We start from the raw sequence: 72,089 nt of genomic DNA on the forward strand, positions 1-72,089 counted from the left end.
GAGAAAATATTCAGGTTGATAGCTTCATGGTTTAAGAACATTTAAGTGTTCTGCAGATGTTTGCTTAATGTTTATTCATCAAACAAAAAATTACAAATTTGAACAAGCAAAATGAAAATTTAAAATCTGACAAGTGCAGAGGTCTCCAACCTTTTGGGCACCAGGGACCGGTTCTGTGGAGAGAGGTTTTTCCGTGGACCGGAGGGGGTGTGGTTTTGGGTGCTGCCTACATCCCACAGATGGGGCTTTGCTTGTTTGTGCGGACTGGTTGCTGGCATGCCGCGGCCCGGTACTGGTCCACGGACTGGAGGTTGGGGACCCCTGCACTAGTGCACTTACGCACGGCCCCTTAAGGCCCTCTTAATGGGGTGAGGTCCACAGAAGTTAAGTTGGAGTTAAAACTATGAAAGTTAGTAACTGTGACAAATGAATCAGGTAAAATGTTCCAAACTCTGACAACTCTTATTACAAAATGTCAGGCCACTAATTTCTGATTTGTATGGTGGTCCTCAAAATATTTCAGTGACTATGTACTAGTCTGCATAAAAGGAAAATTTGGGAATCTGCTAAATTAGTATGTTATTTATTTTATTTTATTTAGGTATAGATCTATCTGACATGGAAAAAGAGAAACCCTATGATTATAAACTTGTGAAATGGATGATGAAATCTAAGGTAGGCTCCGATTTTTTTTCCCTTCCTATTTCAATTATTCAACTACAATATTTTAAATAGAATTGAAATGGGTAATCCTGATATAGAGGTGCAGTGGAAAGTTATATGTCCATAAATTTGAAGAACTTTTTATCTCCAGTTGTGGACCTTGGTGCTTAACATAGGAAAGCTCTTCCTTACCAGAAGCAAAAATTGAAACAAAATGCAACATCCAAAAAATGTAAAGAGTTTCCACATATTAAATCCTTTTTAATGTACTGTAAGCTTGTAATTCTGTTTTGTTTTTTCAGAAACTGTCAGCTATTCCTCTGACTCCATTTTGTGGCCCAGAAACCAAAGGTCAATTTGAAAAATATATACGCTTTTGCTTCATCAAAGTAAGTTCTACAGTCTATTGATCTTACAGAATTTCCTTTTTTTCTTTTTTAATATAATCATGTAAAGATTTTTAAATATTGCCACTATTCATTTCCAGATCATATTTATGACATTCACATTGTTTTTTCTATGCCCCAAAACGCTGCTTAGAAACAAAATGATGTTTTGATTCTAAAGTATTCATTTGAATATGGAAGACTTTTCAGGAATAGAGTATTGAATAAGGTCATTTTCTTTCTGGTAAATTTCTGTTTTTTATGATTCCATTTGAGAATGTGCATATTGCTGCTGACTCCTAGGCTAGCAGCTAAATCATTGACAACCATTTATTTATCAAGAGTAACTGAATTCCTGGTTTGTTATAAAGGTGACATTCACTCTACTGCAGACATGTCAAACACAAGGCTCGCCTTCCCTGTCCTAGCTATGGCAGCTGCAGGCAAGCAAAGACAGATGGTGGGGCCGTGGTGAGGGAGCCTGGCCGGTCACTGTCACTGCCATGCCGCAGCCCCTGCATACTCGGCCCCCACCGTCCAACCTTGTCTTCCAGCGAGCGCCCCGGGAGCTCAAGGGCTGGATACCCTCCGCCCAGGGCTCTGGGCAGCCTGCACAGACATCCAGGGCCCCGCGTGAATCCCAAGAGGGTTGGCGAGGTTCCTCTGGTGGATCAGTCACTGGTGCCTGTCCTGGTCCCGACCCTCTCTGCCAGAGACCCCTGGATCCCCCCAGTCTCACCCACATCCTCATAGGCACCTCCCCTGACGTGAGCGACATCGAGCCGGCCATGCTCACCCTGGCCATGCCTACCCTGGCCACGCCCACTCACCTGGCCACGCCCATCCAGGCCACGCTTTCCCAGCTCCCCGAGCACAACGACAATGCTGATGTGGCCCTCAATGAAATTGAGTTTGACACCCCTGCCGTACTGTAACCAAATCACTTTTTTTCTCTCTGCTCTTTAATATCACATACCATGACTGAACCTTGATTTTAACCTTCATGGCATTCTTTCTTGGCAGAAAGACAGCACACTAGATGCGGCAGAAATGATTCTGAAGAATTGGAAGAAACAATGACCTAGAAATAAACAGCTTCCATCATCCAAAAGAAGAAAAAAAAAACCAATGATTTTTTTAAAGATTACAATATACTGCCATCTGCTGGATATTTAGCATTAATAATTAAAAGATGTTGATACTGGCATCTTCCAAACTGCCGTAATAGCAGTAGATTTCTGTCCTCGAATAATTTTTAATATTTGTCAGTAAAATATATAAATATAATTCTAAAGCAGTGTTTCTCAAACTTGGCAACCTTAAGACATGTGGACTTCAACTCCCTGGCTGGGGAATTCTGGAAGTTGAAGTCCACATGTCTTAAAGTTTGAGAAACACTGTGCTAAAGGATTTTAAACTGCTGCATTCCATTATACTGGTAGCAAAAGATATTCTGCTTTTATTGCATGTCATATAGCAGTAATGGCGAACCTTTTAGAGACCGAGTGCCCAAAAACCTGCTCCACCCCCTGCCCCGCCCCTGCTCTGCCCCCCCATCCCCTGCCCTGCCTGCCCACAGGACCACTCACCGCCTCCAGGGCCCGTTGCAGATCGCCCAGGCAGTCCAGCAGCGCTATGGCGGCCACACCCTCTGCCCGCGCCCTGCAGCATCAACTGCATGATGGGATGTGAGGGCAGAGTCTTGTCTATGCTGCCTGGCTGCCATGTCCTTGGCTGCACTACTCCGTGTGGGCCACGCTCGTTGGCGACTCTCCTTCAGGGGGGCTGCTGGTGAGGAGGGGGTCACAGGGAGAAGCAAGGCTGTGGCAATGGCATGTGTGCCCACAGAGAGGGCTCCGAGTGCCGCCTCTGGCACCCGTGCCATAGGTTCGCCACCACTGCCATATAGTTTTCTTTTTCTCTACCTCTTTGTACAAACGCTGAGAAATCCTAGGCCAGAATTCCAAGCCTGTAGAAGGAGAGATGGCAAGATGGCAAAATATCCATATTTTGGATGCAAACCTTGCTATAGAGCAGAGGTCTCCAACCTTTCCAGGCTCGCGGTGTGGAGGGGAGAGCAGCTTCCAGATTACTGTATGGACGCATGCGTGCACTCATGCAAATGGGGCCACGCCCATTGGCGCAGTACTAGCCACGTTCGTGCATGCGGCATGTGCTGTTGCCATGCGCATGCACAAACGGCTGCACCCTCACGACTAGCGCCCCTTTGCACATGTGCAAATGGGCCGCACCCCCCTGCGCTAGTGGCCCATTCGCACATGCACTAATGGGAAGTACACACTCCCCCCGTGCTAGCGTTCCCATTCGTGCCCATGTGCATGCGCAAACGGCCATGGGCGCTAGTGCAAGTGGAGGGATGTGTGCCCATGTGTGTGCCCTGGCCAGCCATTTCTGCGGCCCGCTGGCCAAGAGCCCACGGCCCGGTACTGGGCTGTGGCCCTTAAGTTGGGGACCCCTGCTATAGAGCACTCTTTTTCAACTTTTTGTATTGCCATAAACTATTTTAATCTCTTAGTGTTTAAACAAAAACTAGAGTATATTTTCATGTATTATTTGTTGTATTCACATATGAAATAGGAATAAATTAGGTTGGCACTAGCATTTGTAAAATCAAATTCTATTAAGTGCTTTCTCTAAACCAGTGGTGGAAAGCCTATGGCACGCGTGCCAGGGCAGCACTCGGAGCCCTCTCTGTGGGCACACGTGCCGTTGCCCCAGCCTCGCCTCCCCCCACGACCCCCTCCTTACCAGCAGCTCCCCTGGAGGAGAGTCGTCCCCGAATGTGGCCCACACGGAGCAGCACAGCCAAGGACATGGCAGCCAGGCAGCATAGACAAGACTCTGCCCTCACGCCCCATCCTGCACAGTTGATGCTGTGGGGCGCGGGCAGAGGGTGTGGCCGCCATGGCGCTGCTGGGCTGCCTGGGTGATCTGCGGCGGGCCCTGGAGGTGGTGAGTGGCCCTGTGAGCAGGCAGGGTGGGGGGCGGGGCAGGGGGTGGAGCGGGGGTGGGGCCAGTTTTTGGGCACTCAGTCTCTAAAAGGTTCACCATCACTGCTCTAAACAAACAAAACTACACCTATACGATTTACTAGTAAATTGCCAATCTTTTATTTTTAGCTTCTTGCCTATTACTATGACAGAATTCTTCAAGTTCAACCTTCAAAATATTAGGAAATATTAATTTCTCCAGATGGTAAAAGCCAGAAGTACTGGAGCTTCTGCATTTTTAAAGGAAGAATTCTGGAAGTCATCAGGATAGAAATCAAAGTACAAAGTACCAATACCTAAATGTACATAATCATTACATAAACAAATACATATATGAAATATGTGTACAGGTATAATTTTAATACATAGAGCTAATAAAATAATAATAATAATAATAATAATAATAATAATAATAATAATAATAATAATAATAATAATAATAATAATATAAAGTTTGAAGGGACCTTGGAGGTCATCTAGTCCAACACCCTGCTCAGGCAGGAAACCCTACACCATTTCGGACAGATGGCTGTCCAGTCTCTTCTTAAAAACTTCCAGTGTTGGAGCATTCATCGCTTCTGGAGACAGGTTGTTCCACTGGTTAATTGTTCTAACAATATAATAGAAAGAATGTAAAAGAAATATGATGAATTATTATAGAAAAAAGAAGCCAGATTACTTTAGTGCCTGGAGTTTTCATCTCCCTATTAGTTCTTTGATCTATTTTTTAGTTCACAAAATGAGATGTGTCATCTGTCTTAACTGGCTGTTTCCAATGATTACCGTTTTATGTTAAAATATTAAGAATCATCAACTAATTTTATGGCATAAAAATAATTTATTTAACAGTAATTTATTTATGTGTAGTCATAAATCTTAACCTGATTATTTGTTTTCATTGATTTTATATGCAAAGACATAATAAATTTAATATAGAAATATAAGAGTGGCTTTCTTCATTTTCTTGTTTAATTAAAGAAGAAAAATAATATGGGTAAAGAAAAAAATTGTGAATGTATGTTAAAATAGGTTTGTAGTGTTGTTATTGTTCTTATATTTTTATCCAGCTTCTTTATATATAACCAAACATACCTACCGGTAGTATTTCTGCCTCCTATTTTGTCCTCAACAACAATCCAGTGTGGTGGATTGGGTTGAGAGAGGATGACTGGCTCAAAGTCACCCAGCTGGCTTTCACGCCTAAGGCGGTACTAGAACTCACAGTCTCCTAACTTGTAGGTCAGCATCTTCACCATCACACCAAACTGGCTGTCTATGAAAAACAGCATTATTATCTAGCTGGGTCAGTTTGGTTCCTAATGCTTAGCTTTTTTCCCATGACAGAGTGACTTCCCAGTTAGCCTTCAAGAGAATATGGAGAAGCAGATTGCTCAGGAATCCCATCAAAAGCATTTGCCAATGCCAGCACAGAATCACATAGACTTAAGTACAATGTGGGGAACCGTATGCCAGTTCCCAGAGAACAGAGCGAGGGGAGATGTAATCCCCATTATACAAAGTCATCGCTCAGTGTATAGGTTCCCCCCTCCTTTTGCTTGATTATCCCATCCTTTATCTGCTGAGCAGCTAGTTGCCTAATTTAGATAGCACATCTGTCCTTGCGTATTTGTACTTGCAAGTTATTTCCCATGTGCTCTTTCAAAATGCATGGGACTGCAGATCTTCAGAACAATCATATGCATATTTACACAGAAGTTAGTTGAATGTAGCTTACTTTCAGATGCATTAACCTGCACCATCATGCAACTGTATGCATTTCTTCTGCCATGCGTCTCACTAAGATCAGTTGTACATGCTCTTAGCTAATTTTGTCACCAAAATGGCCAAATAAATAAATAAATAAAATCACAAGGTCAACAAGATAAATCTTGCATAAGTGTTCACATGTGTGCGAGAGCCAATTTGGTCTAGTCTGCTTAATGCACTGGGCTTAGAAAGCAGGAGACTGAATTCAAGTCCCATCTTAGGTATGAAAGCCAGCTGGGTGACTTTGGCCAGTGAACTCTCACCTCAGTTGACCTCACAGGGCAGTTATTGTGGGAAAAATCTACAGAATGGGAGCAGGTGGGTTTCTTTACCCAGAATAGCCATCCCATTGTATGGATACAATGGATACATAAATGAGAAGTGGCAAGGAGAATGAGTATTGACAGTTCCACCCATGGAAGGTGTAATAGAATAGCATGTCGTTACATGTCAAATAAAATCTTGTCTCCATATGATTGTTGTTGTTAATTGCGAAGTCGTGTCCGACCCATCGCGACCCCATGGACAACGTTCCTCCAGGTCTTCATGTCCTCTACCATCTTCTGGAGTCCATTTAAGTTCACGCCTACTGCTTCTATATGATACACATGCTCAAGTCCTAAATATTATTTCTGTGAGTTCTTGTCCCAGGCACAAGCCATCTGGGTTACTTTGGGACAGTCATTCTTTCACAGGTCTAGGAGAGAGTTTTCTTAGCATGATTTTGAAATCATGCAAAAAAAAAAACAAAAAAACCCCTGCAGGCTTGTCCAGGCAATTGTCAGGAGTCAAAAACTGTCCCGTCATCATGGACACACACTATGCATATATACACATACATACATACATACATACATACATACATACATACATACATACAATATACTCTGCAAAGAAATTTATGATAGTAGATAAATTGAGCTGGAATCTTTCCACTCCCGTCTTCCAAGATGCTCTTGCTCTTTTATTGCTTGGGTTTAACCAGTAAATGACCACCACCCAAACGCTGCGGTCCTATTATCCTGTGCAACGCACAAATAAACGCCATCAGTATTACCCGGAGGTACAATTTACAACTAGGCAACAGGCTATGCAACATCTTTGCTGGAATTTAAATCCCACCAGGCTAAATCAACCCCACTTCCTAGCAAATATGGTTTAAGACCTCCTCCCCCTTCAAAACAGACCTGGGAACGGCACCGCCTCTCCTCTTCCCGCGGAAGCAAGGAAAGCGCGTCCCTTTGCTTTTTGACTTGTTCGGCTTTCCGTCGACTAGGCCTGGCCGAGTTCCGCCCACCGGAGCTTTGGCTTAAATAGGAAACCAGTCCGTCTGCCTGCTGGAGTCGATGCGGAGGAAGCAAGATGGCGTCCACGAGCCGGTCAGTCCGGGGGGGGGGGGGGAAGGTGCCTCCGGTGGGAGGCTCTGTGTGGTTCGGGAGCCTTGACGTCGGGTTTTAAAGGGGGAGGGCCGGTGCTGGCCGGGAGAATGAAGGGTGTCCGGGGAGACCGGGAGCAGCCGTGGCTGGAGCTCCTCCTCTTAGGCCTCGGCCGCCCTTGACTTGCTGAGCTTCTAGCGAGCATCTTCCCTTTATGGCCTTTCTAGCGACTTCTCGCTCCGTGGCTCGTCTTCTCTCGCCTTCTGCTCCCTTCCCCGCCTTTTGCTCTCCCCTTTCTAGGCGCTTTGAGTCCCCAACCTCAATAGCCCCCCCCGTTTTCCAGCTTTTTTCGCACCACCCCCCCCTTGCTGAGGCGCTTCCTTCGCATTCACCACCGACGTCGCCGGGGCTGAGTCGCACCGACGGAGCAGAAAGGAACACCAAAATCTTTTTTTTTATTTTTATTTAAGTAACCGCCACTCCTAGCACCTTCCATTTTGCGGCATCACGATCCGCTCATGCGATAAATGGACCTGGCATGACTTCCCTGAATAAAGTTAATGAATGCGTTAGGGATGTGGCCAGGGAATATGTCTGCCGGCTTTTTTTTATATATATATAAGGGAATGTTTATTGCAATTACCTCACGTATTTAGCATTGTAGGGTGACCCAACTGTCCAATTTGTGTGGGAAAGCCCTTTCTCTCGCAAAGGGTTACATGCCAAACTCAATCCAGTTTTTTTCCTGGGCAAACAGTTCCCCCCCCCCCCCAGAAGCCTATTTTGTACAAATTTAAGTAGGGAGCAAATCTGGAGTTTTTGCCAGTGACTCATTTGCTTGTGTAAGCCCGGTCCGGTTTAGAGAAAAGGGCCTCCCTTCTCAGGTGTTCGTGAGGAACATAACCCATAGTTTGAGAAACCTCTAATCATTGTTTCTTAAATAGGGTTGCCAGGTCTGCTTCCAAAAAATAGCGGACAAGCGGGGGGGGGGGGGTTAAGTAGTAAAAAAAGTAGACTGTACAGCTTTAGATTACGTACCATTTCATCATAAAGCTTTTGAATAAAAAAAATGTCCACTATTTTGTGAAAAAAAATAGTGAACATAATGTGAAAAAAGTGGACTGTCCACTCAAATAGTNCCCCCCCCCCCTTGCTGAGGCGCTTCCTTCGCATTCACCACCGACGTCGCCGGGGCTGAGTCGGCCGTCGCACCGACGGAGCAGAAAGGAATACCAATATATATATATATATATTAAGTAACCGCCACTCCTAGCACCTTCCATTTTGCGGCATCACGATCCGCTCATGCGATAAATGGACCTGGCATGACTTCCCTGAATAAAGTTAATAAATGCGTTAGGGATGTGGCCAGGGAATATGTCTGCCGGCTTTTTTTTTTTTTTTATAAGGGAATGTTTATTGCAATTAACTCACGTATTTAGCATTTTAGGGTGACCCAACTGTCCAATTTGTGTGGGAAAGCCCTTTCTCTCGCAAAGGGTTACATGCCAAACTCAATCCAGTTTTTTTCCTGGGCAAACAGTTTTTTTTTCCCCCCCAGAAGCCTATTTTGTACAAATTAAGTAGGGAGCAAATTTGGAGTTTTTGCCAGTGACTCATTTGCTTGTGTAAGCCCGGTCCGGTTTAGAGAAAAGGGCCTCCCTTCTCAGGTGTTCGTGAGGAACATAACCCATAGTTTGAGAAACCTCTAATCATTGTTTCTTAAACTGTGGTCGTATTATGTCTGGGGATCCCCCCCCCCCAGGAATCCATTAGGAGCCACCGAAATCAAAATTATTTGCCAACCCTTCTAGAAAAATAGCACACTATTAAAATACCATCAAACAGTTGTTAGTGACAATGAATGCATCACATTTAATTTTTAATATAGTAAATATTAATAAATAGGACCAATATAAGTAAAGGCTCTTTGGTGGTCCTTCATACTTTTTAAAAGTGGGAAGGGGTCCTGAGAGAAAAAAAAAGTTTAAGAAATGCAGCCCTGAATTATTATATGAACAGTTTTCTCTGACGGTTGTAAAAATTAATGCCAGAAGAAATTATTCTCTAAAACAGTAGGAGGCTTACTTTAAACATCTGCAGATATAATATAAATTTCATTGCCATTGCCAGTGTTGCTTTTATACGTAGAAAAATGTTTTATGGTATAAATTTGCCAATGCATCACAGGAATATTTGGCTTTGGGTTATTAATTGTGAGTCTTAGCCAGCTTTATGTTCTTTAACTTTCTGTACTGTATAGTATGTTGGGTTTTTCAATTAAGAATATTTGATAGGTAAATAAAAGCTAATTAGTTCTTGTCCCATCTTTGTTCTAGTCCTATCTTAGCCATGAAAGCTGGCTGGGTGTCTTTGGGCCAATCACTTTTCCTCAGCCCAGTCCACTTCACAAGCTTGTTTTTGTGGGGAAAATAGAAGGAGGAAGGAATATTATGTGTATTCACTGCTTTGAGTTCTTTATGAAAACGAAGTTAGGATAAAAGAAAATTTCATTTTCTAAAAATATCAGCTCCACCCAATAATTGCTAGCCTTTGTTTTGAGTTACTGGTTGTCTCTAAAATTTAGGAAATAAAGTCATAGGATCTAAATGAGTGAAAGTTTTTGTTTTTACTTGGATGGAAAAAGACAGTTTATTAAGCAGCAGTTTTAGAAGTATCTGCTCCTGTATTGCATTGTTCTGTTTGGTTTTCATTAATTAATAATAAATGTGTAGAGTTACTGGGAAAATTTGGTACAAGAAGAAGAAAGTGAACTTTGTTGATCAATACTTTTATATTCTTCTAAACAGAAGAGTGATAGCTTAGTAATAAGAATTGCCAAAAACACCCTGTCATCACTGTTATCTCTTGCTAGTGCTCTGGAGAAATCCTAGCAGCCAAATGTCAATAGTTCTTGAAGTATATGCACTAATAGATTAATTCTTTTTATATAAAGATGTTCTGTTTTCCTAAATTAACTACTGTATTTCTAAAGCAGTAACAGTGAACATTTAATACTGTTTAAGACTACCCAGGTATAAAAAGAGCAGATTAAAACTGGTGGCAAGGAAATGTATAGCAACAAAACTAAGGCTCACAGTAAGGAGAATTACTGAATTTAATTAAAGGAATATTTCTGAGTAATGGAACAGTAATGAAGAGGTTCCGTCTCTCACATTTGTCTACTAAATATGTCTTATGAGCAAAGTTCAAATTTACCTTCAGGCATGGTAACATTGAAGCAAATGGTTCTTAATGCAGTATGGTCCGTTTAAATGTTTTAAATTCAGACTGGCAATAAATATAAAGCTAGTATACAGGACATAAGATGACATATAAGATTTGACTTACTGTATATTCCCCAGTGTTTTCCAATCCAGTGGTCTCCAGATGAGTGGGGAAAACAGCTGCTTGCATTAGAATTGATTAAACCAATTTAAAAATTTGGCTTGCATGGTATACGGTATTTCATTGGAATAGATGAGATGTTAGGGTCATAGTCACAAAATTGTTGGGTTCCTTTCCACCTACGTTCATGAGTATGCCATTACTGTTTGTAATTTCAAACATTTTATAGGAGATGTATGTTTTCCAAGCTGACACAACTTTGGGATTGTGATTGAAGTTTAAATTAAATTTTAAGAGTTAGGCTCACTAGGATCGGGAAAAAAATGTTTCAATAAATGGTCATATAAAAAAAGTTAAAATATTGCAGAGATATTTGCCATCCAAGGGAGGAATCAGTTAAGGGTATAGTATATTTGTTGAAGAACGCTATGATTTATCTTCAAAATGTTTCCAGGGAGCTCCTTTTTAAGAGTATTGACAGTTTTGTGGTTACTTCTAATTCTGTTGTTTTTTTTGTCAAGCATGTTTGAATTTCACATCTATAAAATTCATCTTTAGGCAACGTACCAGATGCTGTTTTTTCTTAGTATCATGGCCATGAAGTTGGTAGTGTGAGCAATTTACTTAGATTAGTAAAGTGAAACAGATCATTTTGTGTGTGCTATTCACTTACTAATTTATTCTTGCTGATGATACCTCCAAAAGCCAGTCCCCTTTTCCTTCCAAGAGATTAAATTGGGTTTATTTTGGGCTTTATTTATTTGCACTATTTCCCAGATGCACACAACAACAGTAGAATTAAAAGTACATTTTTTCTATCATTAGTCTGTTAGTATTCTTAACTCAGTTTTTGAATATTATTTTATTTCCAGATTCTTAGTATTGTGGATGGCTTATATATGCAGAAAGGAAAACATGTTTTTGAATTCAGATACCAATAAAGTTAACCAAATATACATATTGAATGTCTTTTCTTTGATATGATTTTAGTAGGATGAATAAAATCATATATTTTTTTAAAAAAACAAAGCAATCTGAAGTTGGCATTGTAGTAGTTTACTTGCTTAAAAGCATCCAGGGGAGCCAGGATACCTTTTAATGTATTGGTAATATTTCAGCTTGCAGCTGGATTCTGCTTGTTTTAGATTTTCTTAAGGGCAAGATTAAAGGAGACAAATTGGGCACTATGAATGAATGTGCAATTTATGAATAAGTTTGAACCCTCCAGAATTCTGGCTACTTATTACATGCAAGAGTAGCTAATACTGTGTTCATATTGTTTATCTCATGGGCACACAAATATTAAATTTTAGAACCACTAACAGATATGACAAAATACCTTTAGCCAAAATCATTGTTACAATATACCGCATTCAAGTAAAACGGGTGTCAAACTGCTGGCCCGTGGGCTGGATGCGTCATGGCGAAACCACGACCACCTCATTGCCGGCAGTGGAAAAAAAGTCACGTCACGTCACGTCACATTGCAAGTTTGACACCCCTGAAGTAGAATAACTCTTGTATTAAAGTGAAGTGATCTGATTTCCATTTTACTTATATAAGGTACAGCTTACTAGGTAGGTAACAAACATAAGATGAGATATGTTTAAGGTGCTTCTTTTAAATAATCATTGTACTCCTGTTAATTGAATTTAATACAGCTGGTTTTGTAAATATAATGCTGCATGTAGGATTATTTTAAGATTGTTGATGGTAGTTCTATAGAGAAGTGCAAGTGATCCTCGACTTATGACCACAATTTGACCATAATTTTTAATGCTAACTGATGTGGTTAAGCAAATCATGTCTTTATGTGAATCTAGCTTCCCCCATTAACTTTGCTTGTCAGAGAAGGTTGTAAATGACAATTATGAGACCTTGGACTTTGTTACTGTTGTAAATACATGCTAATTTTTGATCACATGACCATGGGGATGCAACAGTTGTAAATGCTTAAAGAATATTCGAGCAGGTCGGTACTTACATAGTCCAAGCCAAAATCTGACTTCTCCTCCCCTCAGCACATAGATCAAAGCACAATTCCCTCCTACAACTAACAGTCATAAACCACATTCTCCAATTAGTTTGAAATGCTGGCTTTCCGCCCAGTTCCTTATCCCTGATGCCTTATCAGCTCTTATTACAATATTGTTATGCCTAACTAACTCTCATCACATTCTTCCCCCTCCCCTCAGCACATCTAATTTTAAGAGTAAAGCATAAGAAAGAAAAAAGGCTGCATCTCCATATGTTGTCAAAGCAAGAACATCCAATGTTAGCATTGACAATGGCTGTAAGTCAAGGACCACCTATAATTGCAGAAATGGCTGTTGAATGAAAGAAAAACCAGGAATTTAATAGGGCATACACCTTGGATATTTATCTGTATGATAAACTCATATTCTTGAATGGTGCTTGCGCTTCCAATACTATTATGTAGAAAATGGAGTATTTTTTAAAAAATAATCAACAAGCAACTTCTTATTAGTTTAATTAGTTTAGCTATATATGAGTCTCTAATTTTGCGTAATTTTTATTTCCCATTCAAGGCTATATGTGACTTTTAGTTAAATTAGTTATTTCATATGCTATTTTTAAAGAATTACATAAACCATCTTCATTTATGTAGCTCCATAGTATTGAACAAGATCGTCCATCCTTTCCCTGCCCTGCCCTCCCATTTTGGTAGTGGCAACTACTGGATGGCGACGGTAGTCTTGACATATCTGAAAAAAACCACCTGGGAAATGCTGGTTTATATAATATTGTAACAAATGATGTCAGTCGTAGTTGTGAATTTCATTTAAAATGAATTTTCCGAAAGCACTAGAAATGAATGATTCAAAAATTAAATAAAGCAAGTGCTATTTACTGTAAATTGTCACATAAAATTGATTTTTATATTTTTTAAAGCTTGGACGTTCTGCCTAGAGTGACATGTCCAAACCACCCAGATTCCACTTTAGTAGAAGATTATAGAGCTGGAGACATGATTTGTCCAGAATGTGGACTCGTCGTAGGTGAGTAATTATAAATTATATATTTAATTCTTTTGTTTTTCATATTCTTGACGTTTCATAATTTTCTCAAAAGTCTAAAATCATTCCATATTTATTACTAATCACTGCACTTTTCAAACAGTTCTGAATAAGTTTTCACATTCAGTAATTAATAGATGAATAGTCTGCAAATGTTTATACAGGTGATTTGTGTTACTGAATTAAGTACTCAAAGCATCACTGAAAGAGCAGCTTTTAAAATTTTGTTCTTTTCTGTCATTACTGTCTCTTGCATTAAATTGCTTGAGAACTTGCTAACTGGTGGCAACAAAAACATACATTTAGCCTTACCTTTAATATAAATCTTACAGGATTTGTATCTACATTTTAGCTTCCCCCTCCTTGCAGGACAGAAAAACAGTTGTAGATTTTTCTCAGTTATAGATTTTTCTTGTAGTCCTGAGCAACTTGTCTGGGTTGCTCAGAACTTTAATGAATTGCTCAGAGCTATAAGTTTTTGTATGATGGCATTTAACACTGAAACTACCTTTGACACTGATTTGTAATTCTAATAGGGCTGCAAGGCTCTAAATCACAATTAAGTTTTCAGTGTAAATCAGTGCTTTCTCAACTATGCTGGTTTCTAGCCAGCTTTGCAGACAAGCCAAAGGGGTAGTTTTAAACTTTGAACCCTTTGTGCTGTCAAGATTATCAGAAGGTTCTCTTTTGCCTATAGTTGCATTTGTGATCATTTCGCTAAATCAGCAATTCAATTGGAAACTGCTGCAAGGAGGGTCTTTTTAATGATGTTTGCAAGGGCCACGGTTCTCTTCTTTTCTGGGACACCTTCAATTATTTCTGGAATATTTAGTTATAGAAAAATACTGAACCCTTGAATGTCCCTATTGTCTAAAGAATTCCATTGCTGAAATATTAATTGTCTACATTTGTAGTAGCAGTTCAGTTGTAGAATTCCTTCTTTAGGAAGGATTGTTACCTACTGTGTATTCTTGTTGATGCCAGATGAATTCTCCCCTTTGTAAGGATTTTCTAGGATTTAAGTGGTTGAAATAGAATGAATTTGGAATTTTTAGGGACTTGGGGGGTCTAGCTTGACTCTTTGCTTCTGCATTTTATTGTTTGATCTCTGCATTGTGTCATATTATGTTGTGATTTTGTTTTTTTATTGTATAATAAGTTAAATAGATAGTCTTTTGTTTGTTCACAATTTAGAGACAAGCTCAGATTGATTATAAATTTCTGGAGAAGTAAATAATATCTGACAGTAACACCTTAATAGCTAATGGGTTAAAATGGTTGTATATAGTGTAGATCAGGGGTCCCCAACACCCGGTCCGTGGCCTGATGCCGGGCTGCAGCTCATTCAGAACTGGGCTGCGGAAGTGGTGGACAAGCATGCGTGAAGCTGTATTTGTGAAAGTGGCGCATGCACAAAACCATCCCCTCTGCTGCCCCCCACATTGCCACTCCCAGCCTCTGCTGGTCCACCTAGCCAGAAAGATTGAAGACCGCTGGTGTAGCTGGTTTCTAAAATGCATGTTTAAATGGAGGCTTTAAAAATGTAAATTGAACTCTTAGGGGATATTGTACAAAATGAATGTAATAGCTTTAATCAAGTAAAATAAATGGTTAGGGAAAACTGATTTAAGCTAAATTACATTGCAAAGCTTCTACAGAGAAATGTAATAAAATTTGTATAATAAAAAGAATAGGTAAGAATAGGGATTTGCAAAAGTTGTAAATCCAGGAATCCTATATATTTCATCTAGAGCAATTCAAACTGCATCTGATTCAGGATTTATTTCTAGAAATTGACAACATGACCCTGAAATGATATGGTTCTGGCTGAGGTTTAGCATGTAGGAGAGAAAAACCTCCCCATAATTCTGTAGACTGTTCAATTTTAGATTGATAAATTTTGCATATTGCTAATTGGGAATATGAATGAAGAAGTCACTTTTCTTTTGAAGATGTTGAAAAGCATTTGGATATGGGAGGGTGAAGGATAACAATAGTTTGTTCCACATATCATTGCAAACAAGGTAATTTAAAAATCTAATAGACATGTTTTCATAAAATGAGAAGTCTGGTTAATTGTGACATTGGTTTTTTAACAAGTATAACGTTGCCAATTCAGTTATGATTCAGTGTACTAGAACCCTCAAAAATACATTAGTAATCAAGTTAAAAACAATCTTTGGAAACTCCTGGCGTACAGGAAAGTGTCAAAAGATTGGAGAAAAGCTGATGTTATTTCAGTCTTTAAAGGGGAAAATGTGGATCTAGGAAACAACAATTACTTTAACATCAGTACCTAGAAAATGTAAGCTATAGGTTCATTAGAAAGAAACAAGGTGGATTGTTTAGATTTGTTAGAAATAAATTGTGCCAGACAAATCATACTGCTTTTTTTTTGAGAAACTAATAACTTTAACAGACCAAGGGAATACAGGATCTAGTTTTATACCTTTCTGCCTAGATTTCAGTAAATCATTTGTTAAAGTTGATCGTAGTCTCCTTCTTAAAAAATGGAGCAAAGTAGGATGGATGGCCCCACTAACAGAAAGATTTGCAGTTGGTTGAAGAACAGCATCCAGCACATGGTCCTTAATGATCTACATCTACATAAAGGGAAGCATTTAGGGTACTGACCTGGGTTCTGTGTTCCTCAGCATTTTTATAAATGATTTATATGAGAGGATAGAAGGAATGCCCATCAAATTTGCTAATGACACAAAGCGTGGGGTTTGTTTGGGCTAATATTTCACAAGATAGTCCCAATATTCAAAAGGATCTTGATAGACTTGAATGTTGGGTGAGACCCAACAAAATGCTGTCCAGTGATGAGAAATGTAAGGTGTTGCTCTTAGAGAAACACAGATGCACAGGCACAAGACATTTGGTACCTGGATTGGCAGTTGTACTTGTTGCAGAAGAACAGCCTGCCTCCAGGACGTCTGTCACTGGTGGTTTTCAACAAAAGTTGTTGAACAGCCATTTGTCTGGGATAATATGAGGGGCCCTACCCTAAAGCAGAAGGTTGGATTAAAGAATCCAATGGTTCTTACAATGTATTATTCTGTGTTATAGAATCATAGTGAGGCAGAAGGAAAAAGGTCTGTGTTGTCCATTAGCTTTACCCTGCCCATAGTAGATCTCTTTCTAGGTACTGAGTGCACATTCATAAGCTTCACAGTGGAAGATTTAAGGGTGAGACTCAGATAAATTGCATTTATTTTACACGTGAAAGAAGATCTTAGCAACAGTATGTATCCTGCACAGCTGAATCTAGTTGTTTTCATATGTCAGCTCCTAGCTTTAATCCTGTGTGCCTTTTTTCCTCCTTATATGATAATTTAACTTTTTGTCATCTACTTCTCAAGTTTAGATGTTAAGGGTACCTGCAGTATAATATAATGATTGTGTATGGTCCTGCGGTCTAAACCTGTGAATTTAGTGGCTGCAGTTTTCATATAAATATAGTCCTTACTGACCACAGTTGGGACTGACAACTGTTGATAAGCAGCACAGTGGTTAAGTGACCACACCGACTTACAACATCAGTTCCGGCTGCATTTGTCAAGCAAATCACTGTAGGTCATTAAGTGTGACATCACATGACTGACTTGTGACTTCCTGCTGGCTTCTCCATTGATTTTGTTGGCCAGCCGGCTGTGACGGTCACAAATGGTAACCACATGATTCTGGGACACTTGACTGTTGCAAACGCATGATAGTTTTTAAAGCATCTGAACAGCAATTTCGAGGACTGCAAGTCTCCTTTTTTAATGTCATAAGAGTTGCTGAATGAATGGTCAATCAGCAAGGACTACTTATAGTCCACTATTAGCTCTAGACTTTCCTACTCTTAGTGTGCAGCTTCTTCAGATTATCCCAAAATCTTGCAATCATCAACTAAAATATAATATTTCCTGATTTTAGATAGTATAAAAATCGGGTGCTATGAACTGTTTGGCCATAATTGAATGAATATCTTAGTTGGTAATGACTTGAAATTCCAGAAAGATTTCTTGTTGAAGATAACGTAACAATTTTAAGGAAATACTCTAAAGTTTTATAATTGCTGTGTAAAAAGACCTATCTACATAGACATAATCCTTCTAAAGATACTTAGTCTAGAACCAGACTGGGCTTCCTTTGCTATTGATTTGTTTAAGTAAAAATGCTGCAACTGATGCAAAACCACATTGTGGGTCTCGGTCTCCTGACTTTTTAGTGTATAGGTAGTTCTCAGTTCAACCATAATTGATCATGGCCATAGATCATGTGGGACTAAGCAGGTCACCACTGGTTTTATAACCTATTTGTGGCAACCATTAAGTGAATACAGCTGTTATTAAATGAACATGTCCACTAATTGTGACAGTCATTAATGGAACCCAGTGTACCCACTGGGCATTTTCTTTGCCAGAAACCAGAAGAATATACATGTGACTGCAGCATGCTGCAAATTGCCGTAAATACAGGTCAGTTGTCAAGCACACAGAATGTGTGTGGCTGTCAGAACCTCAAAACTGGATTGCAAATGGCTCCGGCAGCCAGGCAAAAGTCAACTACCTGTAAGAGTGAGGCGAAACCGTAGTATTCCTTCTGTGGGTCATGGCTGAACCAAGGTTGTTCCCCCCCCCTCTCAGCTCTGTCCTTCCTTGGGAGGTAACAACTATCATTCATCACTAGTATTTTCAGTTTCCATGGTTTTTGTTCTATCAAATTATGATAAAGTTGCTAACCTAGGATATAGTATAGAAAAAAATGACACAACTTATAGAACAAGGTTGTGGGAATCTTTGATTTCTAAGATAATGTTGAATTTCATTTTGTAGCAGCTTACTTGTGGCATTTCTGGCATTTAAATGGATCTCAAGTAGCAGAGTTTAGAAAGATTGCTGCTAAAGCTCTAGAGCAGAGGTCCCCAATGTTTTGGGCACCAGGGACCGGTTCCGTGGAGACAGGTTTTTCCACGGACCGGAGAGTGTGTGGTTTTGTGTGCTGCCTGCATCCCGCAGATGGGGCTTTGCTTGTTTGTGCGGACCGCTTACTGGCATACTGCAGCCCGGTACCAGTCCACTGACCAGGGGTTAGAGACCCCTGCTCTAGAGAAGTACTTTCAGTAGGTTTAGTTAGATAACCCTATCCAGATATGGACTGACCCAGAATAAGGCTTCTTTGGATGTAGAATAAATCTTAGGGCACCTTCGATAGCTTAATTAGTGTGTCTTTCTTTCCTAAATTACATTGCTATATAAGAAAATTTGATTTTTTTTTCTTGATTCAGATATCACTATTCTTTAACCTCTCAAAAATAATCCAATGCTATTTTAATTTTATAACTGTACCTATGTTATATTCATAGGTAGTTTTTTGGTTTTTTTATTATTTTGATTTACTCTTATTTTAATTTTAGTGGTGTCTTACGGTTTTGTTTTTTTGAAAAGGAGAGCTGGTGATTTTGCCAGTCATTAGAGGGCAGCACATTCCCTATTTACCATCTGAACAAATTGTATGGGATTGTCTTGTGTTTAAAAGTTCCTAAAATACAGTGCGGTGTCTGTAGTGGAGGAAAAATATTAAAACAGATGCCAGCAGAAATCCACAGTATGGAATGTTAACCTAATAGTTTAAGATTAATTAGAATTGGATATCCATTTTAGAGAAATAATTGGCTATCCGCTGTATTCATTGTGTGAGCAAAGTCAGAATGCTGTGATGCATTATAGCCTAAGATTTTTTCAGCTGTGTTGCTTGGAGTTTTAAGATTGCATGAGAATTTGACGGGTTCTATGAGAAAGTTTTAAGTTCACTCAAAAGCTGCCAGATTTGATCACTAGAGCTTTGCCTCATGGTCAAGAGTCCTGGGATTTTCCCAAAGTAACAGGTTTTCATGGACTGAAAAAAGTCTTAAACCCCTGGTATAGGCAGCTATTTTTGGTAATGAAGTTTTTTTTTTATTTTGCTAGGTCATCTCTCTAGACAAATACATAATTATGTGATTTTTTCCCCTACTACTTCATAGTAGTAAGTAAAAGTTAATAGATTGTGCCCGGGTCTCCACATAATAAGCTGATCTTGGCAGTTGACATTGAATATGAAACCATAAAGCCATGAAGTGCTATGGCTGGATGCGTTTTAGATTTTGTCATCCTTTATTTCCAGATTAAGAACGCTCATTGTTACTGGCACAGAAACTACCAGTTAAGGGGGAAGGAAAAAAAAAATCTAAGTATAAAGTTGTAAGTTTTTGAATGATGACATTATGGAAGATTATTTTTAGAAGAAGAAAAAAAAAGTAGAAATGGAAAGCCAGTTTTGTCTAGAGCAGGGGTAGGCAACCTTGGCTCTTTTATGACTCGTGGACTTCAACTCCCAGAATTCCTGAGCCAGCTAAGCTAAGCTGGCTCAGGAATTCTGGGAGTTGAAGTCCACGAGTCATAAAAGAGCCAAGGTTGACTACCCCTGGTCTAGAGTTGTGGGAAAAACAGGAGGAGGAAGATACATGTGTTGGGTCGTTTGTAAAAATAATAAAGATGGGATATAAACAGTGGTGGGATTCAGCCAGTTCGGACCAGTTCGGCAGAACCGGTAGCTAATTTTTTGTTGCCCCAGGCCCAGAACGGACTTCTGGAAACAGCATCCACACAGAGAACCGGTTGTTCACATATTTGAATCCCACCACTGGATATAAACAATCCAATACATAAAATAGTTTTGCTAGTATGAATTGCATTAGCTTGCATTCAGTGTCAGGTCAGTTGAATTCCTTATATTCTTCTGTGCATGTTTATTCTTTTTGCCACTTTTCTGCATTTTGGGGGGGAATGACGCTAAGTTAGGATTATTCTGTGGAATAATCATAATATAGTAAATTTCTGAAATAGGTCAGTTTTAATTTTGGATGTGTAAATTCAGTTCTGCAAAAGTGTTCTTTGGGTAAGATAGTAAAATGTTTAACAAATTTAGCAAAATTGGGCTGCCTGCTTCTGAGTACTGGGAAGATTGTACCCTAGAGAATAAAGAATCAGCTGCTAGGCTGGAGAATATTCTCTCGTGTTCTTAGTATTGATCTTTAAGGGTTGGGGAATTTTTTTAAAAAAAAAGTTGCTGAAATTGTTACTTTGTTACTTTAGGTGGCTCTGGATCTTCAGAGACTTGATTGGATTTCTTTTATGGGAGAAGCAATGCGTAGGGAGTGAGAGCAGGACGGGCTACATAGAATGTTCCAGCATAATCATGGAAGAGATCTAATGTAGACAGATAAGATTAAAGAGAGATGAAAATATACTTATAAAATACTTTACAAAACAGATTATAGAAAAACAAAAACATTTTCAGAGAAGGAATAGGAGTGAACTGGGCTGTCTTCCCTTTAAACAACATAAAGATGTGACAAGGAGAGTGAGTGGGTGGCCATATAAATTTTCTAAATAAACATAAATAAATATCATTTGTTAAATAAGAAAGCAGCAGGCCTAGATGAAATACACAATGAATTGTTTAACTATCTTTTCTACAGTTTTAACTCCCAGCAGCTCCATTTCAACAAACTGTATATATCCTCCTAAAGAAGAAAGATTCAAGAGAATATGAAAGTCATATCATTTTTTCCTGTTAAATTTTCCTTACTATCCGCAAAAAAAACCAAACTGAAACATATGTATAGAGAAGTGCCCTATGATCAGGCAGGTTTCAGAAAAAATAGATGTACATAAGATTAGATATCTGAATATAGTTAACTTAAGATGTTAGCTATTTATCTGCCTAATGTTGGTAGTCTAGGCTTTATTTTAATCTCTGTCAATTTATATTTTAGTAATTGTATAGTACGTCACTTCAGGTTAAGAAAAATACAATTCCTGTCGTTAGTAGAGTTGTGCAACTAATGGATTTTGAACTTAGAACCAGGGGCATAGGCAGATAACAGTCAACAGAGTAACTTAAGTTGCCATGTTTTAAAACTACTGAAGTGTTCCTTAACCCTGCTGTATATTTGAAGAATTGGGATTAATGTGTTTTTTTTTATAATAGTTTATAATAAACCAATGAACCACCATGGCATCCTTTTCTTGCTTTAACTCTGGTCCTTGTTAGGCAATGAAGCTACGACTGCTGTCTTGCGTTTGAGAGAAGCAGCCAGATATGCTTTCCACCACCACTTCTCAAGACTTTTATAGCCCCAGATGCCTAAGAGCAGATGGGCTCATTTATTCATTGCCCTGCTCACAGTTTACTTACAAGCTTACAGGCTGGAGTTCCAGCTGCCTGGCTAATTGAACCATACCCAGGCATTATCAGGAATGTACTGACATCTAGACGCAGTCTCACTCCACCCATGCCCTTAGCTTAAAAAAGTGAGAGGGGGAGGGAATGTTGGAGAAAAGGAGGTAAGAAAATGGCAAGCATATAAGGAAGCTGGAGGCCACCTCTGCAGATTTATGATTATTACAGGGAAGTAAGAGGACTATCAAACAATTGTGAGGACTACGAGCTATGGTAGGCACATTATCCTGATGGTAAGCAGCGTATCCTGGTGGGATTCGTTCCTGGAGCTTGCTTTGGAAACTCAGTTGGAGTGCTCAAAAGAAATGCTTGGAAGTGGCCAAAAAAAAAAGAAAAAGAAAAAGAAAAAAAGAAAAGAAACAAGTGCACAGGTCTCCGAACAAATGCAAGACCTTTTGGAATGAGGCAAAGGTTGTGCTGTATTCCACTTTGCGAACTTAAGACTTTTAATTGTGATAAGGACTAATCCGTCAAAGACTTACTTACCTGGCTACATCAACTACATGCCAAGCCTAAGAGGGTGGAGTTAATCCAGGGCAACAGCCTACAACTGGGAAACGTGTGTGTGCTACAATAAAGCACTTTATGGTTATCTTCTACACTGGGTGCACAGTCCTTGGAAAACAAAGAACCCTCATAGTCTCACATATAATTTTGTAGTTGGCCTCCTTTATTTGGGGAAGAATATTTATATATCTTATTGAAATAAGTAATTCCTTTAATATTAAAAATAAAATATGCCACGTTTGTTACACAATCCCGAACAGTTGTGCTCTTTCTGTATGCCAACTTTTGCTTATTTGGCCAAAGTTACCGTTGTCACAATACTGTTGATTATGAAAGCAGGAATGGTGCCGAATTCACAAGAGGCTACTTCTCTCCAGTGAGTCATATAGGTCATTCCCATGTGTTTGGAAAAAAAACATTACATAATAGCTATGCTCGGTGTTCTATTTATATAGCGCCAGGATTTCAAGTACATCTTGCTTTTTTTAGACGCAGTAAACAGTAATGAGAATTTGCCTCAAAGTGAAGTTACTGCTAGGCCTTAAAAGGAACAATGCTTAAATATTTACATAAAAGCTAACAGCCAAAAAGGGAGCATGAATCCCAGTATAAGCTTGCAAGAAGATGGTAGGATGGTGGAAGGAATGCATCTTGCCGATCATGTTTTAGCTTCATTTTTTGTCTTAATAATATCTATTCTAGCAAATAAAAAATAAATTTACTTCTGGGGTTGGTTGATGGCATCGTGAGAAACTCTCACCATGGCCCAAAAGGCAGAACTCTTTGTTAGACAAAATGTTACCCAAATTTGGGGATGCGAAAAAAGCATAGTTGTGCTGTCATTAGCCCAAGATTTTATTTTAAAGTCAGTTGTAAGCTGGAGATTATAAATGAAGTTAATTGGTCAATGATTGGTAGCATTCTGTCTAGTTAAACCTAGCATGCAGGGCAGAGAATATGGCTGAGCTACTGTAGTTCTGGGGAAAAAAAACCCTGTTCTCAACTTTGTCAGTTATGGTTCATCCTCTCTATATCTGTTTCTAGAAGTCATTCTTAATCATAATTCTGTGCAATAAAACTTTGCAGAAGTTATTTTGTCATTTTGTTCGAGTGATTCAGCTAGAGCAGAGGTCCCCAACCTTTTGGGCACCAGAGACCTGTTCTGTGGAGAGAGGTTTTTCCGTGGACCGGAGGATGCATGGTTTTGTGTGCTGCCTGCGTCTCGCAGATGGGGCTTTGCTTGTTTGTGCGGACCGGTTGCTGGCATGCCGCGGCCCGGTACTGATCCACGGACCGGGGGTTGCGGACCCCTGAGCTAGAGCAAGTTGTAACACAATTATACTAGATGTTACTAGTACTCTAAAATTAGGCATATCTCAGTCATGGTGTTATCTTCGCAATACAACACATTTTTCAAGTTTGATTTTAAATATAGCTGTAGATTAATCTGATTGGTATGGCTGACAAGGTGCTATGTGTAATTACTACTTTGTATTCATGGTATAAAAGTCGGGTAAAATTCTTGATGTTCTTGTTGCCTGTTTTCTATTTGTGTAGCCTTAGTAGGTGTCTTCTGTAACACAGAGGTTGGGACAAAGCACTGGGTTCAATTATTTCTAAGTCTTTTTCAAACCTCTTGCCTTGTCTTTTCAGAGGAAGTCTTTTCTGAGTCATGATTTGGAAAATAGTTCCACTTAATAATGTCAGTAATTTTGGCGCATTTATAGTTTATGAAATCATGACTATATCTGGATTTTTTTCTAATTACAGATTGTTTCCTTTTTCTACAGGCTTGATAACAAGCCAGCAGCTGAATAGCCTTCATTAGCAACAAATCAGCCTTCGCATTTTGTATAAAATATTTTTTACACATAATGAGAAAATTTGAAAGAGTGAAATTATTCTCCACTTTAATATATAAACTCCGTTTTATAGTTCGTTCATTTTAAATGCTTTTAGGATGAGCACAATTACAGGATTTCCAATATAGTTTCAAGTCATAACACAGATTGCCTTTTAAAACAAAGAAGTGTAGTTAATGAATGAAATGTTAGCATTGATGATACATTTTGTCAGAAACGTCTCAAAGATCTTCAGATGCTAAACTAATGTAGACCTCATAGACAATAAAAACTTGTCAGTTAATATATGCATAGCCATCAGTTATTGAATTTTCTTTTGGGACAAGCAGCATGAAGCGGGCAACAAAAATTGGGTTAGAAATACTAAGCTAAAGGAACATATTTATGATCTCTCCTTTACCCAGAAAGGCTGCAGCATTAGAATTCACTCTCTGTCCACTGATCTCCAGTGAAATGCTGGGCCTGATCGACCATAAATGTTTACCAGGAAGCCCACTCCAGACAGCTGCTTCTCATGAGTAGATTGCAGGAACTGAGGTTTTTGCAGTCAGGTTGTGAGTTGAGTGGCTGAGAGTTGAAGGATTTCAATCAAGTTCACAGCTGTCATGCAGCGTATATGGACACAAAGTTCACACAAGCATCATTTAAACATTCTCGGATGTAATTTATACCTAAAGAGAGATTTTTCTGAGTGTCAGGATAAGAGAATTCCACTTGATGATTCAACATTCTGGATTAAAAAGGAAAATAAAGGAGGGATTTAAAGATTTGCAAACTTTTGCCAAAAAGTTCAACAAGGAGTAGATGTAAGATAATTTAAAATGGACAAAGGGATAACTATTTTGAAAGATTCGTTTTTTGAAATTAGATTTAAAATAAACAAACTGGACCCTTGAGATATTTTTTTTGTTTATTATTAAAGAGTGTAGACAATAGTTGGATTTTACGAAACAAAAGATAAAGGTAGCCTTAACCAGACTGCAAGGTTGACTCTAATTACAGGGTACCATTTGAGATAAAAGTATTAAGGGCACAGGAAGACAAAATGAAATGAAAAGAAAGCTTGCCTTTTATTCTTTCCTTTGCAACTGAGATATTTTCACTTTTGGATTATAATATTACAATGGCAACCATCAGAAGAACAGCAAAAACAGGCAGAGGGGTTGGGGGGTGGCGGCGGCGAAAGAGGAGATTACTAAAGCTATCAGCAGAGAGGAATTATATCAGATTTACTTAAGAAAATGGTTGAGGAATTGGGCAGTATGTTACCTAAATCACTTGATATTCAGTTGACTAAATCGGTTAACATGAAGTTGACAGCTTTGGAAACAAGAGTGGATCAAAGACTTGTAAAGATGAAAGTCCAGACAGAGAAGTTAAGAAGAAGGGAGAGCTCATGGAGAGATCTGTAAAACAAGTGTCTGGAGACAGAGATCTGAATTTGTAAAACAAGTTAACGACAAGGTGGAAATTCTAGAGTGTAAGACGGGACTTATACAATTAGTTCTTGACTTATGACCACAATTGGGACCAGAATTTCTGTTGCTAACCAAAGCAGTTAAAAGCAGCCCAATTTTCTGACTTTTTCTAGCAACAGTTCTTTGTGAATCACTGCAAATCCAGCTTCCTCTATTGACTTCGCTTATTAGAAGCCAGCTGGGAAGATTGCAAACGGCAGTCAAATGCCCCTGGGATGTTGCCACTACCACAAAAACATGCTGGTTGCCAAGCATCCAAATTTTGATCCTGGGGACTAGGGGGAGGCTGTGATGGTCGTAACTGCAAGTACCAATTGAAAGTCAAGGAAAGAGCTGGAAAGAGAACTATAGATAATTTGGCACTACTAGCACTGAGAGAGAAAAAAAATTGAGATATCGAGCAATTCCACGGGATTCTGGTAAAAGATATTAGAGAAAAGGTTATGAAACCTTCAGTAATTTTTTTTAAAAAATTGGAATGAGGCAGAGGCAGAAACTGATAAAGTTATTTAGAATAAATACAAGATTTGCGAGAGAATAAGAAATGTTCCAAAGAATGTTTCGATGCACTTGGCAGGAAGAAGAAAAAAAGATCACGTTTTGCAGCAATGTTTTAATACAAGATGAAAGATTGATGATGCAGGTGTAATTGTTCTTAAATTCCTGTTAAACCTTCCGTAAGAGAAAATAGTATTCTTTTTTGACTGATAGATTAAAACAAAGTTCCATTTTGATGGGATAAATTGGACACTGTTTATTTTTAAACAGCAGAGGTTTTGGCTGAATTTTGGTTGCCTCAGAAAGAAACAATAATGAAAAAAAAATTAAAAGGAGTTTTTGAAAATAATGTAGCAAAGGTACTGATTTAATTCCCCCCCCCCAATTTCCATGCCAGTTATGATCTGCTAGAACTACATAAACTAGGTTTTTCATACCTCAGGCAAATGAATTATAACTTTATTGTTATGTATTTTTCTGGTTTGCTCTTGATAACTGAAGCAAATAAGTAAATTAGTACTGATTATATGTTGCTGAGTATGTTGTTTCATATTATGCTTGAAAACAAGACTTGTCTATGAATGTCATGTTTATGAAGTGACAATAACTCACATGAGAGTTACTACTAATGATCTGTGCAGTCAGTTCTAAATGCACCTAACTGTTTTTTCTCTTGCCTTAACTGAGCCAGGTACCAAGGGATGTACTAAGCACAAATAATAGGGAAATTTGAATCTGTGATACAGCAATGCTTGCAGATTTGATTTCTTATCTTAGAAAAACATTTCTAAGATTGTAATGCATATGCTGCTCACTGGTTGCCTATGCTTGAGCTGGTAAAGTTTGATAGTTCTAAGGGTACAGTGCCATCCCTATGAATATTTTTGAAATATATTTGACTTTAGGGCCTGTCACTATTTATGAAGCATTCTAATGTTACTGTTATATAGACCTTTCCACGGGAACTTTTTATCTGAAGCCTCTCACATGTTTTCTCCAGTACGGGAGATGGAGAATTCACATGTGGGTTTTCATTGGATGCCTGCTCTTGAGACCAAGTAGTCAAACTTGACACGCCCCCTCTTGCTGATCCAGTCTTTAACTTGGTCTCAGCTCTTGACGACGTGTCTGGGTTGGCTCTCAGTTAATTGCAGGTTAGGATCTATATGTGAATTCTCCTCTTCCTTTANAGACTATTGTAGGGGTCTGAGAGCCAACACCTCGTCCATCTTCAGTCACTTCGCCCTCGTTAAAGACTGGATCAGCAAGAGGGGGCGTGTCAAGTTTGACTACTTGGTCTCAAGAGCAGGCATCCAATGAAAACCCACATGTGAATTCTCCATCTCCGTACTGAGAAAAGGCGTTCAGGTAAGACAACGCCCCTTCTAAAGCAACTTTCTTGCACTACCCAAGTCCTAACTTGTAGCTCTTGATTCTCTAGAACAAGTTGAGGCTAGTGGGCACATTTGGCATTTTTGGAAACTGGGATTTTCAACACATTTGGAGTTTTTGAAAGCCCTGCAGGGCAGGGTTTGCCCAATTCCAAAATGGCACCAGAATTCTATCTGCCATTCCTTCTAGTTCGCCATCATACAAACTTGTATATCTGCTTTACCTTCATCCTTTTTGTGGGCAGGTGGATACAGATTTGAAACAGCAGCCATGTCTAATATTTATTTTCTAAAAAAAAAAAGCAATGGAACAAATTTGGGGCCCATATGCGCTCTTGAAGGTGAAGTTAAACAGACGTCTTAATATAAACTACAAACATATTAACGGATGTTTTTTTTTTTAAATGCACAAATCAGGGGAAGGGGAATCAAAGAAGTTCTTGGTGATCATGTTGGCACTGTGTTATATTTTCAGCTCTGATAAGCCTTGTATTGTAAACTGTGTCTGGGCATAGTTGGAAAGTTCATTCTAAAACATGCAGGCAATTTTATTTTGAAGGAAACTGACATTTTTTACGGCACATAATAAATAACCTAGACCACATGTGTAAATAGCATGCCTGGTATATCTTCTTAACACAAATTTATAACTTGCTCTTGTTTCCATTTATTTTACTTCCTCTCCTTTGCTCTTCAAATGGTCATAAAAGATAAGTGCACGACTGTACTCCTATTATTGAGGCATCTGCCAGCATAAATTATACAAATAAGCTAAAGAGGATTCTAGCCTGTGCTGGAATATAATGGACTAAGGACCAAAATGCTTTGCCAGCACAGTTAATTTTGCACTATTTATCTGCCTCTTATTTCACAGTATTGCATATCATGTGGGTAGGGAAAAGTTAGATTTGCAGACCTCCCATCAATATACAGTATATACATATTGTCATGCTTAAACCTGAAGTAGTTCCTACTTGTGTTGGTCAGGAATGCTAAAATCTGCTATAGACACCTGCACATTTAGTACTATGTTGTAGGACTATATGATTGTTTTTGACATTCTGGCTTTATTTGACTAATTCATTGTCCCAGGAGCACTTTGGTTCATGAATCAGCTCTTCTTGGAATCACTGTTTGCACTCCAACAGCAAAGTTATCTTAAATGGTAACCCCCAATTCTTTCCCTTGCTGGCATTATGAGAACTACTGGCATTCAGAGGGGGCATAAAATCTTTACTCAATTTATTTTTTTGCTATATTTTATATCCTAACTTTCCTTAAAGAACTCAGTGTAACAAGACCTACCTCCAGTTTCCCCCCACTACATCAAAACTGAAAGACTGGGCTAAAAGATATCAACCCAACGTCACTCAGTAACCGCAGCTAAAGGTGTCTTGAACCCAAGTCTTCTCATTCTTCACCAACATCGTTTATAAAAGTACCGCATCTAAGCAGTGCTAGCCATATCAGGTTTTTATCTTGTGTTCTTTAAGAGTGAACATTCTGTGGGATCCAATTTGGATCACTGGGACCAGAGGTTTAGTCTTCTGAGCTTTCAGATTTGTGCTGGAGTCCATCCTCGGAGAACTTCTCCCACCAGAATGTGTCCCTTTCACATTCCGGTGAGGGAGAAATTCCCTGAGAATGGGCTCCTGCACAAGTCCGACAAGTCAGAAGACTAGAGCTCTGGTCTTGGTCATCCAAATTGGATCCTGCAACATTATCCTGGGACATGTATATTTGCCTTCATCCGTGAGTGAATATTCTCTTCCTTTCTGTATAAGCATTTGCGTCATCCTTAAAAATATTCAGGTGACTGCAGCCTGATGGACATATTGAGCTTAATAGCAGAATTAGAGGCTGTCCTTTACTGTTTCACTCACATAGTTATAGCTTAAGTTCTGCCCTGAATGTTTTTGAATGATTACTAACTGCTCTTTGCTCAGTTTTCTAGAGTACATTCTCTTTATTTCATCAACAATACTTTCTCCAGTACGGGAGATGGAGAATTCACATGTGGGTTTTCATTGGATGCCTGCTCTTGAGACCAAGTAGTCAAACTTGACACGCCCCCTCTTGCTGATCCAGTCTTTAACTTGGTCTCAGCTCTTGACGACGTGTCAGGTTTGGCTCTCAGTCAATTGCAGGTTAGGATCTATATGTGAATTCTCCTCTTCCTTTAAAAGATTCCTTCCCTATTAATTAAATTTCCTTACCTATTAATTTGACTTTCCCCTATAACTTCTGGCACTGGGATCAGTGCTTTCCCACACCCCTGCCTTTGGGACGGTTAAGGATTGGGGGGGGAAAATCCATTGCAGCTCTCCCTTGTTCTTTCCCCAGGGCTCTGGGGAGGCAGGGAGGAAACCTAAAACAGGGGGTTTGGAAAGAACGGCTGTTCATTTCTCCCTGTTTCCAAAGCGTTCCCTCAAATCCCCAGTCGGAGTTGCCTTCGACCTCCGGAATTGTTCGGAGCGCGAAGTACGATCGCGGGCGCCATTTTAAGTTGCCAAAAAAGGCAACGAAGTTCGTTTTACTCTCCGTTTTTGCAGCGATCGGCAAGAAATCGCTGGGGGGGGTTTCCAGCTTGGCGCCCAGCTCTGCCTTAGCAATTCAGCCCTTTGCTCTAAAAATCTGTTTTGAGGCTGCGGAGCTGCGCAGCAGAGCGGAACGAGTTGCGGCCGCCATTTTGGGGCCTACGATCAGGGCGAGGAGCTATGAAGGCCTCGCTCTGAAATTTCTCCGTAACTGTTCATAAGCATTTAAGGAAAGGGCCCCTAGGATTGCCAGGCGCTGTCAGCTCCTTGATTTATCTAGTAACTTTCTCCTTCAGTTACTGTTCATTTCCCCTTACTAACGGCCGCCATTTTGAAGCCACGTGGAAGCTTCTTCAGATTCAAAGGGAAACATTTTTACTTGTCCTGGGCCAGGTATCTTCTGGGGGGTGGTACCTTCCCTTATCAGTTAACCTTGGCATTTGTTTCATTTCCCACATCACAGTAACACTGATTGGCAAAATTGGATTATTTTTCCTTATTTACTGGTGCACATTGCCTGGCCACCTAAGGCCTCCGGGGCGGAGCCCAGAGTGTGGTTCCAACCGTGCCTTCGGTACCTCACTCAAGGACCGTGACCATAGCCCAGAGAGAACCTTAATATTTTTTGGGTCGGGTGGTCAGGGGAACAGCCTCTGTGTTTGTTCCAACTCCGCCTCCGCCAGCTTCTTGCCTGCCAGAGCGTCACCTCAGCTTATCTGAGACTGCTCCACTGGGATGGAAGGCTCTTCGTTACCTCAATCCACTCCATCTTCCGGTCACGGCTGCACTACATCCTCTGGACAGGAAACGGCAGGCAAGGCAAAAGCAAAAACTAAACATGTGCTCCCGAAACCTTCTAAGCTGGCGGAGAAGCAAGCCAGCCGTAGGCACCAGGCTCTGGAGAAGGAGTTCTCCAGAGCACAGAAGCAAGCCGAACTAGAATCAAGGCAGATGGAGGATACTGAAGTCGATCTGCCCTTGGGACCAGACCCTTCTGCCCAGGGAGTTTGGTCTGTTCCGGGAACCCCGGTGAACATAAGTCCTCCCCCCACTGTGGTTCAACAACCCACAATTCCCCCTGGGACTGTTTTAGAGCCCACAGTCACACCCACAGCCTTGGGCTCCAGGGGGGTGGATTTGGCAGATATCTTCGCTGATGCGCGCCTCGAGGCTTTGCTCTCCAAGGTGGTGGATAGAGCCTTAGGCCACCGCCCCTCTCCATCACCTGATCAGGGGGCTTCCACCTCGGCAATGCCCCATTACGAAATTCCCGCAGAATTCCCCATGATTCAAGAGCCTATGTCTCCCGCACACTCTTCGGTGAGTGGTTTTTCTTTCCCTCAGGGTGGGGAGCAACCGGATCTTCTCCTTTCAGAAGATGAGGAACTCCCCCCTGAACCTTCCACTTCAGGGGGTCTCTTCAATCCGGCTCATTTCCTGTCAATCCTTCGTAAGGCTACAGCAACCGCGAACTTAGGGTCTGACCAATTCCCTCAACCACCAGTGGCGTCGGATACCGACCCTCACCCTATATTCTTTGAGAAAGTGACTACCGAACACCATGTTCCATGCCCTTCCATCTTCCTTAAAGGGATTAAGAAGCCATGGGCCTCACCGGCCTCGCTTCCTTCCGTTAGTGGGACCGACAGAAAGTTATTCAGCCCCTCCACTGATCTCAGTGATGTGCTGGAAGTTCCTAAGGTGGACGAGGCTTGGACCCCATTGGTATCTCAAACGGCGGTTGCTGGGGACTTGACACAGGCGCTGAAAGAGGATGATAAAAAATGGGAACATACATTCAGGAAGACACACCAATCTGCGGCCTGGGCCATTAAAACGGCCAGCTGCACATCCTTTTTTGTCAGAACCACCCTTCTCTGGTTGCGTCAGCTTCAAGCCAGGGTCCCTGCTGAGGACTTACGCACTCATCAGGACCTGAGTAAAATGGTGGCGGCCACTGAATACGCTGTGGACGCCTCCCTTCAATCTGCTGTCTTTGCCTCTAGATCCTTGGCCTCCAACATCACGGCCAGGAGGATGTTGTGGTTGAAGCATTGGCAGGCTGATACCAGACTTAAATGGGGTCTTGCGTCTGCACCTTATCTGGTCGAAAACAAGGATAAGCGCAAGGTCATGGCCCATATAATTAAGAAGTCTGACAAGCGTCCTACCACCTACTTTCGTAGGCAGTCCTTTCGGCAGCCTGCGGGAGTCTCCACCGCCCAGACTTCCCGCTCCTTTAATCCCAGGGAGAGGCCATACGACCGCCCTTACGACAGGTCCGGGTTTAGGCCCAGACAGCAGGGACAAAGTAAAAGGCCATTTCGTGGGGCAGGACGCCCATTTAGGAAGTTTAAATGACTCACACACATCCCTTCCCATTGGGGGGCGGCTAGCTCACTTCTTTCACCAGTGGGAACTTTCCTCCACAGACAACTGGGTGCTACAATCCATCCAGCAAGGTCTGTCCCTGGAGTTTCTAGCCACACCCCCAGAACGACTCATCCTTTGCTCCATTTCCAGAAATCCACAGAAACGGGAACTTATGCAGGAGGCCATCCACCACCTTTTAGAAATTCAGGCAATAGAACCGGTTCCAAAAGACCACAGAGGGAAAGGGTTTTATTCAATCCTTTTTGTGGTACCCAAGTCCTCAGGGGGGTGGAGAGCTATCCTAGACCTCAAGCATCTCAACCATTACATCACCTACAAAAGGTTCAAGATGCAATCCCTCCAGTCCATACTGGGAGGGATCAGACAAGGGGATTTCTTAGCATCAATAGACCTCACAGAGGCTTATCTTCACATCCCCATTCATCCAGCTCACCGCCGGTTCCTGAGGTTCTGCTACCAGGGCAAACACTTTCAGTACAGGGCCCTCCCCTTCGGTCTTTCGTCGGCTCCCAGGGTGTTCACAAAAATCCTAGCAGTCCTGGCAGCCCAGTTGAGGAAGGTTCCCATTCGCGTCCAATGCTATCTGGACGACATCCTAATTCAGGCGTCCTCCTTGCAGGCGGCTCAGAGGGATGTGAATTACACCATCCGGGTACTTCAACTACATGGCTTCTCGGTCAACTTTCAAAAGAGCCAGACAGTTCCCGCGTCCAGACTCTTGCACCTGGGGGCCGTGATAGACACCTCCAATTGCATGGTCTATCTCTCCCAGGAGCTAGCGGTCAGCATCAGGGATCTGGCTCGCCGGGTACACAAGGAACATTCTGTCCCGTTACTCCTACTATCTCAACTTTTAGGAAAGATGGTCTCCTGCATAGCCATTGTTCCCTGGGCCAGACTGCACTTGCGGGACCTGCAGTGGTTCCTTCTCCCATTCCAGCGCACAAACACCAGCGCATCCAGTATTCAGGTCAAGGTTCCGGTTCACGTCCGCAAAGCGCTCCGCTGGTGGTTCTCGCGGGCCATAAATCAGGGGTCTCCCTTCAAGGAACCGGACCGCATCACCATCACTACGGACGCCAGTCTGTTCGGATGGGGGGCCCATCTACGGTCTCAGTTTGCGCAAGGCCGCTGGTCACGCGCAGACTTTGGCTGAGTTGGGAGTGGGAGGCACGGTTATGCGGTGGTTCTCCTCCTTCCTCACCGACCGCTCGCAGTCTGTATTGGCAGGGGGGCAGAGGTCGGCCCCAAGGCCCCTAACTTGTGGGGTGCCACAAGGGTCGGTCCTCTCCCCCTTACTGTTCAATATTTATGTGAAGCCGCTGGGGGAGATCATCCGTGGCTTCNTCAGACTATTGTAGGGGTCTGGGAGCCAACACCTCGTCCATCTTCAGTCACTTCGCCCTCGTTAAAGACTGGATCAGCAAGAGGGGGCGTGTCAAGTTTGACTACTTGGTCTCAAGAGCAGGCATCCAATGAAAACCCACATGTGAATTCTCCATCTCCGTACTGAGAAAAGGCGTTCAGGTAAGACAACGCCCCTTCTAATTTGCTATTGTTTTAATTGCTTTCAGGGGATACAAATGCCAGTGAGGAAAGAAGTATGATGTTTGTAAACAATTTTCCAAAAGGAATAAACTATAATAGGGTTGTTGTTTTTTTTGCATATTCAGGTGACAGAGTAATAGATGTGGGGTCAGAATGGCGAACATTCAGCAATGACAAAGCAACTAAAGACCCATCTCGAGTTGGAGATACCCAGAATCCTCTCCTTAGTGATGGAGATTTGACTACAATGATTGGCAAGGTAATATATATACATTTTTAACCTTACAATGTGTGAATGTTTCAGTGTTCAAAATTATATTGCGTTAACAAAAAAATACTGCTAAACACGAATTTCTTAGTCCTAAGACTGGAAGTGCTTTTGTTTTGACAATTTCTTGATATATTTACTTCTCAAATAATATAGGGTAGTCTTTTTCTCCCAGTATGAAGAGTGTAGGAAGCAGAGAAAATGTTCGTTTGTTTCTGTTACTTAGAATCCTTTGGGAAACTTATATCAGAAATTTAGCTTTCGTAAGCTGCTTCATCTTTGTTGTATCCAGGTCTAATTTGTTCAAATTTGATACCCGTCTGTGCTATTAAACTAAGATGCTTTCATATATGAAGAAATGCTTTTTCACTGTGGAAATTTCAAAGTATTCCTTTTTTTAATCTTGTTTGCAAAGTAGAGACAAAAGTAACATCTTTACATAACTTACACATCTACAACATTTTTCACTGCAAGAATTTCCAGGATTAGTTTCCATAAGAGGAAGAACTATTGTAAATCAGTAGATGAATTATAAACTAAGTTTTCACATTTCCCAAAACAATTTGAGGAATTATAAGTGGCTGGAATGCTTTGCTTTTAAGGAGTGTTAAGATTAAGTAATATTTTTTGGAGTACTGAATGTGTCTGCATATGTACTTGATAAAGTAGATATGCTTTTGCCTGGTAAATCAAAGTGTATGAGGACTGTTGGGCTAAAGATCTTCAAAAGGAACTCGGTAGACTGTACATAGGGATGCAGCCAGACTCTAAAAATTCGGATTCTTTTTGCGATTGCTGTGATCCTCATACACATTTTCTGCACCTGTGCAAAACACTGAGAACCTTCCAGAACTTAAGAAATTTTTGATGGGAGTCTTCACTGTCCCTTGACAGCCATACTATTTGCATATTAATTGGTTCTTAGAATTCCTTTTATGCACAGATTTTTACTCAGACATTGACATGGAAGCATTGGGTCCCATACTTCTGAAATGTCCTATCTACCATTTTTGAAAGGCAGAATTACTTTCCCCTCTAATTAAAAAACTGTTCAGAGCACTCTCATATGTCAGTTGTGCACTAACTAGCAACTTGGATCTGAAAGACTCTGGAATTGTAACTTAAACTTGTAGCATCTCTATGCCAATTAGGAGTTTGGGGGCCTCTTTTCCTCAGTGTGTTTAGTGCAGGTATGAATAGGCTTTTATTGAATGCATTTTTTAACTTCTGTGTGTTTGATCTTTAGTTTATATTTTAATAAAGTAAACATGCCCACTGCGGTCATTCAGTATGATAACTGAAAACGTTCTGTGTCAGTTGAAGCCTTGAAGCTAGTAGTCCCAGAGACTATAGCAGCTTTACTGCATCTTGTTTACTCTGTCACCTTAGAGCACCCATCATAGTTCAGAAGAAGTACTGGGACTTTCATTGTTCCCTTTTAAGACTGCTCAAAATCAGTATCTCCTCTTGAAAATCTCCTAGATGACACCATGTTGTCACCAGTGCCTGGGAGATTAATAGACAAGCACTCAGGGTTCCAGAAAAAACAGCCCTATCTAGTCCTGAACAAGTCGAAAAGATGGACAGCCATTTGTCTGAAATGGTATAGAGTTTCCTGCCTGAGCAGGGGGTTGAACTAGATGACCTCCAAGGTCCCTTCCAACTTTATTATTATTATTATAAAGAAGAAAAAATGTTAAATATAATAATCCTCATCTCTTCCTTCCTGCCCTAAAGGTCAGTCTTCATCTTGATAAAATGGGGCTCCTTGACCGATCAGTTATCTCGGGTACCATTGCCACCAGAATCCCAGTTGATGGATTTTCAAGCCCCCTGTTACTGGGTATTGTTGAAGTAATCCAAGACTCTTTCTTGGTCTTGACATGATAGCATTCTAAAGACTGTTCTTTTTCTCAACATTATTGAAACTAAAGACATTGTTCTTCAGTTCAGGACGTGTTGACTTGCGTTATTCAATAGGGTTCGTTGCGCTGATAAAGGAATAAACTAAAACTCAAACCTTTTAGTTAACCCACATCCCTTATTAGAAACCCAGAACACTATTCAAATACAATTCAAACTACCTGTTTAACTAAAACAAAAACATTTACAGAAGCACTAGAATATGAATATACACGATATATTTACTATCACTAAAATAAGAGATAATTATACAATTCCAACATGGTTACCAGTTTGGGGTTTTATCATTTACCCATTACCATTTATCACATTCAGTTCAAGGGAAGAGTCGTCAGTGGCACCAAAAGAGCTGCTTTTCTCCCACAATGATAGTCCTGCAAACAGGGCTGGCTCAGTTCGAGAGTGTAAGTTTATGCAAGCTTTCCAATTGCTCAGACATAACATTGACAGCTACTTTGGTAGATGATCTTGCACGACTTCAGGTATGTCCCTTACAAATAGGTACCTTCCATTCTGCCCCATTTGGGATAGATGTCAGAATTCTCCCTCTGTATTCAAGTAGATGTCAGTAAGTTGCTGCTATGATAGTTAACTTCAAGTAATATAAGAAATACCTCTTGGGCTCCCTTTCTGATTCACTACTGGTGCATCCATATCAGGATCTTTTGTATTGAAGGTGGACAAGATTGCCTGGCATATTAACATTGGGCTGCGAACAATTTGGAAGTATTGAGTATTCAATACTTGAGTATTCAAGGGTTTATTCTGAGATCAAATAGATCAGGATGTATCAAACAGTAGTTACATAAAGGTGAATGAAATCCCACTCTGCTTTTGCATCTCCCCTTAGAGCAGGGGTAGGCAACCTTGGCTCTTTTATGACTCGTGGACTTCAACTCCCAGAATTCATGAGCCAGCCATGCTGGCTCAGGAATTCTGGGAGTTGAAGTCCACGAGTCATAAAAGAGCCAAGGTTGCCTACCCCTGCCTTAGAGCTATGGACTTGATATACAGTCTTATTAGTGACAGTTCACATGGTAATACATGTTGACCAACTAACTGTATATGAATTGTCACTGTATATGAATTGCAGTAGTACACTTCGGTGATGACCGTCATCAAATACAATTGGAGCTAGTTTGGTATAGTGACTAAGGTGCTGAGCCAGAAACATGGAAACTGAATTCTAGTCCTCCCATTGTTATGAATGCTGGCTGGATGATTTTTGGCTAGTCGCTCATCTTTCAGCGTAACTCACCTCACACAGTTATTGTGGGAAAAATAGGTGGGAGCGTTAGATATACATGCTAGAAGAGAATATTTGTAGCTCAGGGTTGAACTGTGGGGTCCTTGGTGCTGCCTGAGTTTGGTTGTTTTATTGCAGATATTTCATTACCCAACTAGGTGACATCATCAGTGCTCCCTTCTAGCACTGATGATGTTACCTAATTTGGTATGAAATGTGTGCAAAAAAGCAACCAAGTTCAGACAGCACTAAGGATCCTACAAGCTGTCTTGAGTTGACCAAAAATAAAAGGGATAAAAACCTAATAATAAATCTACTGAATGTTCTCTTTGCATTGTGTGGCAATTGAAAATTACTCCTAATGTTTTTTTTCTCCTGGACAATTATTCCTTAAACTTTTTTTTTCTCCCATAGTCCCCCCGATAACAAGATATCTGCAAGAATTTAACCAACTCTTATTATCCCTTGATGGCCTCCACAACCATGGTTGACTTCATGTTTACAGCTGGGCCACTGTGAATATCTTGATCTCCCCAAATGCTTAAGTTGGTTATCCCTCTATCAGTGATAAGTGTATCAGTTGAACTTTAATCTGCTCTGTGTCATGATGTGGAGATTTTGGCCATGGCTCTTCAAGTCTCAACTAGATGAGTTTCTGCTGTCTTTCAAGAAATCCTCTTCCATAAACTCTTAACATCAAAAAGTTTAGGCATTTCATTGATTATTTGAGAAGTCTGTGATGTTGGATTGTGTGTTTCAAATTTAAAGGAAGTGTGGTTTAGCTTATCTTCACTGAAAGTATACATAGCAGCTATTTTATCGTTTAACCTGTTTGAAGTTTTGTCCTTTTTTGTGTACTCTGAGTAATAAAGCTTGATACATTTTCAAGTGCCAGTAACCCTTCCAGTTTGACACATTCTTTTGTTGATACTATTGACGTTTATGTCAAAGTCTTTTGAAATGATGGCTACAAGTCTTATTTGTAGTTTTTTCCCCAGCTACTGTCACTGGGGAGTTGCATGTTTTGCACAGGCGTGCACAGCACATTGTATCCCTCGTATACAAATAGAGTGGTCTTCTACTGAGACACAGGATTTTTTTGGCCAGAATCCACATCTAAATGACATAGCGAACAAAATATTGTGTGCTAGCCTAGATATATTATATCAGTGGAGGACAAGCTCCCAATTACTTCTTCCTGGTTATTAAGAAAGTAAGGCCCAACATTTAAAGTTGTATTAGTTAACTGTGTAATTAGAATATTGCCATATCATTGTTTTGGGAAATGATTAAGAAATGCTTTCCTCAAAGTCAATTCATTAATAGAATGGATGAATGGCTTACTGGACAATGTTTGCAAGAAAGCTTAAAGATGGTTACAATGATAGGACTGGACATTTCACTGTTAATTTCTGCAATTTAGTGTCACAAGATAGGTCTGTTGGGTATTTGGTGTCAAGTTGCAGCCCCTCGCCCCCAAGGCTCCTTCCATTCATACAGATTCCATGGGTTTGTAAGGAAGAGAAACAGAAATGTGAACATTTATTTCAGCAAAACCAGGGAGTGATTTTTAATGGTGTAGTGAGTATAAAATGAACTAAGTCCCCTTAATCTAGTGGTTAGAGCAGTGATGGCGAACCTTTTAGAGACCAACTGCCCAAACTGCAACCCAAAACCCACTTATGCATCGTCGGGTGCTGGGTGGGTGTGGCCCATTGGGTGGGCGTGGCTGTGGTGGTAACGGCAGACTGGGTGGGACTAAAAAGTTCGATCAATCAATTCCAACTTTGCAAGATCTTTTTTTTCCCTGCGAGAAGTTGAAATTGACTGATTGATTGAACCTTTTTTTTTTGCACACGGCGGCGGAGGCCTAAAGTGAAAAGGTTTTATAAAACCCAGCTGAAGGCCTAGGACTGGGGCGACGGCGCGTGTGCCCACAGAAAGGGCTCTGAGTGCCGCCTCCGGCACCCGTGCCATAGGTTCGCTACCACTGGGCTAGAGAGTAGTCTTTGAATATTTACTTTTTCAGATTGCATTGACTCTTTTTCCTGGAAAGTAGAATTTAACCTGTGTGGCTAAATTCAGTAATTCAGTATTTTGGTTGCCCTGATAAATGTCTTACTCAGTTAAGAGATTTTGTCTCTCTCATACACATGGAACATTTTATAAAAATAAAAGTCTTTTACAAGACTGTGCAGTATATATGCGTATTAGGGCAGTTCTTCAACAATGGGCAATAGTTTGACAAATAGAATGATCTTGTTGTTGATAAGAAAGAAGACTTTAAATGTTGGGTTCAAGTTATTTTTGGTAGCTTCTGAAACTGAAGCCATGAGCTGTGCTGTAAGACTGGGGGTGGGGTGGGGTGGGGAGCGGAAGGGGGAAGGTTATGATGGAAGTGATTCTCCTGCTTCTGTTTCGGAGGCTGCCTGTCACTTTCTCAGAGCTCCTGCTTAGATAGCTTTCCTCTGCCATTGAGTTCCTCCATCTGGTGCTCTCTGTCGTTTTGGACTACAACACTAGTAGTTGACCCAGCCAGTATGAATCAGACAGGGAGGAGAGGAAACATTCTTGTGCTGGCAATTTGCTCCTTCAAATATTTCCTCCACCCAGAGCTCTACTTTCATTCTTTGCTTTTTATTTTCTGAATTGTGTATGGTCCAGTTTTAGGAAATTTTGACCAACATAAGGGGGTAGCTTTTTTCCTCCCGGTACTCATTTTTTTTCTTCAAAAAAGTATAGAAATAACACATTATGGATAAATAGCACGTATTTAAAGCATGTATGTGTGTGGTTCCTCATCTTCCTGATTTCAGTCAGATAATGAAATACATAAGATAATTTAAACCAAAAGTACTCCTTTCCAAATTGTTTTTCTTATGAGCTGACCTGGCTGGTGGCAAAGAGCATAGTTCCCATCTGTGGAGATTTAGAGAAGGCTAATAATTCATACTTGCCTATTGCAGAAGACCAGCAGGAAGACAGAGAAAATAGATGAGTTTCATTCTGAAACTTCTACATTTGGATGTGCTTTTAATATGAATTGTACATAGGTAATGGCTGGTGATGAAGTAAGAAACAGTGACATCCTAAAAATACTTAATTCATCTATGTTCTCTCTGGTTCTAAATCAACATCAAGCCATCTTAATAGGAGAATGCATGAAGCAAAAAATAATAATAATTCAACATTTGGTGGGATTTTTTATAGAAATTACCTTTCTAATATCAGAGATTTATTCATTCCATGCTTTAGATACTGTACTAATTAATATATGACTTAGTTGTACGTCAGTCTGAAGCCCCTGAGATTGTATTCCATTTTAACTGTTCCTTTTATTCTATGTAGTGTGGTATTTACTTGGAGCTTGTTAGTATTTTGCCTTTTATAAAAACTAGATAAATTTGAGGTGTTAATTCCTTGTGGAAGGATAGCTTTTGAAAGTGAATGAAATCAACATTATACAGGGTTTTACCCTTACATAATATGTGCTTTCCAGATTTTAAGCCAAGCCTGTTCCGTGGTCCATGCTGAGATAACATACTAATTTCTGTTTCACTTGTGCTTTGCTGAGAATCGTGTTATTATTAGGTAGTAGTAAAAAAAACTGTGTTTAAGTTAGATGGTGTACTGTCTTCTAATTCCCCTCGCAGTAGATATTCGTGCCACCTGTGTGTTTTGTGTGTGAATGTAACAATGTGCTCTGTTCCTCAACCCTTTTTCCGCAGGGGACAGGCGCGGCCAGCTTTGATGAATTTGGGAATTCAAAGTATCAAAATCGTCGCACCATGAGCAGTTTTGACCGTGCAATGATGAACGCCTTCAAGGAAATCGCTAGCATGGCTGACAGGATCAACCTGCCCCGCAATATAGTGGTGAGTTATTATGCTTTGTCTTCTGAATTTTTTTCCAGCCTCATTTAGCATAAAGTAATGAACATGGGCTGCTTTTTTTTTTTTTTGAGATTATTTGCTAATTAAATCGCCTGGAGTTAATTGAATTTTGTCTGCTTACTTTGAAGGATCGAACAAATAATTTATTTAAGCAAGTGTATGAGCAGAAGAGCCTGAAGGGGAGAAGTAACGATGCCATTGCATCAGCTTGTCTCTACATTGCTTGCAGACAAGAGGGAGTTCCTAGGACATTTAAAGGTGAGGGTTCGATGACGCATGCTTCCGCTGCTTTTCAACGTAGGACCCTCAACTTTTAGATAATTTTTTTCTTCTGTGTGCAAATATAGCGAACCTCGTACAGATAGTTCTCGCCTTATGATCACAATCGGGCCCCAAATTGGCTCAAGCAGGACAGTTAAGTGAGTTTTGCTCCATTTTATGATTTTTCTTAACCACAGTTGTTAGGTGAATCCCTGCAATTGTTAAGTTAGTAACACCTTCGTGAATCGGGCTTCCCCCATTGACTTCGCTTGTCAGAAGGTTGCAAAAGGCGATCACGTGATCCCGGGACACTGCAGTTGTCATAAATGTGAACCAGTTGTCAAGCATCCGAAATTGGATCACGGGGATGCTGCAGTAGTCCTGAGTGTGAAAAAAAAAGGTCCTAAGTCTCTTTTTTCCAGTGTTGTTGTAACTGTGAATGGTCACTAAATGAATGGTTGTAAGTCAAGGACTACCTGTACTTTCAAAAAGCTGGTGCGTGCTTTGTACTTAGGACTTTTCTGATCTGTATTTTTATGGAATGTAGGACTTAAACGACAGAAACTGCTTAAAGGAGTAGTCGTGGTTATCTGGTTGTGTTCCAAGCAGGGATGAGAATTCATTATTGAGGTAGAATTTACATAGAAGATGTAATGCAAAAAACAAAACCCCCCTACCTCCCTATCTAATAAATATATTCAAGCATCACATCTTGGGGTAGAATTGTGTAGAGCAGAGGTCTGCAACCTTGACAACTTTAAGACTTGTGGACTTCAGTTCACAGAATTCCTCAGCCAGCTATAGCTGGCTGAGGAATTCTGTGAGCTGAAGTCCACAAGTCTTAAAGTTGTCAAGGTTGCAGACCCCTGGTGTAGAGAAATAGGGCATTAATATTACATCCTGTACCATTGCTGTAAAAATTATTATGATTCAAATAACCGGCAGTGAAGACCCATCATTTGATTGACTGCATGGTAACTGTGAGAACCCATTCAGTGTAGTGGTTGAGGATCAGGCTAGAAATCAGGAGACTCTTGGGTTCTAATCCCAGTCATGGAGCCAAAGGGGGACTTTGACCAGTCATTTTTCCCCCCTTAGCTTTAGGAAGGAGACACCGATAAGCCACGTTTGAAAAGCCTCGCCAAAAGAGGTTCAGGGACTAATCCAGGTAGTCATCAGAAGTCAAAACTGACTTGGAGGAATCATTAAAAAAAAGTACACTATCCACGTTTGTTTATTGATTCGTTAAAATTTTATTCCACCTTTAGATTAAGAAGTCAGTATAACTGATAGCTATACAGCTACGAATGAAGGCGGATATACGTGTCCCGGGATAGTGTTGCAGGATCCAATCTGGATTGGTCGCCGGGACCCGAGGTTTCGTCTTCTGAGCTTTTGGAGTCTCCCCGGAGCCCATCTTCAGGGAACGTTTCTCTCTAGCAGAGGGTGTGTGAGAACAGCCCAAAGCACACACTTTGCTAGAGGGAAATTCCCTGAAGGTGGGCTCCTGCTTGGTAGACGAAACCTGTAGTCCCCCCGGTGACCGACCCAGATTGGGTCCTGCGGACTTTTTCCAGCCATTCATTTAGGGTTTGTTCAAAGTTACAATGGCACTGAAAAAAGCGAATTACGACCAGTTCCTTGCACTGTGACCATTGCAGCATCCCTGTGGTCACACAGGCATTCGGCAACTGGCATGTGTTTATGCCGGTGGCGGTGTCCCAGGGTCATGCAATTGCCAGCTTTCAAAAAAGTCATCAGGAGAAACCGGATTAGTTTAACGCAGACATGTCAAACTCATGACGTCATTGCCAGCAATGGGGTGGCGCAGCTTCCGGATGACACGTCCGGCCCACGGGTCGGTAGTTTGACACCCCTGGTTTAACAACTCCCATGATCCACTTAATGACTGCAATGGTTCGCTTAACAACCATGGCAAACCAAGTCATAAAATCGGGTGCCACTCCTTTAACAATTTCCTTGCTTAGCAATGGAAATTCTGGTCCCAGTTACGATCATAAGCCAAGAACTGAGCTGCATATATCTAATGCTCCATCTTTCCATTTCCCCTCTAATAACAACTCTGTGAACTGGCTTGACTGGAAGGGAGGGATTGGCCCAAAGTCCCCCAATTGCCTTTCATGCCCATGGACTACTAGAACTGTCAAGACTCCCAGGTTTTAGTATGCTAATCAATCAATCCATTTTTTTTATTGTTTTGACTATTGGTCAAAGATAAAAATAACTGCACAAAAATGGCCGGTTATTAATAAAATACATTAAAATATAAAAAAAAAATCAGTAAGAACATTCCAAAGTACTTCTCTGTTCTACCAAAGCCTTGCATCCCTCTTATTTGGAAGACCATCTCTCCAAGCAACTAAGAGTTTCCATGAATTTTTGTATCATGTGCTTTGCGATTTGTTTTTCTAAGCTTGAACTCGAATACATTTTTTTTCATGTTGAGGGTTTTTATTCTTTTCAAAATGAAAATTAATGAGGAAAGACTGATGCAAGGAAATGAAGATTTTCATTTCTCCACTGTTGCAAAGGCTGTCATTATTATTTGTTGATTTGATCTTTTGCTGAAATTTCAATATTTTTTTTAAATACTGCTGATGTCTATCTAATGTGTTTCCTTGTGTGTGTGTGTGTGTGTGTGTGTGTGTAAATATAGCAATTAAGCCTGGCTAAGCTCTCAAAGTAATATTACTTTATTAGTTACATAGATTAATTTTATATCTGTGCTATGAAAATGTAACGAACAATGAAAGAACTGACTGTTAAGCTTTAATTGATGGAGTGGGTGGCTGGGAGTATTGATCTAAATTCATTGTGACGTATGTACTATTTTATTCTTTAGAAATATGTGCTGTTTCCAGAATTTCCAAAAAAGAAATAGGCCGGTGTTTCAAACTCATCTTGAAAGCTTTAGAAACAAGTGTGGATTTGATCACTACTGGAGATTTCATGTCCAGATTTTGTTCAAACTTGGGTCTCCCTAAGCAAGTCCAGATGGCCGCAACACACATTGCGCGTAAAGCTGTGGAATTAGATTTAGTTCCTGGAAGGAGTCCTATCTCGGTGGCAGCTGCTGCTATTTATATGGCTTCACAAGCCTCGGCTGAAAAGAGAACACAGAAAGGTAATGTCTTTATCTAGGAAAGTAAGTTTTATACATGCCAGCAATAGTTCTTTTGAAAAGAGAAAGAATTGGCACGGATGCCACAAACTCTGTTTCTTCTGTTTTGTTTAAAATCCATGTCCAGTAGTCAGTGCCTGAATTTCTGCTCTTCTTTTGGACTAATTTAGTAGGTTGTCAAATTAATTACCGAGCAGACTAAACCATTGTTGCTGAAAATGCCACAAAGACTGAGTTTGTGCCCTGTATTAAGTTAAAATAAACCTTTTTTGTTTTGGTTTTTGCTTTCATTGATGAGTAAACCCAGGTAATAGCCTCTGGAGTGTGTCTCAGGATAGAAATCAAACTGTCCTGTGAATTGCAGAGGTTCATTCAGACACTTCAGGTTGGTCCAGAAAGAATTGGACATAAATGTAAATGGTATCATGAACTGTTGCTGACCTTTCTCACTTTCTCTACAACTTACCTGGTTTGGGTTAGTTGAAACCAGCCTTAAAAGTGTCTGAATTTAAATATCAGGGTAAAAGTCTTAAGTTGTAAATTATATAATTCGTTTTGGAATTACATCAGAGTTTAAGTATTACTGGTGAATTTGGAGAATTAGAACTCTAGCAAACAAGTGCCAATTTGCTTACCTTGGCTTTTATTTCAGAAATTGGAGACATTGCCGGTGTAGCTGATGTTACAATAAGACAGTCATATAGGCTGATTTATCCACGTGCTCCAGACCTTTTCCCAGCAGATTTCAGATTTGACACACCAGTGGACAAACTGCCCCAGCTGTGAAACTTCAAAGACCCTGCAAAATAATTTTTGACTTAGAAAAGCACTAAGCATATAAAAGCAGTCCTGTCAAGCCTTCAATTGCAGGACTGGTGAAAAGAGATGGAAAAGCTGATCGGATGAAGTGGAGCACACATTCCAGATGTAAACAAAATAATTTTGTGGCATTTTTATGTATATATTAGTGAATGTAAGTATTTAACAACCATTGCAGCAAATTTAATTTTCTATTCTGTGTATTTAGATTTCTTTCATAGAGATCTGGTAAAACGTATTTTGGAAAATATTTCAAATCAGAATAAACTGTTTTCCAAAAACAGTACTGACCTACAAGTTTCACTGTATGTAACTTTGTTCTAAATAAATATCCAAGTGGAAAATGTAATCTTTAAAATTTGTTCAGTTTTCCTAATTAGATGCTGTACATGGATTTTACATTGTTTCTTGATAACTCTTAAGTTAATTATAATGGGAAGTTTTAATTCAGAGAAAATATAGTTCGTATGATAATAAAAATACTTGCAGAAAATTTTCTATTCACCTTAGGAAAAGATTAACAATGTCAAGTTTACACTGTGGTTCATTCTATTTAAAGTCCCATAAATCAAGAGCAAGTCTCTTCATTACCTTGTGTGGCTACTTGAAAAAAGAATTCATATTATGTTCGTTCATGGTCTCTGTCATAAGAGGGAGATTTTTCTGTTGCTGAATTTTGAATAGAAATGGGACCGTTTCTCTTTTCACACAGCCAGGAACAATTTTTCAGTCAGTGATGATGATAGTCTAGTTAAAAACAAGTGGACTATTAACTAAGGCATTGAAAATAGTTGAGTATGCTTTGAACCATTGTTGAACAGGAAGGAAGCTGAATCCAAGATTCTTTACCCTACGTATTCAAATGTTTGTCTCCAACTTGATATTCCCTGCTGCCATTATTGTTTTATTTAGCAGAGCTGATCAGTTTAACTACTGAAACACAGCTGAGAAGAAAACAGCAGGTGTGTGTGTGTAGGGAGTTCCATAGTCCCTCCAGGCCATTGAGATGGAACTGGGAAAATGTATACTTTGATTTAAGCATTATGCAGCTTTTAGGTGAATTAGAAATCGAATCTTTACAAAATCAGGTTCACTCCTTTTTTTTTTGAGTGGGGATGTCCACTTGCTGCTTCAACTGCTATAACAACACGGCAGAGCTCATGATAATTTTTTTTAAAATTAATTTTAAGTCTGCACAATACAAAGCTTTACAATGTATATTAAAAATAAAATTAATCCTGGAGGCTCATATCTTTCTGTTAATTTCTTGGTTCATGAAAGTGGTTTGCAGTCATACAATCTAAGGGGTCTACGATTTGGGATTATTTTGTTAAGGAATGTTACCAAAAGATGATATTTTCCTGGCAGGCTGTCTCTTACTTTGTGTTAGCGTCTGAATGCCATCAGATGGCTTTGTCAATTTTTGCCTGCAATAGTCTGGCTGAGGAATTCTGGGAGCTGAAGTCCACAAGTCTTAAAGTTGTCAAGGTTGCAGACCCCTTCTGTAGAGTAAGGGCACAGAAATCCAACTCACTACAATAAACCATCTTGAATGTAATTCACTGAAGGCAGTTCTATCACTGTCAAAAGTTAATCAGCACAGACTTTTTATATGTAAGTCCAGTAAAAGAATTTTATCTAGCACTTGTTTTAAACCACAATAATTAAAAATCATGTCTAAGTAGTAATGGATCCAAACCTATAGGAAATTGGATTAACTTTAGACAAAAGGTAAAAAGGGGCCAAAAAGTAAAAAAAAACAACACCTGGCCATTTTAGAATGAGATGACTTAAATATTAATTGCTTAGCAGCGTAAAAATATACTTACTATCATGTAAACCATAGATGTTTTAATGTTGGGATTATTTGGGCCACCCTCTACTCAGTAGAGAAATAAAAATTAAATCTCTTTTAACCTCTGCTAGAACATAATTAGTAAAGGATAGTCCACTGCTTGGTGGCTGTCATTTTTTTTCCCTAACATCCAATCAGGATCTGCTTTATTATTATTTAAATTCACTTCTGTGTCCCGTTACCTGGAATGAATACAGACCTTGACTAACTTCTCTGATATGCTTTCAAGTATTTGAAGATTGCTATTGTATTATCACTTATTATCCTAAACCATTTTCAGTTTTGCCCAATTTCCTTCGTAGGACTTGGGTTTCTAGTCTGTTAATCATCCTGGTCTTAGTTGAACATGTTCTAGTGTCTCAATTGAAGTGCATCATCCAGAACTGGACATGAGTCTGATCACCGCAGAATTTACTTCTATTTTTTAGTGTTCCAGGATTTTAACTATGATTACCAAACCAGGTATTCTCATTTTATGACTCTACATTTGATTTTTGTTTCCTAAATGACAAACTGCATGCGTTCAATTTCATTTTTAAATAAATTCATCTAGATTTTGATTTTTAACTATACTATAAAATTGTGCATCATACAACTTTGGGAAGGATTCCATTCCTCTCACTAAATGAGAAAATAAAGTGAGAAGGGTTCAAGATTAACTTTTATGGTACCCATTTGATTCATCTCTCTAGTGTAATGAGAAATCATTCTGAGTATAATTGTCAAGCCAGCTTCTATCTTAACTAAAAATTAGCTTTCTGATCAGAATCTAATGGGGTATTTTGTCCAGAAACAAGATACATTTTGAATATAGCTTTCTCATTATCTATTACTGAATTTAAAAAGTTACAAGATTTGCTTGGCAATTGGTTTTCTTAACAAATCCATGCTGATCTCAGTTAACTGGTAAATAAGGGCTTCTCTCAGTGAATAGTTTGAAAGAGCTCTAAGTGTATTTCACAGAATCATTTTCAGTTGTGTCTCTCTTGGGTACACTAATGAGGAGACAATGCATCAGGGAAGAACCATCTCATTTTGTACATGAGAAAGGAGCAGTTTTAAAAACTCTTTGTCAAATAATGGATCGAGATAAAAGCTGAGAATTATTTTAGGGCCAATCTTCAGCAACCCCTTGTAACAACCCAAGTCCTCCCAAGCTTTCAGCGCAAACCTTAATACCTCCTTCCCATCCCATGAATCGTAATATATAATGTAAACATGCTATACATAAATGCAGTTTGGCCTTGCTGGATTATGTGGCTCTTGTCATAACGGTGGTGGCTTGGGCTACTGTAATTAGTATAAAGCAGGCCTTAGTGTGAAGTTTAAATTCAGCCTGTGTGAGAAAGAGATACTCATTCCTGTTGAAATCATATGCTGAAAATTATTAGTTCATCTTCCAAGTGAATACGGCACAGAAATTTCAAACAAAGAATCAGTTTCCCAAGTGAACCATTAAGGAATTTCCTAAGCAGCTCTATAAACTGTTTTGATTAGAAGACGGCACCTAAGGGAGGTTTCTTAAATGTTTAAAAAACGAAGTAGATAATTTATCCACCCTGAAAGAAAAAGTAATTCACACAAAGTTCCAAAGTCATCATTTTATCTAAAGATCAAACACAAGATTATAATTCAAATCAGTAATTTTTTTCCTATACAAATTTCACTATTTAAATTTTGAGAGTTAATTGCAGATAGTTTGTACTATTACACTGTTAAAGGCACATTTCATTTAAATGCATAGTGTACCATTCTAAAATACCCTAATTTTTTTACAAAGTGCTTCAGCAGCCACGTATGTATAGCAAAATATATTTACAATCTAGAGTTTAAAAACTTAATTTGCCTATTTTTCAAAACTAGATAAAAATTAGTGCGTTCATTCAGCTTAATTGTGAAAATACCCTGCCTCTAATGTGATTTTTCAGAAATTCAAGATTACAAACATTTCTGTACAACTTATACTTACAAAAAGTTACTTCCATAGGATTTTAAATTTGAAGCACCTACCAGGGACACAGCGGTTTACAGAAATAATAAGGAAGAAAAGGGGTTGGCAGATTGTACCTCAGATATGTAGTGTTTTGCTTAATTAAGATGTAGCCATTTAAAATAAAAAAAAAACCAAATTAGCATACTGAAAAATGATAGGTAGTGCAATTTTTTTTAAAAAACTGCAACTTAGTAATATTCATAATTTTTATAAAAAGCATTATCCATCTTCCTTATGAAGGAATTTACACGTTATTCCGGCAACCTTCTTATTCCTTATATTCTTGTAAGGCTACAAAATATGAATAGAGTCCCCAGCTATCATACTGAAACAAAATAGTTTGAGTGGGGTAATGGAGAAGATTATAAAAAAAATACCCTCCAGCACTCCCACACAAGCCCCTTATTGGTATTTCTCTACTTTCTTACAAATTCAGCCCTGTATGTGACTTATCGATTCTGAACCACACTCCAGACTGAGTAGTAAATCTACTAATTAAAAACTTCATGCTTAGTCTTGATCTTCTGGTATTAGGAAACAAAGTTTATCACAAACATATGCTGACAAAGTGGAATGTTGCTTTCCACAGATTTAAACATGATTTTGTTCTTTCAGAATGTCTAACAAAAACTACATTAAAGTCTGTAAAGCAAATACACAGCATCTGGTCTAAGATATTTTAACTTTTGAGGTACAGCATAGTGTTAAGAGACTTAAAATATACAAGTTTTATCAAAAATATTTATATATTCTCTTAAAACATATTGCTTTTACCCTTATTCTCAGTAATTTCCGATGATGATTACTGAATTCAGTGGCCATAAAAATGTATACAAGTGGGTTTTCACTATTAAATCTGGATTTCAGTAATACATTCAAACAGCCACTGGACAAAACTAAAAGTGTACAGTTTATACGATTCAAACAAAACTATAGTTTCCAAATATACATGTATACTGGATGTATACAATATAGTTCCACATTCTTTAAACATGAATGGTTTTGAACATTTTGAACAGCAAATGCATGATGAATGAGATAACTAGATATAATGATTTGCTAGAATATGTTTGAAGTTAATGTGGAAAATACACAACTTTAAAAGTATAGAACAGTGATTGTGTATTTCAGGGAAATTCATACATTTAGGAGTATTCCTGGTTAAGACTAGAAAGACATTCATTACATTCTTCATATTTGCTGGTTATTTCTGAACAGTGTTTAACAAAATTTAAAGGCAAACACATTTGTTTAGCAAGTGACTTTGGTAAACCTTTAGGACCAGTCATTTTTTTTTTCTGCAAATGGAAGCACTGATGCTGCTTTCACATAGGTAAGGTTTTGAAGCATCTCCTCACTAATAAATACCATAGAGTTTGTTAAACAAGGCATTAGTTTGTAATACACATTATTTTGAGAAATCAAGTCACTAGCGTGCTTGACAGTCTTGAGTTCTACCATCTTGGGGGACGATCATTTTCCTGAAAAGGATCAACAGTTTTTGTTTTCTTTCTTTAAAACTCGGGCAGGTGATTGATCTACGGTAGCTTAGTATCCATTTGTGGTCCCACTTTGTAAGGCAGGTGGTTTTGTGATGCTTTCTTCTCTGGAAGAATAAAGATACAGTACACAAGGGTGCCCATGTGAATGTGGAAAACAGCCCGCACCCACTGAATCAGCTTCAAGAGCTGCATAAAATTGCTTTCCAGTGCTCAAGGTTAGAAAGAAACAAAAAAGATATACAAAAGAGAGGCCATGCCTCCTCTGTATTAAAAACAGTACTGTTTAAAATCTTCATATGATTTAAAAATCAGAAGCTACAGGCAGGAGAGAGAGAGTGATTCAAAGAATGGTCTTCTTAGGGCGATGGGAGAAAGTTGTCCTGGGGAGCACATCAGCTGGAATTTTCACAGTGACTAAAAGATTTAACACCAATCAGCAATGTAGTCGAAGTCCCTGAACATTTCCTGCTGATCTTCCAAAAGTATCCGAGGCTCCCGAGGTGGAGTGAGAATAGGCGCTTCTGAGGTAAATTCATCATCGAAATTGCTGACATCTTCTCTTCCTCTTATGACTGGGACAAAAGGAGGCTTCACTTTCTTGGCCAGCAACGCATTCCAGTCAATTAACTGTAAAAAGAGCACCAGTTAAGTGTTGTGCTTCTGGCTATTGTTACATTGTAACCATGCTTGAGAGATGGCACTCACCCGAAAAAAGTGATGCTTTTTGACATCTTCAGCATCTTTTTCGCCAGCACCAAGGCGACGCTCTGGATTTCTCCTCAGAAGCTGAAAACAATATCAGAAATAAAGTCGGGTCATTCTTTTCTATCTATAGTAGTATGAAACTACTCCAAACAAGTCAAGTACAGAGTCATAGTCTGGATAGAGACACTACCATAGGAAACAAGCTGCTTTTCTAAAAAGTAGTCAAACCAAGTTTCGTTTTTATTAATACTTTTGTTCGTATTTCAATTGAGGAGAATAGTGAATCAGGGCTACACAATTAGGCAGTTAGAAACATTGTCCTGAAGATCCCTCAATTTATAAATACAACTTAAGCAAGATAAACAGAATAAGGCCATTGCTCATTAAGGTTCCAATTTCATTTGCCCTCATGCATTTAACTAGAAATCTAATTTACTATTAGATTTCTATCAATTTTCTATTATTTTGTATACGTTCAGGGTTTAGTCCTTAACTATTAGCAAGCCTCTGGTTGCATTTCTACTTGCATAACAGTACCTCACCAAAGTCCATTGATACCGTGTTTCCCCAATAATAAGACCCGGTCTTATTTTTTTTGCCTCCAAAAGAGCCATTAGATCTTATTTTCGGGGGATGTCTTTCCCCCCCCCAGTCTCGCCTCACAGTGGTGGCCCCGACAACCCTGTCCAGCAGGACTGTGCGTGGCAATCACTGGCCCACTTCTTCTGCGATCACTTGCCGCCACTCATGCGCGTTGCCCTCGGCCTCCATTTTGCCAGCCTCTGCAGCCCAGAACAGAGGTCTCGGTTGACTTGCACATTGTTCCCGGCCTCCGTTTTGCCGGCAGAGGCTTTCAGGAAAGTCCTCTGCAGCCCAGAACAGAGCTCCAGATTAACATGCGCGCCTCCCCCCCTGACCTCTGTTTTGCTGGCAGAGGCCTTCAGAAAAGGCCTTTGCAGCCCAGAACAGAGCTCCAGGTTGACGCTGAAGGCCTCTGCCAGCGAAATGGAAGCCAGGGGGCAGTGCATGTGTCAATCCGGAGCTCTGTTCTGGGCTACAGAGTCCTTTCCTGAAGGCCTCTGCTGGCAAAATGGAAGCCAGGGGTGATATGCGCGAGCGGCCGCAGAATGGGCCGGCAGTGGCCATGTTGGTGCCGCTGCTGTGAGGCAAATGTTGGGACGTGGGAGGCCTGGCTGCGGCAGTCCTGAAGTAAGCGCCTCACTCCACCTCGTGCAACCAGACAGTGGGACCGAGTGGGCGGGGTCTTAACTAGGGCTTATATTAGGCGCACGTGTAAAAATCAAGCTAGGTCTTACTTTTGGGACACGTCTTATTTTGGGAAAACATGTTAAAGTGAGGGGAATGTCCTCCTAAATTCTCAGTTATATCATGCCTACCATTAAATTAAAGGCCAAGTATTCAGCACTTCTATTCAATGGCACTGTGACGAGGTAAGCTGTTATTAGTACTAGTTAAATCATACTTTCATGTTACAGTATCTATTTCAGAAATATAGTCTTACCCGTCTCATTACTGAGATAGCTTCTGTAGACAGGAATCGAGGATATCTTACTTCATCATTTACAATACTGTCAAAAACTTCTTCTTCATCGTCTCCTGGGAAGGGAGACTGGAAAAAAAAATGCTTCTTAGAAATGGTAATTCAAAGCCTTTTTTTATATATTAAAATAATACATGTAGCATTGAGCGAGTGTGTATCTGATATCTGTCATTCTCTTCCTGTCCCAAGCAGCATTATTAAATCAAACTTAAAGTAAACCAGTACTGAAAAGATGGTGAAACATCAAGTCCATTAAGGCAGGGGTGTCAAACTCAAATTTCATTGAGGGCTGCATCAGCATTGTGGTTGCCCTCGGGGGGCCGGGTGGGTGTGGCCAGGGTGAATGTGGCCTATTGGGTGGGCATGGACAGGGTGTGGCCTACTGGATGGGCGTGGCCAGCTCTACATCGTTCACGTCAAGGGTGCCTGTGGGGGCCTGGGCAAGAGTGGGACAGATCTGAGGGTCTCTGGCAGAAGGGGGTGGGACCAGGGCAAGTGCCAAGGCATGGTCCACTGAAGGAGCCTCACTGTTCCTCTCAGGCCATGCAGGGGTGTGCTGGATGGTGTTGCGGGCTGCCCGGAGCCCTGGGCAGCAGAGGTCAAATGCCCAGACTGGCCCTCGAGCACCTGCGGCACCAAGCCGTTTCCAGACGGCCTTGTGGAGCTAAGACTGAATACGTTTCAGCATAGATGGCCACCACAAAATTGTACATTGGCTCCCGGCTGGCCTGGGCAAGGGCCAAGGCAGCGGGGGCCGTTCCCTCACTGTTTCCAGGATGGCTTCGCGGGCCACATGAAACCACTTCGCGGGCCGCATCCGGCCCCCGGGCCTTGTGTTTGACATGTCTGCATTAAGGCATTCACTTGAGGAAAGCTCAAATGGGGGAGAGACCAGGGCCAAACTTGCAGAATATCTACTACACCATGCATTCAGACATAAGGAGTTGTTCTCTGAAGAAGGCATTCTATGTTTACAGAACAATGTGCAATTAACACTTCCATACATTTTGTGAAGCTTACCTCACCAACCAGCATTTCATAGATGAGTACACCAAGACCCCACCAATCTACAGCTCTTGTATAAGATGTTTCTGTCAACACTTCTGGAGCAAGAAATTCTGGAGTGCCACAGAATGTACTTGTCCTGTCACCAAATCCCATTCCTGCAATGATTACACAAATTACACAAAGATTTAGATATATATCTGTCAGGGTTGTACAGACTGACTCAAATTTGATTTATGTTGTCAATTCCGTTTAGACAGTCAAATCAATGTGATGGTCTATATATGTTTAATGAAGTCAATTTAATGTTTCAATTCAAAGTGTTGAATCTGGATCATACCTGATCTTCAAATCTGTTAAAAAAAAAACCTGGCCAAATTCACCATTTTTAATTTAATTGGTGAAATGGTATTCATGAATGTGCAGTCACACAAATTTTTCATATGAAATCACTGAACTATTTTTCCATTGCCCCCAAATATTTTTTTATAGTCACCTTGCAGCGCAAGAATCCTAAATAAACAGTTTAAGTGGCAATTGGGGCAACTGAGATACAGATTTAGATGCTTCTGAATGGTAAAGACAATTTGAATCCAAATATGAATTCAAAAATTTGAATTTAACGTCTGAGTCAATGGTTTACAAACAACAGATTTTTAAATAATGTATTTGAATTGTGCCTTGTTTTCCCACCATCTCTATCCTAGGAAAATAAAATAACATTTGATACAGTAGAATGTTATGGACATACAAAGTAGCTTTTAAGGAGGCACTGCTAAATTTAAGGGACTTCTATTTATAACTCTCAATTTCAGTTTCCTGAATCATACTGAGAGCTGCTAAACTATTGCTCTGAAGAATAGAGCAAAGGAAACTGGAGGATGAAGAAAAAAACTCTCCACTTACGAGCAAGGCACATTTTTCTGAAGTTTAAAGCTTTAATACTGCACACTTAGCCAATGCCACCATCCATAAAGCATCTCTATAGATACTCCTCCTGCTATGGAGATTGTGGCTTGCTCATATCAATGTGGCAATTATCATATCAAGGACACACAAAGTGAGACGTAGGATTTTATCCAACATCTTCATTCTGCACATTCACAGAGCACACCTATCCAAAATACAGGTAATCCTCGTTTAACAACGCAACACAACCACTTCTTCAGCGATCAAACTTATGACGGCACTGATAAGGAAAATAAGGAGACTTAGAACCCATCTGCATAACTGTAGCTTTGGCAGCACCCCATGTGATTGCCATTTGCTGCTTCATTGCTGGCTTCCTACAAGCCGAGTCATGGGGAAAGCAGTCACGTGACATCACACCTGACCATCACATGGAAGTCACTTAACAACAGCAATTGGCGCTGTTGCAATTGCTGTCATAAAACAGTGCAGCTACATGGCATCACACTTTTTGACTGTGTCACTTAGCAACAGAGGTTGCTGGTCCCAGTTACTGTAATTGAGGACTGCCTGAAACACATTCCGTTCTTATCAACTTCCTGCTGGTGGGAAAAGTTGCTATCTGCAATCCCCACAACATGTTTGAGTAGTAGAGGAAGTATTATCAGCCATTAAAAAAAAAAAAAAACTTGCCTTCTTTGCAGAGACCAAAGTCAGCTATTTTAACAAAGCCTTCAGTATCCAGCAACAGGTTATCCAGCTTTAGATCTCTACCAAAAGAAATAAAAGTTAAAGAACATTAGTAAAACAACAAAAACAACCCAACTATGTAATTGCTAAGCTATAGTGCCTGCCGTCCCCAGGCTGGGTGCCTGACCTATGGAACGGAGAATCTTAGAATTTGCAGCAATAGCCATACTGACTAAAGTCTGCACATCTGGAAGTTACCCAATCTGCTGAAGGCTACTTTAGAGAAAGTACCACTTGCAAAGATGTACTAATTCTCAATGTTTCCTTTTCCCCCCAATCTGAACAGATCTTAATAATGTACAAATATCCAATAGCATTAATTTCTTCTAGCAAAGACAAGGAACAATTTTATTAATCATAATGACAGCAGTTTTTAAGCCAGATTCACACACGCAGCGGGACATAAAATGAAGTGGAATGCTACATTTTTCAAATACTTACCTGTAAACTATCCTGTGTTCATGTAAATATTGCAGGCCAAGAACTACACATGCAGCATAAAATCTGTTTAGAGAGAAGTACAATGTTTCAGTGCTCATCAATTTTGCACATTTATTTACACTATTGCAAAGAATAACTGTTAACAGTTGAGACCCAAATCACGCCATCCATGTGAGAGTAGAGTAGGAGTCTTTTTTTTCCCTGACTCCCAGTGCTCAAAAGATGAAGGAGCAGCCATGAACTGACTGGGGTGTGTCTTCTATGTTCCAGACCTCTTTGGAGAAGCTATCAATGTAGCCATCCTTCCAATATCAGGAGATTCCCATGCAAGGAAATGCTGTCTGTCAATTGGGGCACATTTCCATTATGCTTGCTGTGGAAATTTTGGACTCACAAATTCAGGTCCCATCCTGATTCTTGTCTAAGGGAATTGCCTCCTTGCCTTCCTTGAAGGTAGGTGAAACTATTGACTGAGAAAGAGCAATATAACTTGTTAATGTTTCTCAAAGAAAAAATATCCTTCTATTAATAGAAGACCCAAAGAAAGATGGCTTGTCCTTTGTGGTCCTAGGGCAGTGATGGCGAACCTTTTAGAGACCGAGTGCCCAAAAACTGGCCTGCCCCCGCTACGTCCGCTCCCGCCCTACTCCGCCCTCACCCCGCCCACCCTCAGGGCCATCTACGGCATGCCACAGGTGGCTCTGCAGCGCCATGGTGGCCACGCCCTCCACTCGCACCCTGCAGCATCATCTGCTGCCCAGCTGCCATGTGCTTGGCTATACAGCTCCGCACGGACCGCACCCGGGGGTGACTCTTCTCCGGAGGGGAAGAGGGGGCTACAGGGGAGGCGGGGCTGGGCCGACAGTGTGCGTGCCCACAGAGAGGGCTCCGAGTCCTGCCTCTGGCACTAGTGCCATAGGTTCGCCACTACTGACCTAGGGATTAAAGCCTGATAAATGAGGAAACATCAGAATAGATTCTTGCAATGGCATATGGTATTTATGCATGTTATTGTCTTGCTATGTATTTTATTATCTTTTCTTTTTTGGGGGTGCCTTTTGAGTCAGTATTGACTCCTGGCAACTGTCTGGAGAAGTCCCTGCAGTTTTATTGGCAAACTTTCAGAAGTAGTTTGCCATTGCCTGCTTCCAAAGCCCGAGGAAGCATAACTGGCCTAAGGTCACCTAGCTGGCTATGTGCCTAAGTTAGAAGTAGAATTCTATGTTATTAGGACACAACTTCCACTTGAAGAACACTTAAGAAGCTACCGCTGGTTCAAAAGGCAACAGTGTGAGCAGCAACGGATGCCGCTTGGTGTGCCCATGTGTCACCACTGCTACCTGAGCTGCACCAGTTGCCAGTTGCCTTCTGAGTGCAAATCAAGGTGCTGGTAAATACCTATAAGGCTCTGTACGACACAGGGCCTGAGCATCTGAGAGACCATTTATCTCTTTTCAGCCCAACCAGTATTTTCAGCAGAATGGGTGTATTCCAGGTTTGCTTCATTAAACACTGATATTTTGTGGGACCTGGGAAGCATGCCTTCCCTCTTGCAGCCCTCAGCCTCTGGAACAAAGGTTAAGGATGGCAGCCTCTTTCGTGGGGCTGAAGTTTATTATTTGCTCAGTGGCCATGTTGTGTTTTGTGGCTTATGTTATTAGGGCATGTAAGTCTGCACTACCTGTTGATTTTAGCTGTTTTATGAGTTCTGTATGCTGCTCAAGAGTCCACTGGGGGTAGGTGTCCAATAAATATAAATAGGTAAGTAAGTAAGTAAGTAAATAAAACACGATTCTCAAAATACTGCTTAACAAGCTTGTTGTGATAGCCATAGTCATGCTATGCTTTCATTTGTCTACAGATTGTATTCTGTAAATGTCTATATTTCAACAGGGATTGTTACTAAACGTTCTGTCTTCCCAATCAGAGAAAGTAGCAGAAGCTACCCACATTTCAGGCACCTTCTCTCAACTGAAATAAAGGAACTTGCATTGTAAGTCCAATGTTCCACTTCACTTGTCATGAAAATTTAGCTTTTTAAAGCTAAGGACCTCCTCTGATGGGTGGAACTAAGGATTCTAGTAGAGGACAAAACAGACCCCACAAGCTTAAATCTGATAATTTCTAACCCAACCGTGTGAAATTATTTTTGTTTTTTAAGCTCTAGAAACCTGTCACCACCCAAAGGCAATCGTCAACAGTTATTTTATTCCAGGAAGTAAAAAGTTCCTTTTGTTCAGGCTTTATGCCCCAAGGATCATGTTAACTTTGCCAGATAATAAATACTGCCTAATCTAGTGGATAGTCAAGTTGGCTAATATTTTTTTTTAAACAAAAGTCAAATACAAATGTAAAAAACACAGGTTAAATTAACAAAAATAGGCCCTAAAATATTTAATGGAAATAGTTCTATCACTTTGCACAATGGAAATGGGAACCGTGTAGGATCCTGGAAGTAAAATTAATGAGCAAAGTCCCAATTCCTTTTACGTGTGTTTACTTGGAATTATCTGATCAGGCCTTGAAAGTTTATGACATTACACATATTTATCATGCTAACAGGACATATTTATTTATTTATTTATTTACAGGTAGTCCTCAACTTAAGACCACATTTGAACCCAAAGTTTCTGTTGCTAAGCAAGACAGTTTTTAAGTGAGTTCTGTGCCTTTTTACGACCTTTCTTGTCACAGTTGTTAAGTTTGTAACACTGTTGTTAAGTGAATCTGGCTTCCCCATTGATTTTGCTTGTCAGAAGGTCGCAAAAGGGATCACATGACTTTGGGACACTGCAACTGTCATAAATACATGCCTGTTGCCAAACATCTAAATTTTGATCACTTACCCATGGGGATACTGCAATGATTGGAAGTACTAAAAACGGTCATAAGTCACTTTTTTCAGTGCTGTTATAACGTCGAATGGTCACTAAATGGACTGTTTTAAGTCGAGGACTATCTATATTTGATTTATATAGCTGCCTATCTCAGCAAACGATTCTGGGCAGCTCACAATTCAAAACTTATATTGCAAACATTTTAAAACAATAAAAACAGTAAAAAGCATTAAAACTGTAAAAACATCAAACTCATAGGACATCTCTCATTGTAATTACAAATGAGATGCCTTCATTGAAGTTACAGCTGATCATTACTGACTGAAACTAACTTCAGAAGAGTGAGGTGTCTTCTAATCTAAACACAGTTAAGTCAAAGTCATGTTCTCACTAGTTCTCAGCATTCTCATTAGGAAGTTCCAAAAGTCGATTAATTTACAAGATATTGGAGATGGTACGAAGGCTCAAAACTTACACTGCTCTGGGTTCAGAAAAGACATCAGTGTGTATGTGCATCATGAGATCCCCGCCAGCAGCGTATTCCATTACAAAGCACACGTGATCTTTGGTTTGAAAACAGGCGAAGAGGTTCACCAAAAACGGGTGTCTTACATTGTTCACAGTTTCAAAAATTCGCTTTTCGCACATGAGACTGAGAGCAGAAAGAAAGAAAAAAAGTAATGTGACTTATTTTATCTTTAGTATATCAGAAAAAGAAGTTAGAAGGAAAAAAAGAAGATCAATGCATGTAACCTTATATAAAAGATCAAAAACACATGGTTGAAATAAATGACATAATTATATCGAGCTTCCCAAAAACAGCCCTTAGAGGCTTATTGTATAATAATTATACACCTAATGCCTTTTAGATGTCGATTCCCAGGTAAATCAAAAAGCTGTAATTCCTAGGCAAAAAGATACTTGAAAAGTAAATGCAGAAACTTAGATTATATATATTTATATTATATTATATTATTATTGTCATGGTTCCAACAGACAGAAACAAATAAAGCAGAAATTATACTATATTTTAATTACATACTGTGCTACACTACATTACATTACACTACATTCAGTATAACAGACATATGTAAGTATACATGTAAATAATCTATAGAAAGGAGCCATTCAGGCTCATAGAATTTCCATAGTGATCCAAATAAATATTAAATTTGTGTTCCTGGAAGAGGACGATATATACTCATGTTGTACATACTGAGAAAATGAGGTAAACAGCTATTAACACAATAACAGATTGATGCCATTTCCTGTTGACACATGCTTAGTTTACTTTACACTCTCATCCTACAGTTATTTGCAATTAAGTTCTGTTAGACATATTGTCAAATATGCATGTTACAAATAATGGGTTCGAGGTCACATCAGTTCACACCATATAAAAAATACAAAAATATATACACCATACAATTGTGAATAGTGTATATATTACACTATAAATACATATATACAATTCTATAAAAAAGTATTAACCCCTTTTTAGATTTTCTGAACTTTCATGTTTGTTTGTAAAGTATTATTAGAGCTTCATGTGATCCTCCTGATAATATAAAAGGAGCCTGGATGTACAAGTAATACTAACTTTAGTGCTTGTTTCATAAAGTCATCCAACATGTTTGTTTAGCCACTCCTATAGTAAAAGGAACCAATGGAGACCAATTGACCAGCATGTTCCAGCATGTTTTTTTATTCATAGAAGGCCAGAATGCAAATCCCATTGGTTCTAATACTGGATAGAATACCTAGTTGTCATCATTAACAGTCATTAATCTTCTCTACCCTGAATTCTTCTGCTTTTAAAACTGTCCAAATGGGCGATTATCAGCAAATGTTCTAACAACCAATTCAACATTAGCCCTTATCCTCTTATCTGATCATTCAACTTGATTGTAGTAATAAGAAAAAAGGAAAAATTCTTTCTTCCCAGAGCGCACTACTTTTTATTTAACTCAATTGTTTATGTACTTGCATTTTTCTAAGTTAATGAAACCTAAACACTGCAGTGAGGTATTCTATATACTCAATTTTTTAAATTATCTTTTTCCACAATTTATTTCAGTCTACAGTATTTTTTAAATGTGTGATGACTAAAGGTATGAATAAAATAAAACTTTATTCCAAATGTGCTTTGTCCATAGATTTGCATAAACTGACTATAATATCGACAATTTAACGTTATTTTTTAATAACGAATCTCAGGATGCCTTTTTCATAGTAGTCACAAACTGGATCAATATTTTTAACTGAAGTGTTCAACTCCGCAGGAAAATCTTTTAAGTTAGGGTTGGGGTTTTTTTCTTACCGTATGTCATTTTATACAATGAACTTTATCTTTTCAGTGCGAATTCACATAAATTTAGAAAAATCCTTTGGAACCGTTTGCTATAATTTCTTATTATCTGCATCATCCACAAATCTTACCGTTTCACTGGTCACCCCCAATTCCAGTCTGTTTCTGAATAACAACTTAAAACTCAGACAATTAAAAAGATATTCATATTTAATTATTACTCTCCTTTATACCAACCTGTCTACTTCATCTCGAGCAACAATATCTCCTTTTTTTAAGGCTTTAATAGCAAACATTTCATTAGTGTTTTTATACTCAGCCAATAGGACCTGAAATACAAAACAGCGTTTTTTTATTGTTTAAAAAAATCTTATTGGTTTAATATTTCATTTAGATTTATAATTATTTTTAAATGGACACAAATTCACACACAGATTCTCTAAACATACTAAAATCAAGTAGGCCTCAAGCATAGCTATGCAGATACAGAAGTACGTTATGTCAAATACACAAAATTGTAATTTTAGTTCTCACAGGTACCTTTCCAAAATGTCCTCTACCCAGAACAGCACAACATCGGAAATCTTGTAAACTAAACTGAAACCTCTGTTGTATTCTGAAATACACAAATTTAACAAAAAAAAAAAAAATGAGAATCCAGCCCTCCTTGAGAATCCTAAGGCAAAGCAGTTTGCATTCTCTGGGAAGGCTCCCATCAATGTATCTGCAAGGCACAATTTTTTGCATAGCCGTATTCAGCATGAAGCTATAGTCATATAAAAGCAAAATAGCAGCTTACCTTCTATCTTCAGGTATTTGTTTATACTCAGTATCGGAATTTGAAATCTGAGTCTCACAAATAATTTCTGGTTGAAATTTTGGAACAAAATTATTTTTGTCATTCTCAAAATCAAATGCTTCCACATCCTGTGAAAATTTGAGAAACAAATAAAAAAGAAAGAAAGATTAAAAAATATGCCAGAAATTTGAGAAGTGTGCTTAATTTAGAAAAGTAGAACCAGAGTTGTAGTTTTTTCAGAGGCATAATTTGAAAAATCATCTATAAAAACTACTTTTGCTACATTTCTACGCTTCTATAAAACTTAGAAAGTTAACCAGATCCCAAAACAGGAAAAGTTTAAGGCAATCTAGAAAGCTCCCCAAACCTACATACAAACCTATACATATCTAACCTACAAACCTAAATACATCTATATCCATATCTATGTTAAATCTATATCTATCTCTTATTCACATGTACTGTATACAAAGAAGAAAAACTATGAAGTATTTCTCCATTATGGAAGCTTCTCTTTTATGGCCATATATTGAAAGAACATTACTATAGCGATGAATGACTGGGCCTGTTGTTATTTATAAGCTTCTTTTAGCCATCTTTTAAAATATTATGTAGACTTTTATGGGAGACTCGACTGTCTCTCTCTTCCCATATCTGGACCACCACAAAAATATGCATCTGAACATTCTCAGTGCTGCTTTCTACATATTGGAACATTCTTCCAACATGGCTGGCATCTATTTTTATCTGACTAGATTTTTAAAGGGTCTTCATTATGAAGTGAATACACACACACAGAGGTGCAATACAGATTTAATCAAGCAACCAGCTAAATTATAAGGGAAGGAAACATGGAAAAGCAGTTATTTAAGCAGTCATTTATAGGAAACAACAGCTTCATGATTACACTTTTTCAAACACCAAGACCCATGAATTTATTTAATTTATTTATATTCTTCCTTTTTCTGTGAGAGATCAGTGTGGCATACTTGGGGACCTCTACTAATTTAATCCTCTCGATACCAAACCCATGAAGTTGGCTTAGCAGACAGAAAATGATCAGCTTTTGTGCAAATTACAAAAAATACGAGCTTGGCACAGCTGTCCTGGAAAGGAAATATAGGAAAAAAACCCATCTGAAACCCGATATTGCCTTGTGACATGGGTGCCCTAGAAACCATAGCCCATGTTTTTCTGTACTGAGAGGTCTATTGGGACGTTTGCCGCTAGTTGATTACACCTCTTTTATTTAAATTTCTGGGGCACTCTGGTAGCCTTTATCTGCTCTATCTATTAAATAATAAAGATAAATTTATTTCTCCGAGAGTAGTAAATTTTTGCTACATTATGTGTAAAGTTCTCCCACAAATGGTTGCTTATAGTTCTGGTTGTTAAGGGACAGCTATGTGTTGTTCATTTTATTTACTGTATTTTTATTGGTCAATGACTGAAATAAAAGCTCCGTCTGTCTGAGTTCAATGGGCAACAAGGGTCTTGAGCATGGACCGCACCAATTTGCATCCAATGCTCCGACCCCTAAACACATTGCTCAAAATGACCACAAAAAAAAAGAATATTCATCCATCATATTCTATTTTAAGGTTGTATTTTTTTAAAAAATACATAGTAAATTAAACATTATTAAAACAACGGCAATAATTTATTGAACTTGTAAGCTGCCCCAATTCTCAACAATCCTGGGCAGCTCACAACAATCAAGCAAAGAAAAGGCAACAGAATTCTCAATGAGGAGCCTTGCCTGAGTGGGAGTAGGTGGAGACTTTGGTTCAGGTGAAGGTTCACTGATTTCTCCAAGAGACGATACACGTGGAGGACAGGTGGGTTCAGGGTCAAGTTCAAACACCAATTTACCTACAGGGGAATCACTTGGGGGGAGGGGGAAGAAAAAGTTCACTGTAAGCCTGTTGACCTTATGAGCAGAATTCTACACAATTCAATTTAAAAAATAAAAAAAAATCCCAGTGATAAGCATCTGGTTCTTTTTTACATTGCAAATGTTTCACAGGAACTTCTAACACTTGAAATTTGTCCCTTTATTTTAGCCATTCACTTACCTGGTTGGTGAGCCTAATCCAGAAATGTGAGCATCAGCTACTGATACTGTAGAGGGCACAGAGGCCTGAGGGCTGAAGGTCCCAGTATGATTTACTGTTGGAATAGCTCTTCTCACCAACCTTCCCCAAGTGGCGATATTAATATTCATTTGCGGAGCTCTGAGAAATGTTTTGCCTGTGGATAAAGAAAACAAAGCCTAAGTAATTTCTTTATTTATCACCAAAAGCTATAACTAAATGAGAATTCATATATTCATTCGTTTATTACTTGTGATGGATAAGCTGTGCATGCCGTTATTTCCTATTTTCTTTCTTTCGTGCTTTCTTATTAAAGCCTTGTTGACAAATTGTGAAGAATTATCTTTACATGAAACATTGACATATAAGCATCCATTTTTATTAATCCTAGGACCAAGTGCTAAAGCTATAAAAAACACCTCACCTTGTTGCTTGGAGAAAATTTTCTTTTGTCTCTGAAGTTTTGGTCTCCTTTCAATAACAGGATTAAAAAACGTAACCTGCAATTCAGGCAATAGGTTTTAGAAGGCAGATGTAATACTTTTTGGAAACAGGATTTCACAAGACTTGAATATTTACTAAAAATAATTGCCCTTACCTCTGCAAACAAAGTACCCTGAGGTTCAAGATACAGACACATTCCATGTCGCTGATTATCCAAGAAGTCTTCTAATCTCAGAAATTTCACGGCACACAAAGATCTCCAATCACGCCAATAAACAGAAATCTCTAACTCACGCGACTGAAGAATAATAAGAAACAAACACAGGTTCGGTTTTTATATTTACCAGATTTGAGCAGACCTAGCTGGAAATATTCTTACACCAGAATCACCCTAGCTCTGGAATAGATGGCTTCAACAATGGAAGAAACCACCTTTCTTTTCTGCCCACATGATCTAATTAATTCATTTATTTACCTGCTGCTTCCAAGCTAGTGCAGCACTGCATAAACTGGCTCAGAAGTTATATCCATGAAATGAATGGCCAGCAATGTGATAAAAAATTCCAACGCTGTGACTGAGAATCATCAGAGACTAGAAAGGAATCTTTTGTTGCTTCTGTGTATTGAATCAGTCATAATTAAGATGTAAAGGATATTATTTCTGCAATTCTCAAAATGTTTGAGACTCTTTAAAAATAACTAACACAAAAAACTCGAACCTATAAAAGCTGGGTTGGCACGTGGAAGGCTAGACTAGAATAATTTATGATCCGCAGTCCTAATGCCGGATAAATGTAAACTACTCTATATTAATTCCAAAAGCAACAGTTTATCTTACAGTGAAGACTAATAACACGTGTGTAGGCATACTAAACAAGATGCAAGGATAGAGGATAGCTACATTTCAGTTTGCTGCTCTTTCCATTCTTCTACCTCTCAAACCCTTCCCTCCCATCACAGATACTGTATCCCATTATGTAACATGTAGAGCCATTTCTCATGACCTCAAAGGGCCCAAGGCCTCTTTATATACAGATTGGGTCATATTATTTGTCAATCTAATTTGAATGATTTGAATGTTCAACATAGTTGCTACTCAGATCTCTTCCACATAAGAGAAAATAAAAACTTAAGGGAGATTTTAACATACAGTTCAATGTTATTTTCTATTATTATTATTATTTTTTTTTAAAAACTTCCTGCCCTGAACTCATACCCCATACATGCATTTGGAGTAGATTTAAGTATATATGAGCAAAGCTAAAAAATCATATTGAGAAGAGCCTCTGCAAACATGCCAAATGTCAGTTGCCTTTCACTGTCTTACACAGATTGGCCGGCAGACTTTGGCAGGGCAAGAGGTTGTTTATTTTAGGATTGTTTGATTGACTAGATATGAAAAATTATTTTCATCGTCAAAGAACTTGATCTTTTTGTCTCTGTTTCAGGAAATCTATTTCCTGACTTCATCAAATAAAATAAGTTTTTTTTTTTAAATCTCTATATGCCAAAAGCATACTCTGTATTTTAAAAAATATATAAACCGGTCACTAAAATTTCTTGTGAAATTTTCTTCTGCCAAACGTATGATCTATATCAGGGGTGTCAAACTCAAATTTCATTGAGGGCCGCATCAGCATTGCGATTGCCCTTAGGGGGCTGGGTGGGTGTGGCCAGGGTGGGTGCGGCCTACTGGGTAGGTGTGGATGGAGTGGGTGTGGCCTACTGGGTAGACAGGGCCAGCTCTACATCGTTTGCGTCAAGGGTGCCTGTGGGGGCCTGGGCAGGAGTGGGACAGATCTGAGAGTCTCTGGCCAAAGGAGGTGGGACCGGTGCATGTGCCTAGGCATGGTGCATTTCTTCATTCCTCACAGTGACACCTCCCCAGCATGCACCCAGGGGGCGGGGCCAATGCGGCAGGGGCCGGTCCCTTGATGTTTCCAGACGGCCTTGTGGAGCTAAGACTGAATGCGTTTCAGCATAGATGGCCATCACAAAATTGTACATTGGCTCCCGACCGGCCTGGGCCAAGGCAGCGGGGGCCGTTCTCTCACTGTTTCCAGTATGGCTTTGCGGGCCACATGAAACCACTTCGCAGGCCACATCCGGCCCCCGGGCCTTGCGTTTGACATGTCTGATCTACATTATATAACATTTTAACTTCACCCCAAGAACAAATTGTTTCAACAGTTGCAACTGATTTACAACAGTACATACAATTAGTTAAAACATCTCTCAAATCCTCTATATGTTTTTACTACAGGACTTTACCTAATATCACAAGAAGCTAAGCACTTAAAAATGATGTGTTGCAAATGCTACGAGCATAGTGATGCAGAATACTAAAGATGTATGGCTGGAATGGGCTTCTGCTCATGGAATTTTCGTCCTTGTTTCAGGGAGAGGGAAGGCTAGAATGTTCTCTTCCGTTCAGGAAAAGGGAGCTACATTCCAAGTCAGAATTTCTCTCTAGGCATGTGCAACAATTTGCTCAACTGGCAATCCTGGTAAACTTATTAAAGAGGTCCTTACTCTGTCTAGTTCCAGCGTAAATTTCTGGTCCCAGGACTGATTGGAAATAGGCTTCCAGCTAGTTTGATCGACAACAGTGTTGTCCAATTTCAAAACAGCACAGATTTCATCTGTAAGCAAATTAAATAAATTCAGTTTAGAAGGTTAAGACGGCATTCCAAAAACAGTTAACAGAAGCAGCCCTGATAATGAGGAATAACTTGAAAACGGTTAAAATATGTTCAAAAAATATATAAGCAAAGCACAAAATTCTACTTAGTCTGAAGAGTAATTACAATCTTCGTTTAGGTTAACCTACAGCAATAATGGCGGACGAAAATTCTCAGTGTGAATGTTCAAAGTCACTGTGTGCAAAGCTCAAATGCTTTCCAAACTATGGCACTGCGTTTTTTCCCCTTCTCTCAGTAGAAGAAACCACAGCTCATTTCCTTTTTCTCTCAACCTTTCCTAGAAAGAAAGATAAAACGTTGGCTCCTTGTGTCTCCATATACTGATAGTCCTCCACCTAGAATCATTTGTTCAGCAACCGTCTGAGGTTACACGCCAGTGCTGAAAAATGGGACTTACGAGCCACGCTTGAAATTCAGCCATTGCAATGCTCCCCCGTGGGTGAACAAAACCTGGGTGCTTGTGCAGGCCCCCAGAACTCAGGATTGCCGGGGGTGCTCCAAATCTTCTCACCTGCCCACCTTCCCCTTCTCTGCCCTTGGCCACCCTGCCCTTTGCCTTGTGGGTCAGCCAGCAGCCCCAGAAACAGGGGCATCCTCACCTCTGGCCCTCTCCTTTCCCTACTCATAAAGATCAGTTCCGGATCGGGATTACAAAGTGATCGGGAAGTGGAGGAGATGGAGGATGGCTAGAGATTAGCCTGCCCCTTGCAAGCAAATTGGAGGCCAGAGGGATTTTGGCAGGGCATCTCCAACATGCTTCTCTCGCCTATTGTCGCACTTGTTTTCCTGACTTCCAGATACAACTTCACAGCGGATGAAGAGGCAGGCTGGAGGCCAGGTGCAATGCACCAGGAAGTGAAAGTCCTCGATGTGAGGAGTAAGAAAAATCAAGGGGTGCCAAAGTTAATTTTAAACTCATCTGATTGAAGGATAATGGCCGAGGTGCTGTAAAATAATGTTTTCCAGCCCAATGTTAAAGAACAGAAGGCACACATAGGAGGTGAGAAGTTTGCCTGTCAGCAGCAATGGGTGCCTTGCTGTGCCTGTAGTTTCTGGGGTATGGCAAGCAGCCGCAGATCTGCATCTGGTTCTGGGCCTGCCCGCTGACCCAGGGTGCAGGAAGCTAAAAGGTAGAGATGGGGGTGGGGAGAGACAGCGGTAGTTGGAAGTAGTCCCTTGCCTTACTGAGACTTGGGGCTCTGAGGGACCAAACTGGAATGGCTTGGATCGGGATGGATAATTGTTTAACAACCCATGATTCTCAGTTAATTACAATGGGGATTGCCATCATAAGTTGTTGAAGCTGTGCGATGACTCACTTTATGATTGCACCCACTTACAATGACATTCCTGGTCCCAACTGTGGTCGTAAGTCAAAGACTACCTTGTGTACCCTACAATTTCTACATTTGTATCGTGAATGCTGGGACTCTTGGCAAGCAATTCTATATACCGGGGCATAGGTATGAGTCCAGATTATTACCCCTCTCTTGCAATATTATCATTATGAGGTGGGAAAAGAAGACAGCAGTGAGGGAGTTGTAAAAAAAAAAGCACTTGGATTTTATGCTATTAATTTCATCAATCATGGAGGGTTCAATCAATACGTATTTTGAATCAACGGGGAAATATAATTCATTTTCTCATTCATTACATTTTAAAATCCAATTTTAGCTGAACTGTTCCAATATTTCTGTGGCGGCCTATGCTTTATTAGTTGCAATATCCCAATCACAGGCTCCCAACAGAAAAGAGAACTTTCCGCCCTTCAGGCATCATCAAATTAAGAATATACAAAACATTCCATTTTGGGAGCAACATTGTTTTTCTTTCATGATGGTTTTGTACTATACTAGACATGTACCAAAATTTGAATAGAGGGCTAGATTTATATCCCAGAAACATTACTTCCACAAAACGGCCAGCCTAGAACAGTCAGACAGGCATGCTCCAGAGAAATAAATAAATATCCTGTGTTTCCTGGAATATTTTGCACATCACTGCACTGAACTATAACTCCAGCCGGCATGGCCAACTGTAGAGAGGACATCACCCAACCTATTTTAAAAAATGAAGATTATTACCAGTGGTGATTCTTGAAATAGTACTTTTGGGATTATATAATAAAAAAAAAAATCATGAGTCGATAGAAACAATTGCTCAAGACACCAGTCTGCATGAATATACTATGGCAGTGGTTTGAATATGAAGGCCTAAGGCCGTGGTGGCGAACCTATGGCACGCGTGCCAGAGGCGGCACTCAGAGCCCTCTCTGTGGGCACGCGCGCCGTTGCCCCAGTCCTAGGCCTTCAGCTGGGTTTTATAAAACCTTTTCACTTTAGGCCTCGGCTGCCGTGTGCAAAAAAAAAAAGGTTCAATCAATCAATCAATTTCAACTTCTCGCGGAAAAAAAAGATCTCGCAAAGTTGGAATTGATTGATTGAACTTTTTAGTCCCACCCAGTCTACCGTTACCACTGCAGCCACGCCCACCCAATGGGCCATGCCCACCCAATGGGCCACGCCCACCCGGCACCCAATGATACATAAGTGGGTCTTGGGTTGCAGTTTGGCACTTGCTCTCTAAAAGGTTTGCCATCACTGACCTAAGGGCACAGGATGTGGGAACAGCCTGGGTACATTTCTGGTGAATTAGCTACACTGTCACCCAACTAGTTCCCTTTCTGGGCTCCTTGATCTGGTCTCTGGGCTGGTATCGAAGACCCCAAAATATGCTTTTGGGGGTTGGGCGATTTCAATACCTTGGGACCAAGACATAAGAGTCCATGCCTTCCATGGGCTTGTCTCACGTTATTTGTGGCATCTTATGCAGGCTGCCACACTCCAGATTCTGTAAACTCTGGTGTGATCATGAGGTGTTCTGGAGAGCCTACCATCATGGTCAAAATGCCTCCTGGTCCAGTTTGCAAAGTCAGAAGAAGAAAAAAAAGTGGGAAAATTCTCCTAAGCAAGATAGACAAATGGTTTCTGCCACTGCTCTTTCATTTCTTTTTTTAATGGAAGATTGTTTTTCAGTATAAGAGTTGAGAAGGAAAAAGCCCTCCTACTTTTCTAGAAGGAAAACCTAAGAGTAAGAAAGAAGATTACCCTCCACTCAATGCAAATTTTTGCATTTTTGTAGCTCTATCTAAGGTGACTGAGAAATCACTCTTTTTTCAATTCATGGCACTTATACTGTAGAATAGCCTCTCTCTAAAAGCTAGGCTAGTCCCCTCGATTATGGCCTTCTAAAGGGCAGCAAAGACTAAATTCTTTGGGAGGAACTTTGGGATTGATTGCCAAGACATCTCAAACTGGATTTTACTGATTATTAATTCATTATGTTTTGTGTATTATATTATTATTGGACTTACATTTATCTGACCATGTGGTTGCGAACAACTACGAACGTTCAGAAGGGCAGCTTTAATTATAAGAATAATCAAGGGATTTGAAGAGCCAGGGGTACAAAACTCCCTAAACCAAATATTTCTTTCCCTAGAATCATTCGGCTAGCGAATGAATCCAGAATCCAGAAAAGGGCATAGCTGCAGACAATCACAGCAGTTGTGCAATGGGCGCTTCTACGTGCTTTTTAACTTTCAAACCGAAGCTACTGCACAACCTTAAAACACAATCATGATCAAATGTACGATTAAATTGAGTTCATGTTTACATATAGTTACTTTTCCTAAGAGATTTCACAGAAGTGTTTCTGAAAATGAAGAAAAAAAACATTAAAAGGGTACTGAACTGGATAAATCATCTGTTTTCAGGAGGTTTCGACAACTGCCACTTTTACTTTTACTTGTTCGACTCATGAAAGATGATCTGGCTTCACTTGGACTCCATCCAGGTAGAGTGAAGGACGTTGCTTTTGATCTACCAGGGACATTTTCCAGGATATCTTGGCAACCCATAAGCCTAACTTCCAGAGTACCTAAAATGAGATCAGATTGTCTTAACTCATATCATTGGTAAAACACCAGCTTAAGCAAGTACAAGCAATTGATAAATGGCACCAGCATCATTAACGTCATTCTGTGTGGATAGGAATCTTAATACTCTGTAAACTTCATATTTATGGGGCAGTATAAAAGCTTTTAAATTTATAAGCTTTAACCAGAAGAATCCAAAATTAGAATAAACCCACTGAAATCAACTGAATTTAGCTACTGATGCAAGTCCCAGTAATTTTAATATGCATTCATAATGGGCTTACCTGACATGAACTTTTATGACTGTTCTTGCTAAACTTGTGTCAACACAGCAAGTTATAGAATGTTAATAAACAATTTATATTCCATCTTTGCATAATCTCAATCTAGTAATTCTATAATAATGGACAGAAATGATAAAATGGGATTCCATACATTTAACCTGTGCTGATCAATGTATTGTTGTGTATTTGAGAGCACACAGAAACAATACTCAGGCACATTCAGAGAATCAACAATCCCTGCTACAACTTTAGTTTAAAAACTAAAGTCATTTTGGGAAATATAAGCTAACAGCTGTGCTACTGCTTCTAATTTGGTTGTTTATTAAATAAT

At 39.7% G+C, this 72,089-nt stretch overlaps 3 protein-coding genes across 5 annotated transcripts in view; 2 read left to right on the forward strand and 1 right to left on the reverse strand.

Moving 5' to 3' along the window:
- Window positions 1-2,247, forward strand: part of KYAT3 (kynurenine aminotransferase 3) — a 23,272-nt gene extending 21,025 nt beyond the window's left edge. For all 3 annotated transcript variants that reach the window (XM_015827571.1, XM_015827569.1, XM_015827570.2), the window contains exons 12-14: window positions 602-675; window positions 966-1,052; window positions 2,073-2,247. In XM_015827571.1, the coding sequence (XP_015683057.1) occupies window positions 602-675; window positions 966-1,052; window positions 2,073-2,129 (218 nt within the window). In that variant the 3' untranslated portion in view covers window positions 2,130-2,247. The remainder of the gene's footprint in view (window positions 1-601; window positions 676-965; window positions 1,053-2,072) is intronic.
- Window positions 2,248-7,133: 4,886 nt separating this feature from the next.
- Window positions 7,134-46,203, forward strand: GTF2B (general transcription factor IIB). The gene is made up of 7 exons (XM_015827567.1): window positions 7,134-7,206; window positions 13,465-13,571; window positions 34,207-34,340; window positions 41,247-41,393; window positions 41,540-41,669; window positions 44,536-44,817; window positions 45,467-46,203. Exons 1-7 carry the CDS (start codon window positions 7,190-7,192, stop codon window positions 45,598-45,600), a joined length of 951 nt encoding a protein of 316 aa, XP_015683053.1. The 5' UTR covers window positions 7,134-7,189; the 3' UTR covers window positions 45,601-46,203.
- A 4,777-nt stretch (window positions 46,204-50,980) lies between these two features.
- Window positions 50,981-72,089, reverse strand: part of PKN2 (protein kinase N2) — a 26,934-nt gene continuing 5,825 nt past the window's right edge. Inside the window, exons 5-20 of the mRNA XM_015827568.1 lie at window positions 71,291-71,476; window positions 67,368-67,477; window positions 64,990-65,133; window positions 64,816-64,891; window positions 64,374-64,548; window positions 64,058-64,184; window positions 62,299-62,426; window positions 62,040-62,115; window positions 61,737-61,828; window positions 59,667-59,843; window positions 56,355-56,417; window positions 55,857-55,933; window positions 54,270-54,412; window positions 53,211-53,318; window positions 51,689-51,769; window positions 50,981-51,610 (exon numbers count right to left, since the gene is read on the reverse strand). Coding sequence (XP_015683054.1) covers window positions 51,407-51,610; window positions 51,689-51,769; window positions 53,211-53,318; window positions 54,270-54,412; window positions 55,857-55,933; window positions 56,355-56,417; window positions 59,667-59,843; window positions 61,737-61,828; window positions 62,040-62,115; window positions 62,299-62,426; window positions 64,058-64,184; window positions 64,374-64,548; window positions 64,816-64,891; window positions 64,990-65,133; window positions 67,368-67,477; window positions 71,291-71,476 — 1,967 coding nt within the window. The 3' untranslated portion in view covers window positions 50,981-51,406. The remainder of the gene's footprint in view (window positions 51,611-51,688; window positions 51,770-53,210; window positions 53,319-54,269; window positions 54,413-55,856; window positions 55,934-56,354; window positions 56,418-59,666; window positions 59,844-61,736; window positions 61,829-62,039; window positions 62,116-62,298; window positions 62,427-64,057; window positions 64,185-64,373; window positions 64,549-64,815; window positions 64,892-64,989; window positions 65,134-67,367; window positions 67,478-71,290; window positions 71,477-72,089) is intronic.

The sequence above is a fragment of the Protobothrops mucrosquamatus genome, unplaced genomic scaffold (assembly GCF_001527695.2).
Source record: "Protobothrops mucrosquamatus isolate PMUCROS unplaced genomic scaffold, P.Mucros_1.0 scaffold3800, whole genome shotgun sequence".
Taxonomy (NCBI): domain Eukaryota; kingdom Metazoa; phylum Chordata; class Lepidosauria; order Squamata; family Viperidae; genus Protobothrops; species Protobothrops mucrosquamatus.

What these genes read in the sequence shown, in the direction of transcription:
- GTF2B (XM_015827567.1), top strand. An exon ending in AGTTCCTAGGACATTTAAAG is followed by an intron (nt 41,670 to 44,535) that starts GTGAGGGTTCGA and finishes TTTATTCTTTAG; the next exon opens with AAATATGTGCTGTTTCCAGA. An exon ending in TGAAAAGAGAACACAGAAAG is followed by an intron (nt 44,818 to 45,466) that starts GTAATGTCTTTA and finishes CTTTTATTTCAG; the next exon opens with AAATTGGAGACATTGCCGGT.